Source organism: Fulmarus glacialis, unplaced genomic scaffold, assembly GCF_000690835.1.
Source record: "Fulmarus glacialis isolate BGI_N327 unplaced genomic scaffold, ASM69083v1 scaffold8738, whole genome shotgun sequence".
In the NCBI taxonomy this organism is placed as follows: Eukaryota; Metazoa; Chordata; class Aves; order Procellariiformes; family Procellariidae; genus Fulmarus; species Fulmarus glacialis.
The window spans coordinates 361-72449 of NW_009227656.1; the positions used below are offsets into that span (position 1 = coordinate 361).

The window sequence follows — 72089 nt, forward strand, 5'->3', positions numbered from 1 at the left end:
ATTTCATTACTTAGGTATACAAACAGCTATCAGATACAGTACAGTGTAATTCTAAACATTACCTGATTGTTCAGGGGAAAAAGTTTCTCTATGGGATACAACTTACTCTGCAAAATTTTATGCGTGTCAACTGGTAAAAAGGTGGTACTAAATGCTTGGAGAATGCCTGCCTGGAGAAATCATTTGAAAGCAGTGAATAATTTCAAATATTATCAACATTGTGCAACTGTGCCATACTGGTCAATATGTTTCTCAAAGGATAAAAAAAGGGATTTTGCTGTTTGAGATTTTATTCAGACTGTAGAATTTCACCTCATGTTGGGCCACAGGTCTGTTACGTAGCTATACAGTTAGTTATATGATCTGCATGATGATGGCATATAATACAATCTGTGTGCTCTGTTCCTCTTTCACTGTTTTACTTCACTATAAGTAGTCTTTCTCGTTGTAGTAGTACCAAAACAGTGTCTTAACGGCTATTTGGAATGTATTTCTGCTTTGTATATGCGAGTTAAACACAAAAGGGGTCCTTCTAATTATTCTTAATGCATCTGTTTAAAGTTCTCAATAGCACAGGTTACAAGAGTGAAGTCAACTAAAGCAGCGGCAGTTCTTATTCCCAGTCATTTATTTAGGTGTTCATGTGACCTACCCAATTTCGGACTAACTGTTGCACTTACTAGATAGAAATCTCTCTCTCTCAAGTTAGTAGCTGTGTTTAGGCTAATTAGAGAGATTTCAAGGGGAAGTATTTTGGATCCTTGGAATACTCGGGGTCTGTTATTTTTGAACCTGCTGCATGATCATGTTTCTTGTAAGGTTTTTAAATGACGCCGGTTTTCAGGGGACTCTCTTATGTAGGGTTTAATCTTTAATGGGAAACTTTTCTACGGTAGAGGCAGATTGTTACTAGCTAGCTTCCTGAGTTAAAAACAGAAGTACTTTTTTTGCTGGTTAAATAATTGTTTGCACTGAGGCTTCTGCTGATCCTCCTGTTTCCTGTTATGTCAGCCCTCTAAGTGGTGAAGATGCACTGTGTAAAGTTTCTAGGGTAAAACTTTCACAGACTTGATGAAATATTTTGTGGTTCTGTGTCATATTAGGTACATGATCCAGTGGGTTGTAGGAGAGAAGTATTCTTACTCATATCAAAATTTAATAATTGACGAGGTCTAGATTTTTACAACTCAGAACATTATGCAGAAGCAAGTTTGGATATGACGCTCGTCTCTACTACCCGTCTAGCTCCGCCAGCTCAGAATAGTATTTTAGTGAAACTACAGCATATTCTTTTCCCTTGTAAGTTCTGAGGAAGAGAAAGGGTATTGGGATGCATGTGTCTTAAGTTGTTTGTCTCCTTCATCAGCTTTTGACAGCCTCCTGTTCGTTATTTCTAATATTTTGGGGCCACCAATGTTCGACAGAAACACTGCAATGGGGGTGGGGGGGGGTGCGGGCAGGGAAACTGTGTTTTGTCTTGAAAAGTAAGGTGCAGGATGTGATTTTATAGTGCTGTGGCTGCAGTAACTTTACATGTCAGTTCATTTACTTCTTTAACTCCGTGTGTGTCATTGACAAATACTTATTTCTGAATAAATTTCACTTGTATGCCATCATAAGTTTTCTTCTTCTGGGGAAATCTGAGTAACAACAGAACTGGCATTAGAGCCATCTGCATTGGGGCTTGGAAAGAAAATACTGCGTTACATTTTAGTTGGAAAACTTGCAGTTAGAAGGGATTCTCATAATACCGAGTTGTTCTGCTTTGTCCAGGAGAAACGTCATGCTTACCTGAGGTAGACAACTTTTTCCCAGAAGCACATATCTATGTAATTTATTTCTAGGGGATACGAGGGAGACATCTGAAATAGCCTATTATCAATTTTGTTTTCCTCTAAGGAGGAGTATTTTGTCACTTTAAGAACAAGGATTGGGCCTGATATTGGCACTGGCAATCTCTCTTACTGGAGTGTATGTTATATAGTAATATAATGGAGGTGTGAATATATATGTATGTATGACCTGCTCTTTGGCATGTTGGTGTAACAGTCCTCTCCTAACATTGCTTTCTGAGATGATCTGATTACCCTATGATTGAAGAAGCTGTAAGTGAATAGAACATTTCTAATGCTACCTATTTGCAACATAATAATTTGGCTTTGCAAAGCCGAACTCATGCATTTATAAAATCATTAAATTGTCATCATTAAACAACTTCATTATACACTTAGTACTGTTCACCTTTGCAGAGAATTATGCCTTTGGGCCAAAACTTGAAAAGGTGATCTCTGACTTCAGAAAATATTCCTCCCATTTGCATGATTGTGCTTAAAGTTAAAGAGTAAGTTGGCATATATATTTATCAGTAACCGTTGCGAAATTTAAGTCTAATGTTGCTTGACAGACTTTTACATATTTAGTCGCATTTTGGCCTGGTTTTGCTATTTGACCCTGAATAGTTTAGATTAATTATTATTTCATTTTAATGTATTTATAGTAGGCTGATACTTAAAGCGCTTGTCAGATTAAGACTCTGCTGTTACATTTTATACAGACATGCACTTTGGCAGTTCCTTTCAGATTGTTCAGTGCTTTTCAAAAACATTTTTATCATTTAATGCATCTCAAAAACTATTTAGGTTTTTTTTTATTTGCAGGAGGTGCATAAAAAGGCATACTTCAAGGACTGAATTAGGACAAAAAATCCACCAAACATTTCTCCCACGATTCTCTTTTTAAAGAAGATATTTTGACGGTATCATGGGTTTTGCCAGATTTTTTTTTTTTATATAGCAATGTAGCAGTGCTTTGAGCTTCCCAATTGAAGACAGAAATGAGTCTTATAAACTACAAAAGTCAGCCATTTTTGTTACAGTTTCTTAAATTTCTTTCATTCATAGTAAATAAGGTAGTTCTCTGTTAACTGTCTAAAAGCATACCATGCAGTGGTTGCTGCATGGATTGATTTGGTTATTTAATTTGTGTCCCTTCCTAGGCATATGGCTAAGTGTACTTAAACCTGTATTTCCAAATGAACTCTGACTATTCATCTAGAACAAACAAAACCCAACCAAGATGCAAGTGCCAGAAATTTATTGTTAGGAATTTTACACTCAGAAATCACATTTAATTTTTTAAAATGTCTTTTCAAGGTATTAAATTTAATTATGCATTTAAAGCAAGATCTCTGTGAAAGATTAAACTTCATCCTCTTTCAGTACTTTCTTTCAATGCTTTCAACTTGGATCCTATTTGTAGAGATAAACATGAGGATGAGACAAATCTTCAACTTACATTTTATCTGGTCATATCTCCTCTTTAGTTTCATCATGGATATCAGGTTCTGCTTTGGGTGAAACAATATGATTAATGCAGTCACTTCGTTTTGAAATAATAATTTTTTAAAAGTAGCATGCTTATCTTGTAGTGTGTAGGTTTGTTCAGTTTGATATCTTTTTGCTTTAGTAAATACAGATGCTGATATTTATAAAGTGTTTAAAATTTGAATTCCAGAAAAATGATCCACCGTTTCAACTCAAACTTCCTCCAAAGGCAGCTAGACCTGAGAAGGAAGTTGACCCAGAATATGAAGAGAAGATGGTAAGTGTTTTCATGACAAAACATATTGTAGCTTCATATGACATTTGTTTGTTTTCTTCAACTAGATCAACACAGTTACAAGGAGTTATTGCAGACTGGATGTGTCAAAAAAGAAAAACAAATCAAGATTCATTTAAATCTCTAGTCCGGTATGGTGTTTCTCACGGTGGCTAACAGTATGTATTTAGTGAAGAATATGAGAACAGAGGAAGCAGATAGCGATAGTTCTGTTAAATACTGTCCCACTCTTCCAAGTCTTTTTGTCTGCATGATTTCTGGAGTTGGAAGCTCTGGTTTTTCTCCTCAGTAGTTGTCAGAGGATTTTTGTTTTTTTCTTTTTTTTTTTCCCCCCCTGGATTTGTCTGCTTGCTTTTTTTCCCCTCATGTAGGTTTAGTTATTCACACCTTCCTGTGATAAGGAGTTTCTATTCAATTGCGTATTATATTTATAACTCTCCCTTTCTGGTTTTCAGTCTGTCTCTGCTAGTTGTATTTGATGACCCCTTGAGTCATGTCAGAGGCATCCTTAAGCTACTTCTTAAATGAGAGAAATACTGCCAGAAGCTGCCAGTTTCTCATCATATAAAAACATAAGGTTTTAAATGTTGTTATGCCCCATAATATATGTGCCATAACAGTGCAAAAGAGGATCTGTCCATGACACAAATGAAGGGAGGTTGTAGTAAAGAGGCAGAAACCAGGAGGACATTACAAGACTTGTTCTTGAATGACACATGTAGTAAGTTCTTGGTTGAAGCTGGTATCTGCATCTTGCTGCGTTTTTCTTAAAAGCTTTGACATTAAATGGATGCTTAATAATTACAGTAGAGTCTGAAAGGATTGGATACCACAGAAGCCAGGGAAGAGTATCACTGTTAGACATAGAAAAATTGATACCTAGTTGTATGAATACTTAATTTTTAGCCAAAGAGAAGACACACGAGTAAATCTGTTTGAGAATGAGTTGAATAAATAACTAAACTTGATTTCACAGTAATACATGGTGAATTTACATCTTTCCTAAATTAGAATGTTAGCTCAGTTGTTCTAAGAGGCAAAGGGAATAGGTCTCAAAAAATCTGGCTTTCATTGTGCAGTCATGAGCTAGACCTTTACTATTTATCAAGGCATGCTGCTCACACCCAGCCGATAATTTTGCAGGCAGAAAGGTATATTGTGGCATTCAGTAGAGAACCTTACCAGTTATGGTTAGCTTGCCAAAACCATCATGTATTATTTGTTTAATATAAATCCTCTGAGTAGATTTGTTTTCATCCTGTACGAGCATAAGCATCCACGTCGTTAGTCCCCCTTTTAGAATTTGTTTTTTTCCCTAAAAGTTTTACTTGATATTTACAGTTTATTCGGTTTTCAAGTTATTTTCACAAATGGTCCAATAATGAATGCAAGGGAAAAATAATAGTAATTTTTTTCCGGAGATCTTTGTAAAGATGTTTATTTGCTAGTAAGTGGTGTGCTATTAAAAGAAATGCATTGCCCTCATGTGGCAAGATCATGCATTGCATGTCAGGTTCGTTTTTATTGCCCTTTTCTTTGGTTTGTGTTATTGCTGTTAGAGCACTTTTACTTGCATATAAGTTACCTGCAGAAAAGCTTTCTGTTGTTTGTATATTTCTTAGGTTATGGTACAGAACTATAATTTCACTTTTGTAGTTTATATCAAGATATGTAAATGACATCACATGAAAATTGCTTTAAGTGGTACAGTGTTACATGATGTTTAGAAATGGCATAGAGAAACTGATAACAATTGCATTCTGTCAGATAGCATTTGCATTTTATCATATTTTTCTTAAAAATTATGTAACCTGTCTTTTAAATGTAGAGAAGGACATATGTTTTGCTGTATTTATGTAGTGAAGTGCATATGCCTCATTGATATAGCAAAACTGAAATGATTGAAATTTGAAATCTGACAGTAAAATTCACAAACTTCAGTGAAAGCAGTATTGACCTGGTGCATTCATTACTTTAGTCATACTTCTGAAAGCAGGCAACAAACATTGTTGTTCTGGATCAAATCCTGATAGCCTTGAAGCTGATGGAAGTTTTGCCACTCACTTGAGCAAGGTTAGGATTTCATCCCTTACTGTAAGTCAGAACCTTAGTTTTTTCTTTCTTTTGTAGACAGTCCTTTAAAGCATCCTTTCACAGTTGCTGGTGTGCCATGCAGACTTAAGCAATCTATACAAGTAAACTGTTTTTGGGTTGTTTACTAATCTTTGAGTTTTGAATGGGGATGAGTTGCTGCGATGAGGTTATCAAGTCCTGCCGTGTCTTCCAGATTGCTGTGGTATTCATGAAAGATCATTTGAACTACCACGTTACAATTGGGTGCTCTAAAGCAATTCATGCTTAGCTGTAAGCTGAAGCAGCTCAAGAGCTATTTCATGATGCTTGTAGCCCTCTGAGTTGGCTAACAGTAGGCAGATGGTCTTGTTAGTCTTTCCTCATATAAGTTGTTCTCATGAGTGTCTGAATTCTGTTTCTTAATAAAAATACATTTTTTATGACTAGAAGTTACTGATTTTTCTTTTTTTAATTTTCTCCCCACTTTGGAAACTAGAAAGCAGATCGAGCAAAAAGGTTTGAATTCCTCCTGAAGCAGACAGAACTTTTTGCACATTTTATTCAGCCTGCAGCACAAAAATCACCAACATCTCCATTGAAAGTCAAGCTGGGACGGCCACGGATGAAAAAAGATGAAAAACAGAGTTTGATTTCAGCGGGGGAGTATGTTTTATTTTTATTTCCAACTTTTTACGCTTTCAAACAAATTATGCATTTTAACATACCTGTTTAGTTAGTAGCATAGAGATTGTGCTTTAAGTAAGTCCAGAACTTTTGCTATTAATGGTGTATCATCATTTCTTTAAAAGCTGGTTGGTGTATGCATACTAATCCATCGTTAGTATGACCTTGGATCAGGAATGAACTTTTAAAGTAAATTCCCTGATTTTTTGGCACTTACCATGCTTTGGTCCATATTGTGGAGTGATTTTGGAGCACATGAGTTGAATTTCTTTTGCATAATGCTGAACTAGAAGATACACTCCAGAAATGCATCTGATGTGCTCCAGCTGCTAGTGGGCATGTCAGTGGGACCAGAGTGGAGCTAGACCAAGTTAAAACAGGACAACATGCATGTAGTGTGGATGTCGGATCCTCAGCACCAATTGTCTCGCTCTACCAGTCTGTCTATATTAGTCAGCAATGCAGGCATAGCCTATATGTAGTGTTTCTGAGGGGTTTTGTAATAGCAAGCAACTAGTTTTTGGAACATTTACAAAATGGCATTTTCTATTTTATAAATGAAAAAAATATGTGATTCTTTTGAATGGTATAGTTATCAATTAATTGATTCTAACGCCACCACTGATGTGTGTCTTGTATTTCTGTGTTGCTCATTAAAAAGTACCTTAGAGAACTCATGATACTTGTTGTCAGAGTATAGTTACGGCTCTGGAAGAGAGGGCTTCATATCAGCCTTTCTAATTAAAGCTGGAATGAACCATAAGGAATAACTTATTAACAGGATATTATTTTGGTCAAGGTACTATAACACACACATTGTAGATCAATGATTGTTGCTGTTATAATTTGTCTCTTTTGATTTTATAGTCAGTGTTTTGAAATTATTTCGTATAAACATGAATCTTGGATTCTTTCTTTAGTTATCGTCACAGGCGCACAGAACAAGAAGAAGATGAAGAGCTGTTGTCAGAGAGTCGAAAAACGTCTAATGTGTGTATTAGATTTGAGGAGTCTCCTTCATGTAAGTATTGTATTGACAGTTTTCTGATTGCTTTTATGTAATTAAAATCTGAGCAGATCACAATTAAAATTTTCCACTTAGAATTAGTATTTTTCTACTTAGAGGAATCTTACATTTACAGATGTGAAAGGAGGAACACTAAGAGATTATCAGGTTAGAGGTTTGAACTGGATGATCTCATTGTATGAAAATGGTGTTAATGGCATTCTGGCAGATGAAATGGTAAGCAGTAATCTTTTGGAATTTTTGTGGTAATTATTGAGCAAAATTCAACATTAAAGTGCCTATAATTTTTAATGTATGTGCAGTAGTATGCATCATTCTACAACAGTTAGATTTTTCACAACTGGAATTGTAATGCAGTGAAAGAAATTGTATTGCAAACATTTGCTGTGTAGTTTGCTTTAAACAACCTAAGTGGCAGAATTATATAGTAGGAAAATTGTTTGAAACTGTTTCTGTATAGTATTTCATTTCAGCAGGTTTCTTTCCCCCCTCTCTTTGTCAATGCAGGGTCTTGGTAAGACTCTGCAAACAATAGCATTATTAGGCTATCTGAAGCATTACCGAAATATTCCTGGGCCACACATGGTCCTGGTTCCAAAATCAACTTTGCACAATTGGATGAATGAATTCAAACGCTGGGTTCCATCATTACGTGCTGTTTGCCTTATTGGAGATAAAGACGCCAGAGTAAGTGCTCTACATTTCAAAGATGTATGCATAATTTGCCAAAACCTAGCATTTTGGTATGTGGAATTCTCCCTAAGCTACTTCCTTAATTACAGTATTTTTTAGTAATCTTTACCTATATTAGCATTAAAATGCAAAATGTTATGCTTGTAACTATGAGGAAAAAATGCAAATCAATAGTGAAATAACAGACTGGGATCAAAGTACAGCTGTCTGACTTACCCCTTTTTCTGTTGTCTTCCTCTTTGATTTTTGCACCTATTTTTTTTTCTCTTCTGTGTTTGCATTGTGACAGTGTTTATTCATTTTCCTTTGTTGCCCTCACTTTGTAACCTCTTTCTTCGCCTTTTCTAGGTGACTTCTCTCACTCTATTTGTGTCTTATGTCTGTGCCTTGCCTTGGAACTAGGATTCTGTTGTAGAGCTTTTCGTCTTCCATAGTGAAGGCCTTAAAATAGGTATAGGGTGGTTTTCTAACTTGAAGGGGATCAATGAGCTGGATGTTCCTATGAATTCTGTGGCTCCTCATATGGGTTGCATGGCTGCCTGTTACTGCTTGAGGGTAGGAAGGCTCTACAGAGGGATCTGGACAGGCTGGATCGATGCGCTGAGACCAGCTGTATGAGATGCGACAAGACTCAGTGCGGGGTCCCGCACTTGGGTCACAGCAACCCCATGCAATGCTACAGGCTTGGGGAAGAGTGGCTGGAAAGCTGCCCGGTGGAAAAGGAACTGGGGGTGTTGGTCGACAGCCAGCTGAACATGAGCCAGCAGTGTGCCCAGGTGGCCAAGAAGGCCAACGGCATCCTGGCCTGTATCAGAAATAGTGTGGCCAGCAGGAGTAGGGAGGTGATCGTCCCCCTGTACTCGGCCCTGGTGAGGCCGCACCTCGAATACTGTGTTCAGTTTTGGGCCCCTCACTACAAGAAGGACATTTGAGGTGCTGGAGCATGTCCAGAGAAGGGCAATGAAGCTGGTGAAGGCTCTGGGAACAAGACTTACGAGGAGTGGCTGAGGGAACTGGGGTTGTTTTTACAAGTAACAAGTGATAGAACAAGAGGAAAAGGCCTCACGTTGCGCCAGGGGAGTTTTAGATTGGATATTAGGAGAAATTTCTTTACCGAAAGGGTTTTCAAGCACTGGAACAGGCTGCCCGGGGAAGTGGTTGAGTCACCATCCCTGGAGGTGTTTAAAAGACCTGTAGATGTGGTGCTTAGGGACATGGTTTAGTGGTGGACTTGGTAGTATTATGGTTGGACTCAATGATTTTAAGGGTCTTTTCCAACCTAAAGGATTCTATGATTCTGCGAGAGGAGCTGCTGGTTCTGCCAGTGATTTGGACAGTTCCTTCTAGTGCTGTGGTCTTGGATTTGACTGTACTGCTCTTTGCAGATTGTTTTAATTTGAGGTCTGATAATATTTGTACCACAGTGTGTTTATTGCTAGATCCATGGAATGAAATGAAGATTGTGTTGAAGGGAAGTATGCACCTTCACTTTGTGCTTTCTTTGCTTTCAAAGTCTTATGTTTGTATTGTCATAACTTTTTCATTTCCTTGTTTTCTACTTAATCTCTCTGTTCTGTGGTGGCTAAAGCACCTCTGAGCTTACATTTGCATTTGTAAGTCAATGCATAGTATTGAACAGAACACTCCTTTATTAGGTAGCTCTTCAAGGCCATGGACTTGAACAATTCTGTCAGTCCTATTAGCTGGGGTGATCAGTGTACCCTACTAAGTAAGTTCTTGGAGACCTGCATGTGTGGCTTTTCCATAGGGTGATATTCTTTCATGTGAAAGGATTTATGTGCCTAGATGTGTATCCCTTACAAAATAGAGATGGGACAGAGGAGGGAGATCTTTAGGAAAGAGAGAAGATGGGAGTGGGCTACGTGAGTTGTTTTGAAAGACTTTTTTTGTGGATTGTAACTTTGGACTAGTTAGTTTAGAGGGTTTTTTCCCCTATTGGTAGTATGTACTGTATGTAAATTACAGAGAAATTATGCTGAAGAGTAAATATTTAATTTTGAATAGGAGAAAATTTGTATTTTGCTTAACCTCAGCTGATGATCTGTCTGTGCTTAAAGTACAAAGGATTGAAGGCTTTTGTTACAGTAACTTTCAGTTACTGAAAGGATGTTTCAGAGTCGTCTTTTGTGTGCTAGTTTAGCGCATCAGTAATGTTGGCGGAGATAGGTTTCACTGAATTCCATATAAATTTCCATATTTATAAATGTTTGTTAATTTAATTGTTCTGCTTTAGGCTGCTTTTATCCGTGATGTTATGATGCCTGGTGAATGGGATGTTTGTGTTACGTCATATGAAATGGTAATTAAAGAGAAATCGGTCTTCAAAAAATTTAACTGGAGGTACCTGGTAATTGATGAAGCCCACAGAATAAAGAATGAGAAGTCTAAGGTAAACTCAAAATTATATGATACTTTGAAGATAATTTGACCAAAAGATTCCATCAGATTTTAGCAGATTTAAGCGTTATGTGTGGTTTTTTTTTTAAATATAAGCCGTAAGCTATTGGGTGGTAAATATGAATTTCATAGGTAGCTCATTGTCTTCAAATTTAGTTGACGTTGTTTCAGGTTTCAGAAACTGATGAAAATTCATTATGCTTAAATGTACATGGTGATGATAACTATTTGTTGTATTTCTAGCTGTCAGAGATTGTACGTGAGTTCAAGACAACAAATCGATTGCTGCTTACAGGAACTCCTTTACAGAATAACCTCCATGAGCTTTGGGCATTACTCAATTTTCTTTTACCTGATGTCTTCAATTCTGCAGATGTAAGTTGAGGTTTGGAAATAGTCTTGTTCTTATTTTGATTCCCAGGCTGCTTTCTGCAGAAGAGAAGAATGACCAGCCTAGTAAGAGACATAAGATGTGGGAGACCTGGATTCAGTAGAAGCTCTGTGGCTTACCTAACTGTAGACTGCTTTTTTTTGCTCTACCTACTTAAAACAGTGCATTCTGTTAGTGCAGATAAGGCCTCAGGCCAGTAATAGCAAATGTAATACTTTAAATAGTTCAAGAATTATGCAAAGTGGAAAAAAATTTGGGAAAGCAATGCACAATGAAGAATATGAAGCATCCAAATAAGCGTAAGCCTTTTTTTCATTTAGAATTTGAGTCATCTTTCTACTCTTAATGTTTGCTTGTACTTGTATTGCTTGCTTCCATTGCATTTGCTCTATTGTCCATCTCATTTACTTAAGGATTCTGGTTTCTTTTTCTTTTTTTACCTTCTTGTCCCATCATTACACAAGCACTAAGGGGAAGAACTTTCACACTGCAGTGATGAGCGTGGAAAACCATTGTAAATTAAGCAGAGTAATAGTATTTTGTCTGCGGAGTTACTGAGTTGATTTAAATGTTACAACGTGCTGGGGAGCTGGTACAGAATTGCAGACTGATTTTTCTTTCACTCATAGAAGTCATTTGTCTCAAGATTTATGCCACACTCAGCTGGAGTGAAAGAGAGTCAATACGCATCTGTTAAAAATACAGATGATAAACTGTTCATACCAATTGTGCTGTTTCTCACCACAGGATTTTGACTCATGGTTCGACACTAAAAATTGTCTCGGTGATCAGAAACTTGTAGAAAGACTTCATGCTGTAAGTAATTAAAGCTGTAATCACGTGTCATCGTTAGCATACACAGTGTAAAAAAAGGAAGACAGATTATTTCCCCCTTCATCTCAAAGTTGAGAACATGAATATGAAGGTATTTAGTTACAGAAATGCCCAGCAGAATTTTCATTAATTAAATATTGGCACTTATTATTATAGGTACTGCTTTTTGTAACGTGACTGTTTGAAGCAGACAAAAACTATATATAAAATGTGAAAATGAAGAGTTTTGAAATCTTTTTGAAACCATTTATTATTGTGAATAGTATACTGATACATGTCATGCTAGTCTGAATAAAGGCATGCCTTTACCTGTATTTTACTGTGCATGAGATAAAAGAAATTTTTCATCATACAGTAGCAAAACAAATCATAAGGAAGTACAACATATATTGCTTATTTTTGAAACATTGGTGTATTTTGTATACACTGCTAGTGGAAATGAAACAGAGCTTATGTTAAAAGGTAATAAATAGATTTTATAAGCTTATGGGTTTGGGCCTTGCTTAAAATAACAACTGGGATGAATATGGCAATCTTTATGTAGTGTTACATATTTATGTGTGAACTTAGCCTATTAGTGGACAACTTCATTTTGCAGACTTTAGCAGAATTTTTCTGAAGAAGTCACCATGACTGCAATAGGTACTGATTAGTTCTGAATAAATATCAGATAATTGAATCTGTTAATTTTGTATTTGAGGCAATCAGTTTTATAAATTTACCTGTGGATTTGTGTAGGTTTTGAAGCCATTTTTATTACGTCGCATAAAAGCTGAAGTAGAAAAGAGTTTGCCTCCAAAGAAGGAAGTAAAAATTTATCTTGGGCTCAGCAAAATGCAGAGGGAATGGTGAGTTATTTACATCAAAGTAAGATTCTTTTCTGATAAAGAACACTACAGCTCTTCACACTGATTTTATTTTTTTTTTTTCCTCGTAGTTGCATGTTAAGACAGTCAGATGGAGAAGTCTATAGCTGTCTTTGGGGCTTTTTTTAAAGATGCCCAAGTTACAAAGAGTTCGGGAAGGGTAATGAAAAGGGTTGGGAGGAAGAAAGCAGAAACTTCTTTTCCTTCCTTGAGTTTATTTGAAAGAACATATGCCTACTAAGTTTCCTCCTTTGATGCAAGTCTGCATGCACCAGTAAAAGTTTGAGCTGAAATGAAAATAAAACCTTGAGGAGCCACATACCCAGAAGAGGTGTGAGAAAAGGAGCCAGGTCAGTGTAGCAGCTTCAGTCAGATAAATGATATCTTTAATCCACTTCGTAGTCCTAAAATGGAAGTGTAAGATAATCCAGTAAATGACACATCATTGTCACTCACAGATAAATTGCCTCTCATGTTTAGGTATGGATTTATAAATCCTTATTATCCGTCAGACATTTTTGCCAAGCTTCATAATAATATAGCTCATTATTATAGAAACAAAGCAAACTCCAACATCAAGAAATAAGTAATTGGGATTTTGCAGGGTTTCATTCGTGTTTAAAATATCAAATAAAAACTGAGAGTTGTTCAAAATTGCCTGTAAAACTTCAGGTATACAAGGATCCTGATGAAAGATATTGATATCCTGAATTCAGCTGGGAAAATGGATAAGATGCGTCTGCTGAATATTCTGATGCAGCTGCGGAAATGCTGTAACCATCCTTACCTGTTTGATGGTGCTGAGCCGGGCCCTCCTTACACCACTGACACGCATCTCATCACTAACAGTGGTAAAATGTTGGTTCTGGATAAACTGCTAGCAAAACTAAGAGAGCAAGGTGAGTACTGTTTATGAACAGTAGTGATCTGAATGCCTGTTGTAAGTAAAGCTACCTTTCAAAAGTTGCATAGATTCTTTCTTTTCTTTCCTCCAGTGAATGCATTCATTTCAACTTTTTGTTGAAAATCATTTTTCTGTAGATCTTAACACATGGAGGGAAGGAAGTCTTACAGCAATGATGAACACAACTAATAATATGGAGAAGTAGAAGGAAAGGAAAAGCAGAGCCTTCCTTCTGCTGTCTTTAAGAAAAGTTCTGATGAGAGGATTAGTCTGTCTGTGCACATCAGTTGTCAACTACTTATCTTACCATGGTTTTAAGTGTTCTGTTTCTTCAGCTGTGTATTTCTTCTGTATAAATTATCAAATAACCTGTCTTGAGGAGAAGTTAAATCAATACCAGAGAAGTAATTTCAGAAGAAAGATTTACTTGAGTAAGTTAGGTGTAGTACAGAATATTTCACATGAATTCTTATGCTGTATAGTAGGCTCTGTGATAAGGTTAATGTGAAAACATAAAACCAGTGACAAAACCTTCTGTGTTCTGTCAGGTTCCAGAGTTCTACTTTTTAGTCAGATGACTCGCTTACTGGATATTTTGGAAGACTATTGTATGTGGCGTGGATATGAGTACTGCCGACTTGATGGACAGACACCACATGAAGAAAGAGAGGTGAGAAAGTTGTATATAAATAAGAATTTTTTTTGTTTTACTTATTAGATTATTAAGAAGTTGTTATTTACATATATACATATAAGTATCTACGTCATTGTTTAAAGTAAAGCAAAAATACTACAGTTTAAAAAAGCTGCTAAGGGTATATGTTTTTCCTAACCAAAGTCCCCAGGAAAGTAGGTTTCATTTGTTCCTCAAATAAGTGAAAAATGTAATATTTTGTGGACTCAAAATGGATTTTTCCACCTGTGCAAACGTACAGTTTCTTACTTCTATAAAAAATTGGTTTTGGTATGAAAGTTCTGTAAATTTCAAAGAAATTTCATTGAAAAGCCATCAACATACTGGAAGCTTGTTTGAAAACTCTGATGCTTTAATGACACTTTTTTCTTTTAGGAAGCAATAGACACATTTAATGCTCCGAACAGCAGTAAATTCATTTTCATGCTGAGTACCAGAGCTGGAGGTCTTGGAATTAATTTGGCAACTGCTGATGTGGTTATTCTCTATGATTCAGATTGGAACCCTCAAGTAGATCTGCAAGCCATGGTGAGTTAACTGCCTAATACACATTTGTTTGTTAAAGTTGTCATTGTTCTATTTTGTGTAAGTGTTTCCAGAATTTGCGTTTTTGTTGTTTTTCTTTATGCTTTGTATTTAATACCAAGAAGCTAAAGACTTGATTAAAAAGGGCATGAACAGAATTGTGGAAGAAACTGTAGATTTTTCTCTGTAAATATCTGTCTTAATTTTCATAATTGAATAAGATTACTTCTATCAAAATATTGTATCAATATTGTTTATCCATAGATTCTTCTTCTTAATTCTGTCTTTCCAGAAGACAACAGTAAACAAATAACAGAGGGCTGTTTCCAAAATAATAGCAAAGAATTAAAAGCATGCAGCTTTATATTCCTCCCTTTTGGGAAGCTTATGCTTTTGCAACCCACCTTGTTTCTGCATAAGTCTAAAATCATTCATTGGTAACGCGAGGGAAAAAAAACCTTAGCTTTGGGTTAAACATAAAACCTTCTCTTTCTGAGGGCTGAATATAAAAAAAATCAAGTCTGTAATTTGTTTCATGTGGAATAAAAATCATATGATCCTTCTTGCATGATTGGGGGGTGGGGTATTTTTTCTGTGGTTTGTGTTTTTTTTGTTTTGGTTTTGGCTTTTGCTTTTTTTTTAATGACCTTAAGCTCATCAAATATTTACTGTGAATAACTTATACTTTCGATATGCATGCTGACTACCAATAGTAGACCAACTTCCTGGAAACTGATGAGTGTGATTTATGAGCTTTAGTAGGATTTTCAGGAAGAAATGAATATTATGCAGTAGAGTAAAAGATTTAACGACTCATGTTTAAAGGACAGTCAGAAAATCCTGGCACCAACAGCTTGAAAGCCAGTTGTTTAACTTACTTTATTTAAGAGGACAAAATAATCTTTTTATTCATGTTTTTCAGAGAGAATAAACACAAGTTTTGTTACAAATAAGTACATTATGTTAGTCATATAACCTCATTTGCTGTGTATTGTACCTGTACTATGTGAGCTGCATATTGATGCTTTAATGTAGCTAGCCTGGGACAACTACAGTATTGAAGCTGTGGCTGCATGGACTTTGCCCATGGAATTAATATGCTCAAGCCAGGGATACCAAAGTTTCAATACCTATGTCAAGTGAGAGAATTAGTTTGAAAGGAGTGTGGATGTGTGTATGGATATACTGTTGCATCTCTACTTCCCAATTGCAGTCTAGACAGACATTCAGTTATCTTCATTTACAATGAGGTAGATGCATTTATTACTATAGAACGACCCAAACTTAAAAAGTGTAATAGCCAGATATTAGTAAGTATTACTATACTGGTTTTACATTTTTGTATACTCTTGAATAAGCAAGGAGCCAAGAAATATATGCTAGTTTCAGTGTGCTGTTTCTGCTGTATAGCAAGCTAATTGTCTATTGCTTGTGAGTTTTTGTTGCTGAACACTCATTGATTTATGTTTGTTAGGATCGTGCGCATCGTATTGGTCAAAAGAAACCAGTACGGGTGTTTCGACTAATCACTGATAATACTGTTGAAGAGAGGATTGTAGAAAGAGCTGAAATAAAACTGAGACTGGATTCTATAGTTATACAACAAGGTATCAACTGCTATATATGTTTGTCTGCAACAGAATTGTTCAGTCCCTTAAAGTATGGGGTAAATAACTGTACAAATGTACAGTATGAGAGAAAGCAGGCCTTGTGTATAATAGCAGTACACTAAATCAACCTAAGAAACTATAATGTATAAGTTATTCACTTGTTCAGCTGAGATTTTTGAAAAAAAATTTGTTTTCCTAAATAATGTGGGCATAAACTTATACTAAGACTCTAAATGAGGAAAGCAAACTGCAGCTGAATAGATGTTACTTGGTTTTTGTGATATGATAAAAAGGAAAAAAAAGAAAAAAAAGATATGTTCCATGACAAGTAATTATGTAGATGTGCTTCTTATCACGTATGAATTTACTGAACATTAAAACTGCTTTGTGTGTCTTTGTTTAGAAGCTCTTGGAAGAATAGTTTGTCAAAAACTAAGGTTCTCAAGCTGAGTTTTGAAGATTTCGAAAAGGGTGGGCTACTGAAAGGATCACGGTCAAAATTTTGATGGTCTGTGAAGAGATGAGATAGCATAAGTGAAATTTTGGGACAGAAATTAGAATTTTTGGAAAAATATTCAGAGATGTGGGTTGAAATCAGTAAAGTGAGTGTTAAAAATCTTAAGTACTCCTTAATGGTTATTACAGAATACTTTGTCATTTTTCATCTTGAAATAGGATTTTGATCTTAAAAGTTCAGCTACCTTTGTAAGAATAAGATCTTAAGCATAAAATTTGGATTGTCTGAATGTGAAACATTCTTTGTTATGGCTTGATCCAAAGTTGTTATTTTTTAATTTTCCCTGAAGTTCCCGATTTCTGTTTATTTTCAGCTCAAGTGAAACGTAATTTTTTCTGTATGGTTCTTTTGTTTTTCCTTTCTTATTCTGCCAGTGAACTAAAAAATTCCACTGTTTACATGGTTCTACAAGAATTTTTGTGTTATAACTTTCAACGTGTTTTCTTCTGATTTTAGGAAGGCTCATAGACCAACAGTCTAACAAACTGGCAAAAGATGAAATGCTGCAGATGATCCGGCATGGAGCCACGCATGTTTTTGCTTCCAAAGATAGTGAGCTGACAGAAGAAGACATAACCACTATTTTAGAAAGAGGTGAAAAGAAGGTTAGAGAACAGTTTTGTACAGAGTTTGAAATGTATATGCACAAAATATGAATTAAATCTGGTTATGTAAATCTATTTTTATGCCCAACTGTTACTTTACTATTTGTAAATATTTTAAAGCTTATGAAAGTTTTGAAGGAGTACAATCAGTGAGTTACAATTATTTTCAAACTTCAGACTGTGTGCACTGTATCTTAAGCACTGTTTGTTTTGTGGGCTTTTAGAAAGATATAAATTTTATGCCAACGATTCTAATAGACACAAAACCTTTATGGAACTTTATTAGGGAATAGGTAGCTCTGTGGAAAAATGAACTACCATTTCAGCTCCAAAGAGTTGGGCATAAATTTCATTTAAATTTAAAAGTTAAATCATACAGTTGTAGGGCTACATCCCAGCATAATAAACTTAGTTTAATGGAAAGTCTTGGAGTTGGATTGTTCAAAATTGAAAAGCACTATGGGGGTGTCTCCTTACACGAAAAATGTAAGTAAAAGTTTAAAGCAGAAGAAGACATTGAGAATGTTTTAATAATCGTGAAAGCTGTTTTTTTCAGAAAAGATAAAACAGCTTGAATGAGCCTGAAAGTATCTTCTTGTATGTTTAGACAGCTGAAATGAATGAACGATTGCAAAAAATGGGGGAGAGCTCCTTACGAAATTTCACTATGGACACAGAGATGAGCTTATACAACTTTGAAGGTGAAGATTATAGAGAAAAACAAAAGGTAATTTTTCTAAAAGTCTTTGACTTTAGTTTAGAGGTGCAAGCATAAAGGCCATACTAGAAATGTTATGCCTATAAAGGTTATTCTAGAGAAGTAAGAAGCTACTGAAAAATTCACTTAGCTCTGCAGAAGCATCAGTATTCTGAATTTTTGTTAAATTAGCTTTCAGCCCCACTGTTTTCTTCATGATTGCTCAAATTTATCCTTTCTGCAACAGAAGTATTAAGTTGCATCCTACTATACTGTTGCAGTCAGTATTATTTTACTGCCACATAACCAAGAGGAAAAAACAGGCCTGATAATGATTTCATATGTGGAACTTGGACTTAACTCTTTTTTGCAGTGAAGGTTTTAGTCACAAACATTAATGTGAACTGTTTGTACAACAATTTACCTAATTATAGAAGGATCATCCAAACATAGAGGTATTACTTACGGTCCCACAATGTCACTTCTGCGTCTCTGTGTTTCGTATGGGACGTATAGTCAAGAAATCCTTAAGGTCTTATCTAGAATCAGATATGTGAACTCTTATTAACTACAGAATGCCCTTCTAACCCAGGTTTCTTGTAAATTTTGAAGAAACATTTAGAAAAATAAAATATTTAATAAGAATATAGTGGGGTGTGTGCATATATACGTAAGATTATTTTTTCGTGTTGATAATTTTAAGAAGCCAGCTAAATACAGCATGGTCTTGAAATATGCTTTAGTAAGTTTAATTAAAGTAATTTAGTTATGATTAATTCGCTGCTAATGGATTTTTTTTTGCCCATGTTGTAGCCTCTGTAGAGGTTATTCATTCTGATATTTAGAGGGGAAGCAATTAATTCATGTCACAAGATATTACAGAATTCAGAGCCCAAGTCCCCAGTCCTCCCATTGTGTTTTGGTAGATGGAATCATAACCTTACTCAGGTGTCTGGAGTAAGTAGAATTATTGTAAAGGGATCTATCCATGCCACTGCACTACCTTATTTGTGGATAATCTTTTATGTATTTAAATATGTGTTATAATCAGCTATAATTTCTAGCTTATTTTTGAGTTCTGTTGTAATATTGGTATTGTTGAGCATAACCATTAGATTTGCTGTGCAAAAATACGTTCCTGTTTTGCGGTGCCACGTTAGTCATTATTTTTGTGACTCTAGGAAAGCATACAGTTACTTTAATATCTTTTTATTCTATTCTGCTTGTAGCTGAGCATGATGGAATGGATAGAGCCTCCAAAACGAGAACGCAAAGCGAATTATGCAGTTGATGCTTATTTCAGAGAAGCCCTACGTGTTAGCGAACCAAAAGTCCCAAAGGTAAGAAGTTGGCAAGTATGGAGGGTTTTTTATGTTGTTCTTTTGCTCTTCTCCTCTCCCATGTTGCACCCCCTGCTCTCACCCTATACTGGTAATAAAATGAATGTATTTGCAAAGTGATAGGTTGCCCCTGCTGCTGAATTATGGCAGGTTTATTGCACAGAAATCAAGCTTATATGATGTTAATGTACCTGTGTATCTTTGAAGGCTCCACGACCTCCAAAACAGCCAAATATTCAGGATTTCCAGTTTTTCCCACCACGGTTATTTGAACTTCTGGAAAAAGAAATTCTGTATTACCGTAAGACTATAGGATATAAGGTAATGCTTTTTTCCCTCTTCAAATTAGCGAAATGTATTTGTATTCCTCTTTGCAGATTTACTGCAACCAAGACAATAGCTAAATGAAGTGAATGAGACTGCAACTAAAAAATACATCATTCTGGTCTTATTTTTTGCAAAGTGCTTCTCATTGTGAAGGAAATGGCTTAAAACCTCTATTCACCTTTTTCTGTTCCACTGCGGAACAGAAAAAGTAATTTGTAATTTCTTCCTGTATTTCTTATCTGTGTAGCGTTGTGTTTTGTGGGTGGGTTCCTAACAATAAAATAGAGTAGAAAAAAGAAAGACAATTCTGATGCTTCATATACTTCTCCTCAAAAACAGAAGTGTGATATGTGGTCTAAGGTGAGAAAACAATTTTTGGCTGATATAAGATCACCTTCCAGGGTATGATGTTTTTTGTTACAGCTTTTGTATATCTTGTGCAGAAAGTAACTTAAGGTAATACTGAAGTTGACTTTGTGTTGATATGAAGGTAAGTAAAGTGACATCAATTTTCCTTGCATTTTGCTGGGATATAAAATGTTTAAAGGTGTGGAGAAGTCTGAATGTATTACTGCTACAAAAAGAAAACCAGACAACAGACTTACCTTTTTTCCCCTCCGCCCCCTACTATGCCTTAGCTGAATTTCTCCCTGTTCCCTGCTGACATTAGTAGACAAGCAGTGAACATGGATTCTGTTTTGATGTTGATTTTCATTACTTGCACCAGTATTGGCTGAGTAAATCAAATGGATCCCCTACTTCCAGACATGTACTTTAAAAAGCCCCATGTTTCATGGCAGGTTGCAGCAAGAAGAAATCACATATAGAATGTGTTGGAGAACGTAAACTTGTCATACAAAGCGACGGATAGGAAATTGGTGTTGCAAAAGAGTAGAATTAATATTAGCAAAATATATTTTTAAGAAAAAGCAGAAGGTGTCTTAGAATCCAGTTTGAAGCAAAAAGAATTGTATGTGGATGGCAGGATAGAATTAAGGTAAGAATTAAAGGAAGTATACTTAGCTTAGGAGAAGAAATTATTCAATTCATGCTCCAACAAATGAGCATGAGAGAATTGCTAATGTTGACAATGTGCATGTAAAAAGAGAGGTGTTTCTGTCCTGTTAACGAAATCTGTCAGACTGGATAGGTCGAACATGAATACGTGTTATTTTAAAAACTTAGTATGACTGTTTACTGGTGGTGAAAGTGATAAATATGATTAAGTTTGTTCTGCTTTGAAATGGAAGTATAACTTTCCATCTGAAGAGAGTTTTATTAAAATTGAAGACTGCCATAAACAACATCAGAAATAGGTAGAAACGAAGCTTTATGTGTCCGTCTTGTCTTAAACCACCAAAGCCAAGAAAATTTCTTAGCCAGATGTTAAAAACAGCTCTTAACTTCCTTTGCTTTTTGCTGCAGAAATATGTAAGGTCTACAAAATCTTCACTGGGTACTGGTTTCTGACTTGTTTGCTATTGTGTGGTATGGAATTGCAATACACAGTTTAAAGGTCACAAATACTAAATCGGTGTCAATGTGGAGAGGGACAGATAAAATGTTGCTGGGCCTTGTTTACATAATGTTGTCTGTCTGGTCCTTACTTTGGCAGTGTGCATAGCTCTATAGTAAACCTGGCAGAACTTAGTATTTCACCGTAGTTATAAAACATTACAAACTGTTGGATGTAAGAGAGCAGATCCTTAGCTAATGAAAAGTGCCGCTGAAATCAGTGAACTGTGACAGCTTACATTAGGCGAGGCTCTGCCTCTCACAATATCCCGAAGTTGTTGTGTGTAGAAGTGGTGGGTACAGGGCATAACAAAGTTATAACATACATTTGACAAAATCTAGCCCTATTTTTGGGAGGAAGGGTTTAAGCAATAAGATTCGAATCTAGGCAAAACACATTTGGTAACTGTTGTACAGATCAGTGCTTTAATATTTAATAGTTAGAAAAAATGTATTTTACCATTTACATGTATTCTACAGTGTTTTTCACTGAAGTTTCTTAAAGAAAAAGTGAATAGGACCCTTTTGTAATTATAGGTGAAGATAAACCTTACCTTAAGAGCTTGTGAGACAAGAAGGAACAAGCAGAGATAAATGAGTGTTTGATACATCACCTTGTCTTGGAGGATAATATTTTCAGTTTTGCAACAGTTTTGTAGATACTGATGAAAATATTCTGGTAGTTATTTTAAAAAATATTTTTGCTGTGGTTTGGTTTCTTCAGGGTAGCCAAGGTGTGGGGTGGTGGGTTTTTTGTTGTTTGGGTTCGTTTGGGGTTTTTTTTGTTCTGTGACAACAAATGCTTAGTGGATGTGGACTATATCACTCCTGTGAGATCTAACATGTGCTTATAAATTGTAAACCAAGGTTGATAGAAAAGTGTACAGTCTCTTTAATAATATTGCTGCACTACTACTTAATGATATCCCTGATTTTAGGTCCCCAGGAATCCTGACCTCCCAAATGCAGCTCAGGTACAAAAAGAAGAACAAAAGAAAATAGATGAGTCTATGCCTCTGAATACTGAGGAAACTGAAGAGAAAGAAAAACTTCTAACACAGGTAAAATAAAAACAGCTGAAGTATTTCATCATGTATTTTTGACTATTATGGACTATAAATACTACTAATAATAAATATGCAAAGGAAAGCTACACTGATGTTATAGAAAGAAGAAAGCACACAACATGTAATGATTTTGCTTGGTTTTGCTTTGAGGGACCTTTCCTGTCCTTGAACAAGTTTACGTCTTAGTCACCTACTATTTCCTTGAACATCTGCAGCGTTTCTGAGGCAAGGATTTGTATAGTAGATGCACTACCCAGCAATACATGCAGAAATCCAATCAGTGGGTCTCTCGTATATGCATCTACCTTGCATGTTTTTTTAATAAAAAGGGTTTGAATCAGAGAGGACAAGCCGCTATCAACATATAGGGTATTTACACAGATGTATAACATGTCACATCCATTAATTTTGCGCCAGTTGGGTTGTTAGGGGTGTTCCTTTTATACTGGGACTGAATCCCTGTCACTGGCTAGTTTCTTGACTTTTTGGACTGTTTTACTGCTGAGTAGGCTTATTAAAAGCTAATTGTTAAGGAGAAAGGTGTGTCTCGAAAAGTAACAGGATTTTTTGATTCAGAAAATTTTCTGTAAGAGAATTGGGCATAGTGTACTTTAAGAAGAAATTTGCAAGGTTACAATTTGACTATTAATTTCACCTCTTTATAGCAGAGGAAGTATTTAAGCTGGTGCTGATACACATGTCAGTACTGCTGTTAATGATTAAAAAGAAATATTTGTGTTGTGTATATTAGACTTCTTGTAAAGATGCTGCCTAATTGTGGAGTGGGCTTATTCAGCTGGAGAACTGACGGAGTTCCTTGTAAATGTATTTCTGGGATGAAAGAATCTCAGTGCACTACAAATTGCTGTTCAGGCAATTTTGCAATTTTCGTGTTTGTTTGTTCTTGATATTTTCTCCTTTCCCTGTCTTTAAATTGTAATGTCTCATTCTTGGATGATATTTTTGTGCATTGCATCTCAATTAACTGTTGTTCAGTTTTGGATTCATTTCTTTGGTACATAACAAATTTTCTGTTTGACAGTGCTATAGAGTTTCCATTTGATTGCATCTTTTTGGACTAGAGATCATTTCTTGACGTACTTATGCTTTCATCCGTTTGTCTGGTTCAAGGTTTGTAAATGTCCAAAGTAGGAGCTCTTGTTTTAGGTACTTGCACTACTCTAAGAACTTTTAGTGACACTTGCATTGGTGCACCCTGTACTCCCAAGACATTTTTTGCAAGTATCTGCTGAAGGGTGACTTAAATAAAAGTACACTAACCTGTCATTGAGCTTGTTTCTTTGGAGAAATACCATGTTAAAAGTTTAAAAAGAAAGAAGAGTAAAAAGCCCTTACTAATGCATGTGGAGTCATGCACAAAAACAACTCTTCAGACTTTTAATGATTCAGTAATAAACCCTGGATAATACAGGTTTATGGAAATCCTGAAAGACCATTAACCACTGTAATTATGTGACATTGCAGAGGCAATGCCAATTGCCAAATGATACATACATATGACAAAATTTTGCAAAATGTTTCCCTTCTACCTAGTAATGCTTTCTTGATCTCTTGCTGCTTACAGGGTTTTACAAACTGGAATAAAAGAGATTTTAACCAGTTTATTAAAGCTAATGAGAAATATGGTCGTGACGATATAGACAATATTGCCCGTGAGGTGGAGGGGAAGTCACCTGAGGAGGTCATTGAGTATTCAGGTTTGTGATATTTTGAAATGTATTTCTTAATCGTGTGGTATCACCATCATTTTTACTACATGTTCTGTTAAAATTACAAGATGTAGAATTTGAATGTGTATAAAAATAATTTTTTTTTAAAAGTACATGATGGTTCTTTTCAGAAGACTTAATTCTGTTAAAAAGGTTGAATTTGCAGCATATAAATATGCCTTCAGCTGTCTTTATCCCTCCTTAGTCGAAATTTAGAACTTGGCATAGGTAGTTTACATTGACAACATGGTCTTGTGGAATCATTAAGTTGCCTTATAGTGGCAACATGATTCTTTATGCTGTGAGTATATATGCTATTTTAGCTAGTACACTGTATCTTTGTCTTTTGTATTTACCTAACGCTTTTTAATTTGTACAGATTTCTTCCTCTTTCATCCTTGGATATAATTTTACTAAATGCCTTCATAAAATTTAGCTTTTCAGTGTTCTTCCTAACATTAAAAAGGAATTGCTCCACAAGAGTTCCTTTCAAAGTGTTGAATTTATTTCGGGTTGGCTAAGAGATGTCACTGGAGGAGCCACAAATTTACTAGCTTTTATAAGAGATAGACTAAGTAGTCTCTGACCTTAGAGATAGCTAGTGAAAACTGAAATATGAATGTTTCACTGCTAGCCTAGCAGCTCTAACCTGTTTCACCATTGTTATGAAAAGCTATCCTTAAAAGTAATTTTTTTCCGAGTGTTACATGACTACAATTAATTATGTTCAATGTAAACTTCGTTACAGTTGTTACTAAAACTTTGCTTATAGTTTTTTTTTTTATAGTAACTTTTGAAAACACTGAATAAAGGGTCTGTGCAAGTTTATTTCTTGGCTAGCATAGTAAAAAGGAGAGTATTAGCACATCTTTTAAGATTCAGTGGAACCACAAACTGCATTCCTTTTTTTGCTGGAGTGTCTCAACTGAGTAAAGTAGTAAGAGTAGTGGAAAAGATTTTATTTTACAAATTATGTTTTGCATTTTTAGCTGTTTTCTGGGAACGTTGTAATGAACTACAGGACATTGAGAGGATTATGGCTCAAATTGAACGAGGAGAGGCAAGAATTCAGCGGAGGATCAGTATCAAGAAAGCCCTCGATGCCAAAGTAATCATTGCAGGTTTTTTGTTTTCTGCAGCTGACTTGTTCCAAATTCCTTCAGAAAAGGAATAGTTGGGGCTGGGAGTTCTATCTTTTTATATAGCATATCTAGTATACCATGTATCAGTAATCTACACTAGTATGTAATAAATCTTTGATGTAATATTGTATGTTTAATAGTCCTTATTTTTGTTTTGCATTCAGATTGCAAGGTATAAAGCACCTTTTCATCAGTTGCGTATTCAGTATGGAACAAACAAAGGGAAAAATTACACAGAAGAGGAAGACAGATTTTTGATATGCATGTTACACAAGATGGGCTTTGACAAAGAAAATGTGTACGAGGAACTAAGGCAGTGTGTGCGTAATGCTCCTCAGTTCAGATTTGACTGGTTTATCAAATCTAGAACTGCGATGGTAGGTATCAGTTACATGGACTAAGTCATATGAAGTATCTTGTTCCTTTTTTTAAGCACCATCACATAAAATTTGGATTTGTGCCAGAATATTGGAGTCTAGGAAACAAGTGCTGAAATAATAACTTTGGTTTTTATTCTCATTTCTAGTTTTTAATAAAATAACCTTTTCCCTTAGTACAGCAAGCAACACAATACAGCTGAAACAGACAGATTAGAAAGCCTGCCAAGCTGGAGTCCCATGTTACCCAAAGGGATTAATGCAGAGGTAGACTATCCTTACAAATATCCTTGTTACTTTTATTGCAAACTAAAAGTTTTACCAAACAATGTCTCTCAAAATATGACTGCTTTTCAGAATTATTGGACAATATTAAAGACTGAAAACATCTGAATTATATACTGAGAAAAAACAACAGCTTTGCTAATATTGGTACTTAATTTCTAAAAGCATGAGTGATTCTATGATAATTCTGTAAGAATTAATTATTGAAGCAGTTGGTTTAAAGTGCACTTTGTAGTTGTGAATAAGGATTATCACATGCAAGTGCTTAAATTTTTTTAGTTATACTTTTCTGGAGATTTTGTTCATACTTAGAGAATATAATACAAGATAGCAAGTAGACTTTGATAGCAAGTAGACTAGTACTCTGAATTTTAGCTGTATTTTTTTTTCCTTTCTCTGTCTGAAGAGCAGAGCCATTCTTTTTTAATTTAGTCATTAAGTGGGAAGTGGTAACAATAACAGAAGCTTTGGTGGTTGCAAGTAATAAGCTATGTAGGTACCAACCTCAGAATATGGGACTCCTTTAATGATAAAAAGCTGTTAGCTCTGCCCTGGAATTTTTGCTCAGATCTCCCCTGATTCAGTTCCTTTTTCTTACCAATGTAAGTCTGTGCACCTTATGTAAGAAACACACACATGCATTTTCACGTGAATGTATTTATATAGGAAAAATAACTTCCAAATTTTTTTATAATACTGGAAATAACTTCATCTTACTCACTTGCAATGAGTGAGAGCTGGAACATTTTTTTTTGTCTGCTTGAATACAAAACCATATTGGTCGTGACCGATACAAAAGAGTGGAGCAGACTGTCCCTTATACAGCTGTCATAGATTCTCCCCATTGTCTTGTAAGAAAATTTCTAATTAAATACTATGCTGCAGTGTAACTTAAATGTCATTTCATATAGAAATCTGGATTTTTCTAGTAGTTTAGTCTAGCAATTGCAGAGCCACTGTGCATTATTGTTCACTATCTTTATTTCCTGGCTTCAGGATTTGTTTATAAAATGTCATTTCAGAGTTCTGGATACTGTACTAAGAATAAATAAAACATAAGATAAAATATTTAAAATGTGTATTTGAACAGGTGGGAATATTTGCTTTTCCCAGTGCTACTTACAATTATGCAATACAATTTCTACTTGGTGTTTCAGCAATTAAAGTGTTTCTCGATAGTGCAGCAGTTAACCCTTAATTAAAAAGAATTACAACCTTTACTTGCTAAAATGTCTGTTTGAAGAAATACTGGATTTTAAAATTATGTTCATAAAGAGAGAAGCCTACAATATTTAGTCCATTATGAAGTTTCTTTTAAGCTGACTATGGAGGAATCCATTTAAGTAAATCATAGAAATGGGAACTAGAAATTAAAAATGTAGCTCAACTTTTAATGTTAGTTGATGTATAGTTAAGTCAGGGGTAGAGTTAAATATTCAGTTTAAATCTTCTTGCAGATCCTTATGCTCAGTACAATTTTCTTTTTAAAGGGGATAGGAATAATTTGCTGAAGTGTAGAAATATGTTCTGTGGTGTCTAATGCTGAAATTGAGGAACTGGGAATATAATGGATCTTTTGGCTTCTGTTTTCTCTTTAAAATTCTATCCATTAATATTAGTATTTTTAGTTTTTCTGCTATTACACAATTGAAAAAGAATAGTATGAAAATACAAACCTGAAGTAATCTTTCACCATGCATTTAATTTTCTTAAATGTTTTAAATTGTCATGATATGTAGGGTTTAGTAGTTTATAACTGCCAATCGCTGATATATTTTATGCATTCAAATATCCTGACATTTGTGGAAGTATTAATTTCTATGGGTCCATTTTGCACTAGCTTGGTAATTTTTCCGAAGAAATGTGCTGGAAAGTCACTTGATACCAAGAATAATGAACCAAGTATAAATACAAATCTTTATAAAGGGGTAAATAGTAAGTTCAGTGAAAGTGCATAAAACTTCTTAGAATACTGAAATTCACATATGATCTCAAAATTACCCTTTATTACGTTCAAACTGATATGAAACAAGATAGAAAGGGCATAATTCTGAAAAGGACTTACCAGGCTCTTCGAGAAAACTTTGTGTTCTACTAACCACTAGATGTCTCTTGAATTCCATGTAAATAGCTAATTTATCTTCCATCTTCTTCTGTTTCTTCTCCTTCTGAAGATTTCTCTTTGGAAGACAAAAATTCTGCTTCATTTATTTATTCCAAAACCAGATGGTTTACCCAAAATGTAAGTTTTCAAAGAGATTGAGAGTGCCTAAAATTTTTTTTTTTAACTGGGCACAGAGGTTTAAATTTTTAGGTTTATTTGTTATTGTTCTTTTATTTCTGTCCATGCAGGAAGAATGCAAAATATCATGGCCGTAGTGAATCATGTATCTGTTTTCTGAAGTCATAAATTATGCATATTCTCTTTTACCTTTCTGCAAACCCTACCGAGTATAAGACAAATGACTCCTTTGTAAATACAGGAATATACAGGCCTGTTGACAGAGCTTAGGACTACTTTCACTCCCAAGTCAGCATCTCTGCCTTCAGTCATGCAGAAGGTGACGGTTCAGTGCTCCCATCTTATTTATTGCAATACTAGTCTTTATAGCTATGAAGGGGTGAGCAAAGTACATCTTATCTCTTTCCATCCTGAAGAGAAAAGTATTGGGGCACGCTGAATAAAATCTCATCTTTAAAGGCATTTTAAACTCTAAGTGTATTTTTATAGTAATAAAATGCAATGGATCAGTCCATATTGAAATTTCAGTAGCTCAATGCAGGATTTATCATGCAGATTCTTTCTGAGGGTAGGTGTAGAAGAAACCTGTGTGCATGTCACATCTTACTGTCAACCGCTTCTGTGATTCTCCAGAGAAAATTGTTTTTGAGTCCATCCTCTGTCCACCGCGTGTTGTTCTGGAGTAGTAGTCCATCTGGAATGTCTAACCATAAACCTGTACAATTTAATAAATGTATTTATGCAAGCATTTTTCCCCAGGAAAGAGGAGGATTTTTCTTAGTACCTTAGACAAACGGATCGAGGTTATTTCTTAGTCCTTCCTGATTAATTGCTTGTCTTGAATTTAACACAAACCAGTTTCTCCTATACTAGAAAAGATATAGCTGATTGTTATTACGGGGCAGCTTGTCATCAGTCTTTACCTACAGCTCTTAAGTCTTTGAGTAATGTACACAAATTTAAATGGTGTAAAATGCTTCTGATATATTGACAGTCATCTTTCTACTTCTGTCTTTTTATCATCTCTATTCATCTATAGAGTGCAGGTTTTTGGGCAGAGGCTCTCTTTTGTTCTATGTTTGGGGATGCAGTGTATGTTAGGATGGCTTGCTCTCAAGTTTTCTCAGACTTGTTGCCTTTTTATCTAAAAACTGTTGTGTGGGTGGAATTTGAGTGCTTTTATTGGTTGAAGTGAGAGTATTTTAGCTCTAGCAGGACTGTCACATTCCAGGGCACAAGCATGGTGCCCTAATTTATGGTTGAACCTGTACTGGGAGGTGTGGGGTTACTTTTACATGGATGTGGTAGAAATGACTGATTATAATACTCTGCAAAACTACATGCATGAGACTGGAACACTTCCAGTTGTAAAGAAAAATGTCCTGAAGAATTTTTTTTTTGTGGTAAAAAAAATTCATGTGGTGGAAGGATTCTCTGTGTCCATTCTGCATTACAGAGCTTTCACCCAAGGCCATGGAGCACCCTTTGTAGAGGAATCTGTGGAAACTATAGAACTTAAGGAATGTGGCTAAGCTTGAGAGTATTAACGTCTCAGAGATGAGTCATATGCTTGACTGTTTCAGAACGTTCAGGATCAAGAAAGCGTGCAGGCTGCATTGTTTTCCATCATGTAACATGATGGCTGAGGCAATATACAGGTTACAGATGCTCAGAAAATAGAGACTAATTCCTGGGCAAAAAGGTCACCTGTTCACTTCATTGCAAATAGACCAGTTGTAGGTTAAGATTTATGCTACTAGGTAATTCTAGGATAGCTTGTTGTTCAAAAATTGCTTCATTGAATTTAATAGAGATCAGACATATTTTTTTTGGCTCTTTTTCCTCAAAAGAAAGCTTCCTGCTTTGAGTTGGAAAGAAAAGCCCATGGAATCACTGTTCTCAGTGTACATAGAACATACTGAATAATTATAATAAAAAAGTACTATTTTGTATTTGGTAAGAGGTATTTTTTTTTGAGATGGGATACAAGAAACTGTCCAAGTCAAATGAGTTCTGTTAACCAAGCCAACTGTTATTAGCTGCAATGCAGATACTTTTAGAGTTATATTGGAAATATTTTTTAATGTATAAATGATCTTATGGCATTTAATCTTGATCACTTTCAGATGGCTTGGAAGTCTTGATGCTAAAAGCATTTAGGGCCTGCTACCTTTTGGGTGCTGTTTGACTGAAAATACAACAGTGGGTTCATGATTTAAGACAGAATAGATTTTTGCCAGTTTGGAGCTTGGCAGTGTCTTATCACAAAAAACTAGTCTGTGTGCCACAGAAAAGTATTGCTTAAGATGGCTTTGATTCCTTTTCTCTCTGCTTTAAAGATATACTTGAAGACCTCTTTTCCTAAAATCTGGCATAGTATGCTGGCAGGCTATAATTTGCTTCATCTAAACAAGATGAAAGATCAGATCAGTCTTTTGGGGTGTCAGTTTGGAAGATACAGACAATCCTGAAAACTCCTTGTCAGGAAATAGAGTATTTCAGTAAATCTCTGTGTTTATGAAGAAGGTTACACTAAGGTAAAGCCAGATGAACAATAACTAAGGTAATCACATTAGTACGTGAATATTGAACATTTTTTGAAAACGTAAGTATTTTGGAATTCAAGAATTTTGAACATATTTATGTAAATGAGAGAATTTGTATAATTTATTTAGAGAATTTGATGTTTTCTGTTTCCTTAGGAGTTTCAGAGACGCTGCAATACTCTCATATCATTAATAGAAAAAGAAAATATGGAAATTGAGGAAAAAGAAAGAGCTGAAAAGAAGAAAAGAGGAGCAAAAGTTACAGCAGTATGTTTAGCAGCACTTACTTTACTTCTAGTGGGGCAGAATTCAATTGTATTTTGTTAGAAAATGAAGAAGATAATTGTAGCCACTGATTGTTTTAGTATAAACCATTAGTTGAGGGATTAAACTGAAATATTTGTCTATTCACAGCTCTCCCAGATTTTACGTGGGTGTTCCCAATTCATAGTATTTTGGGGCTTTTTTTTTGTTTGAGAAGAGTCCTTTGTTTAAGTAGCAGAGGAAGACTCTTTTTAGGAAAACATAGCACTGCCCTCCTTCTGCCTACATATTTACATCATATGTTTGCTTTAATTTAATCTCAGATTGTTATTCCTCACCTACATAGTAGTTCCTGGAAGAAGAAATGATAAGAAGTGCTTCTTTTAATTTGAAGAGTTGTCATCTTTAGGACAGAATTATGTATAAGTCAAGGTCCTGATCTTTTCATCCAATTCATGGTATGTGTGGTACCTGTACCATTGAGACCATGTAATGATTTGAAGAAGATAAAAAGGGTAGCAGAATTAAGTGTCTAAATCTGGGATTTTTGTTTGCCCTTCCATTATATCCTACAAAGCCAAATTGGAATGTGTAATACATTAGGGTCACTTTATCTTCTTTTTGAATAGTTAGTCATGTACTTCAATTTTTTTTTTTTAATAATGCCACCATTTTCTTGAATTTATAAAGCAATTTTTTTCTCCTTTTAGTCACAGAAGAGAAAAGCAGATTTGGCTGCTGAGAACTCTGGAAAAAAAGATGCTAAGAAAGTGAAGTCGTGAACCTGAAAACTGAATGCTAAACGTAAAACTGCCACTTTCTTCTCTCCATCTACAAGTATTAATTGCCAACTTCTTTGTATTCATGGTAGTCTCCCCCAAATCCCATGGTTTAATTTTGCAGATTTTGTATACTTTACAATGTCTTTCTTTACCTAAAATGTGTAGCTTTCTATCTTATGCATTCCAGTATTTTTGTGTACTGTATTTTGTGAGTTTCATGTCTTCGGCAAAATTCACTCAGTCCTTGTTTTTTTGAAGCTTGTGCTGAGGTTTTAGCTTTTATATGTTTTATATGCTGCTGCTTTGAAAGAAAACCTAGATTCTATAGCTGTATTATTGTTGTTTCATATTTTAAATTTATATGGCTGTTGAAAAATAAACTGACTTAATTATTTGAAGAGAAATATACTTCACCTTTGTTTTCCCTACCCTCTCTCCCTTTTTTGCATAGCTACATTTAGAGTGAATGTTAAGGTTTGTATAATTGTGCCTTCATCATTGATCAGATTTTTTTTTCAGAGGAGTACTGAGATAGGATCAGGAGCATGACAGAACAAAAAAATCTAATTAGACTGACATCCTTGTTTGCTGTCAGCATTAAATTGACATTTTTCTCTGAAATGTTCGGAAGGAAAGCCAGCAAATACTTAAACTTTGGTTTTTTTTTTTTTCTACTTCTTTATCACTGGTTTCTGCTGGGCTTCATACGTGCTTAAACACAGGGTGAGGTGTTTTTCAGAATGACCTCTAGATGAAAACTCTTCTATGCCTAATAAACTGAAGTAGTCAACTAACAGCTTCTTTTTTAAGTAACAAACAATCATTCATCTTCTGGTTGGTAGGCTGCTCAGCTATGCTGCCTTCTGCTAAAAGATCTTTGTTGCTCTAATTCTCTCTGCTGACTTTCTGCTTTCACCTTTGATTCAACATGTCAGTCAGAAGCAATGGGGATATGTTATGGAGTGCTCCTTTTTTAGTATTTCTATTTTAATGAAGAGATGAAAGTGTTGGATTATGATTTTTTTGACTTTGCAAGAATGGCCTTTATTAAGCAGGTTCATAGTTTCTGCTCATCTTGGAGCCTTTCCCGGATCAGTGGAACAGTGACTGTGACATCTAATGTTTTACTTTAATCTTCTGTCTCTGATCTGGTGTTTAGTATGGACCTTGCTACAGTGAGACATGCCCTCATAATGTCAAGTCTAGATTAATGCAGTGTGCTTTACATGGTACTTCCCTTGAAGACTACTTGTAAATTTCTTCTAGTGCAGTTTGCTTCCATCTGTGGTTTGAGGTGTTTTGAGATGAAAAAAACTCTTTAAACTCTTTGTATTTCATGCTTTGCATTGGCTACCTTCTTCTGTATTTGTAAAATTCAGGACTTTATAAAAAGTTCTTGAGTCGTAGGACAGAATTCTGCCCATGTTCTTTTATGTCATTTAAAATATATTGGAAAGTCTTTGAAGTTTTCTGGAATTAATCTCTGTAAGCTTGATGAGTAATTTCCAGCCTTTCTTGATATTCTGTGTTTAAAGTTTGGGGCAAAAGGGGTGTGATGACTTGGTTGAGCATTTTGAAGGATTAATAATTTGATTTTGTATTTTGGAATGGAGCTTTTGTTTGGGGACCAAGTCATTAATTATTTCACTGGGCTTTTATTTGTAAGACTTACAGTGTAAAAAAGAGTATTCATCTGTTGAGATTCATCTGATGAGTTGAGAGCTACATCTAATAATGACAGGGCACAGCTTTCAGACAGAAGATTAGTCATAGGAGTCAATGCATGCTTTTAAATGAGTATGCGGCCCAGGTGGGATAGGTCTGCTCAGAAAAGAAGGATGTCTTTTCAAGTAATATTTTTTGTATTGGAATAGTTAACATCCTGCTTTATCCTTGGGAGAAGGGCATCCATGTAATTATGGGCCTGGAAAAAGGCTGTGCAGCTACATACATGTATAATCACAAATCCCTGGAGCATCGCTATTAATAGAGAGAGGAAGATACCTTATTTACATTTGCTTTTCGGCTCCCGTGTCACTCACTAAGTTTATGGCCTGAAATTATAAAAACAAGTAAAAAGAGGAGGGAAATAAAGGCTGGAAGAGCCAATTGAATTTTTATTGAATTACATGGCTAGGTCTAGACCTCATTCCATGGCTCCTATTTAGCATCGGGTCAATATTGTAATGTTTTAAGTCTTAAAATAAGTGTATTCTGGTTTTGTTTATTGTAGATTAGCTTTGTTTCACTTGCATGTTTTTGTGTATCCAGTTTCTCTGTGTTGCAAAGTATATGGAAAATCTTAAAATGGTAATATCTCAACTTGTTCTTTTATGCGGATTTCTTAGTTTGAGTTACCACTTGAGTTAATGTTCACTTTTCTCCTCCCTCAATGACATGATATACTAGCTGTATAGCAAAAGATCATGCAATTGTTCTTCCAGATATTATCCTCTTCATCAGACAGCTTCTCTGAAGAATGATAGATGCTGCCAGGAACTATCTGTTATCTCTTACAGTCTGTAGTTCCTAGTTAAACTGAATGTGCTGTTGAACAACAGTCCTTGAGAGCACTTGTACACTATATACTAGTTCCTCGGCATGTTGAGTCTTCCCATCCATCAAGTCCCACAGCGATAACTAAAGAAAATTGCTAACAGCTGCTGGTCAGGATTAAAGTAAAATGTATCCTTCTTTTCCTTTCTTGTTCTTCTAGTTGCAGATAGATGCACAGTATGTGCCTAGCGGTATCTGAATGATAAGCTGCTGTGACTCAAAATTAGATGGACTGAAATAAGGAATCTTCTTACTTTTAACTAGTATTTTCTTAGGTGAGGAATACTATTTGAAAGAAATTTGTACGCACTGAATGTAATGTGATACAAAACAACTGAAAAGTCTGGACCTTTAGGCAATTTGATAGTTGCCAAAAAAATTACATGATATAAAATTTTGAAAATAATTTTTTGTTTCCTTTTGAGTAGACAACCAAAATTTGATTGTGTTAGCATTAGGCTTGAAGAAAGAAAAAGTAGTCGTCCGGCACCTTTCACACATCAGGCAGTGCATGTAACATCCTGGGAGGGGTCACAGCAGTTGTTGTGTTCTTTTTCTTTTCACATATTCATCGCTTTCAAATTGTCAGTCCTTTTATTTTTGTGTTATGTTAGTGATGACAATAAAAGTCACACAGCTGACCATCTTCATTATATTTAATTTCGATTTATTATCATGACATAGAGAAGGAATGAAGCTCTTTCCCATCTTTAGATGCTGTTTGCACGAGTAGCATTACTATACTAAAATACTAAGTAAGAATTTTTTCTTGTAGATTAGCATCGCTTGTTTGATTTAGTGCTAATGCTGGTTATGGTTTAAAAAAAATCCAGCTTTCACTCTTTGAGATCATAAGCAAGGGATACAGTATATGGAAATTAATCATTCTTTCTAAATGCCTGATGGAAGTAACTTCTGTTATGCAGCTCCTGCAGCACCTACAGTTCCTGCTGTGCACTGCCATGATACAGGCGCTCTCTGTGCATGCCTCTTCCCCAGGTTCAGTGGAGGGATTAAGTACTTTCAGTGATCGCAAATTAATGCCAAAGCTAAAAAGTGTGGGCCTTACACGTTGAGAAAAGCATATGGAATTTTGCAGTCAGCAGCGGTTTTTGTGAATGTAAAATGACGTGGTTGGTGCCAGCATTGGCACTTGTGCTGTTGGAAGGGATTGATCACTGACTGTAGTTCTGATCTGGTTTAGATAGCTTGACAGTTGTTACATTTTACTTAAGTTTATTAGCTTCAAGCATGTATGTAAATGCTTTGGTGGGTCACAGTTACAATGTTTGATATGTTCTTTTTCTGAAAGAGTTAAAGTTGAACTTGGTTTGCATATTTTGAAATGTAATGTACTCTTGAATTGCATTTGCATGATATCCATCCTTTCATAAGAGCCTTAATAGGAGTAATATTTGCTGCCTCAAAGGTATGTCTACATTGTGTTGTTGAAAGATAACTTCTGAACTTTTTCAAATTGAGATTTGTTTCTTAAGTTGTACATATATGAAAATAAAAATTAATACAAACCTGATGTCTTCTGGTAATTATCCTTCTGGTACAGATGGGCACGTGCACTTGGATACTATTCAAAACAGTTTGATTTGTTTTCGTTGCTCTTGTACCTCATAACCTTCAGGCTATGGTAACAATGTAAGGGGTGTGTGTGTGGTTGTTCCACATCTGCTTTCAAACTTTCTTATTTCCTGTAATCTAAAATAAAATACTAGTAGCGCCTGTTTTTTTGTGACAGCCTTGCCTATGTTGTCTCTTAGTATGGTGTGATACAATGTATGTTGAGCCTGTATTAAAGTATATTACTGTTTTTCTGTTATTCCATACCTCTGGTGTGTTACTGAAATAGAATACTTTGGAGCTTAAGTCTAGGAGACATAGAATGGTAGGGACCAGGAATTTTTGTCATTGCAGCTGTTGATCACTAGAAGACATGCTAGATGTTCTGCTTGGAGAGGTTCATGCCCTAAATGAATGCTCAGTTTTCCACTTTTTTCTCAGGATGACACCCTAGAAAAAAAGGAGAGACAGTAAGGAGCTCCGGAAGACCAGTTTATCCTGGCGTTGCTGGTAGCAATTCTATCTGCTTTACAGTGACTTTTGATGGACCTTACTCTTTTTCAGGTGAGGCACCTAGACCAGGAAGAAGGAGCTGGCAATAGATACGTGGATCGTCTTACCTTGTCCTCAGTACAGGCCAAAACAATTGTTGGGTTCACTACAAGAACTACAGTTCTTCCAGATAGCTTTGCTTAGTGCCAGGCTGAGCATGATCTCATAGCTAGTTTCTACTTCTTATATATTCTCTGTGGAGGTCTACTAGCACTGAAGTCTACTGTTTTCAAGATTTTCTTGGAAGCAGTACCTGCCAACTCTTCTGGAGAAGGTGCTCTGTTCAAACATCATAACTTTTAATAGGAACAGCGATCCTGTTGGCAGAGCTACTCAGTCGCTGTGGAGCTTGCAATGGAGTTTGGTATTGTCATGTGACGATCGTTCTTGCTGTATGCATTCAGTGTTTTTGGGAATGTCAGGCTATAGACACCTTTTTCAGGGAACAGACCTTATTGCTACATGACAGTTTCTTGCTATAAGAGAACAGGCTGAAAAGCCATCTTCATTTATCTTCTCGTTTTTTTAATTAGGTGGATGCTGCTGAAGGCCACAAAATCTTAAATTCCACTCAGCAGTTTGGTAAATGGCATTCATTATGTGTCTTCTTTCTCTTAAACAGGTGGGATAACTTCACAGGTGGATATTCTTCAGGAGACCACTTCACAGTGAGAGTTTAGAGTCCAGCAAGGCTTCTGTTATTTCTCTTTCCTTAGAACTGTTGCTTTCACATTTTCTTAAGATGGCATTCTGAATTTCTAGATACCTTGATTCTCATGTCTTTATTCCTTCAGGGTTTTTTTGCAGTTTTTGGTTGGTTTTTTTGTTTGGGTTTTTGCCTTTTATTTTGTCATTTCTGCTTAGGAAAGGAAAAAAAAGTGTGTTGACTACTGAGTATTTCAAATTATTAAAATAATTCTAAGGATGATAATCCTTAGACTCATAAAATTGTAGTTGAGATTTTGTGAAGATAGTGCAAACTGTGTTGCACACTGGTGGTTTATGAATTTCATGGAACTTTTACAAAATTCGAAGGATATATCCATGCTGTTAGCAGTCAGTCCTCCCTTCTAAATAAATCTAATATAGCATTTTGTTCAAGTAATAACTCATTACAGTTTAGGGTTCTTGAAGAAATTGGCTGTTACAAATTTTTAATCATCATTCACCTTTAGGAACAAAGCCAGCAATGTAGTAAATAGCCATATTGGTAAACAATAAACTTTTTTTTCATATTTATCCATGTCAGTAATTGTTTCCTTTATGTATGGATAAATGTTCACAACTTTGCTAATTACTTTTTTTCTGCCTGAAATATATTTTCATTGACTAATGCTTTGTTAAATGAACTCATATTCCATGGTAGTAGGCATAACAGCATAGAAAAACAGAAGTTAATTTTCAGCTCTTCACTGACATTGAGTCTTAGCTTTTTTTTAGTCAAAATATCTGAATAGATACTGTGAGTGAAGTGCACTTGTCCTCTTCTGAAAAGAATAGCTTCTCATTAGAGATTTTGAGACACCTTTTCTAGACAAGCACTTTCCTAGTTGAGTGCTTGAGTATCAACTACTTGGGGGCCTAACTCAATGCGTTGGTAAATGTATTAATATCTTTGGTTCAGAAAAAAATTAGAGCACTGATTACGTGATTTAAGTGATGCCACTGAACAGTTAGATATTTCCAACTACATTTTCTGGGTGTTTGTGTTTGACTTTGACTCAGACGGCTGTTTCAGCTGGATGTGGTGTAACCTGGGCGAAGATACAGGACGATGTCTGCTTCAAGAGCCCTGATGCTGCAGGGACCTTTTAGTCTGGCTGTCGATATGAGCAGGCATGTCTTCCCCTGCCTATTCTGCACCATCTACCCTCTCTTTCAGTCAGCTCCTCTCAAAAAAACTCAACCTGATGTGGCTTGTGCCTGCCTAGTTTCTGCTCTGGGTGGCAGGAGAAGCCCTCTGGGCCAGTGGCTGCCCCCTCTGTCTTAGGGTGACACCTGTGCCTGGTCCGGGAGCTGAACAAGGCCATTCATGGGCTTGGAAGCCTGAGTGCCCCATAGGATTTCAAATAAGTGGATTAGTATTTTCATTTAGTACCTTGTACCCAGGCCCAAAGGAGGCTGTTACTTGTCTGGTCTTCCCTTCTGCCCTGCAGCCCGTGTGAGGCCGCCATCGGTTCCGCACGTCTCTGGCTGGGGGTTACAAACCCTCCTCGGAGGCACCTGTCGCTCTCCTGTGTGGAGTCTGCGTGACCTCTCTGGACACTGAGTGGGGCCAGTCCTGGAGCCTGATACCAACCTGTGCTGCTGCATGCTGAACTGTGCTTACGGGGCTGGAAAATGGAGAAGAGACAAGAAGTTGCAAGTTATTACTGTAACCTGCTTTAAATACTGGTTGGTATTTGCATAGAAGGGTGGTCAAGACCCTGTAAGGAGCTGGAAGATGCACAGGTATGTGTGATGCGCTTAATAAAAATGGTGGCTCTTGGTTGAGAGGAAGCCTTTGCTTCTAGGCCTTACTTCAAATCCTGCTGGGTCAGTTGACATCATGGATATTTTCATGAGGAGGCTCCTTGGAAACCTGTCCAAATAAACAGATTGGGTGTCTTGGCGCAATTCCCAGTTATTGTGCAAACGCTGCTCTCGCAGCAGGCTCCTCTTCTGACATTTGAAATGCAGAGGGAAAAGGTTGAATCTTGGAAACAATTGCCTGTGCCAGGCTGGGGTGAGAGCTGGGCTGGGAACCATTGTGTGTAATTAACTGGAGATTGATGGCTAAATCTATCTATTTTTATTGGTAGTAAACCAAGATTTAAAGTAAAGCCACTGCAATTTGCTGCCGAGTGAGTGGAGTTACCACTGAAGGCACTGGAGCTGTGCATGTGCCTCTGGACGGAGCGCAGCTTCTGAAAACAGTATTGGGCTTTTCTCCTCTCTTGCTTTCCCTGTGCAGCACCTGTGCTGGTGCTCTTACCCATTCAGACCCCAGGTGGTGGTGGTGGATCTGAAAGGAGGAAATCCGAGGACAGAGCTGCTCCCTTCACACGTGGATGAGGCAGGTGGTATGGCAGTGCTGAGGTGCTCTCTGCAATTGCTTAGATTTTTGTCTCGATGGGGCTATAGTCCAGCTCTCTCCTCAGAGTTTGCCAGTCTTTACCAAATGTACCTGCACAGTTTGTGGCTGGCTGGCTAGTTACCACAGGAGAGGTGATTTGGGTAGGTCTTCCTGTCCAAAAATTGCATATATACAACTTAAAAGGCCTCTATCAAAGTTTAAACTAAGTTATCAGCCAATGTGGCACTGAGCAGCTCTGAGCCAGCGTGCAAGAACTGTGCAACTGTGCTGACTCTAGATTCACGTGCGTTCAATTGCTGCTTGAAGGCAGGCCCCTCTGCACCACGAAAAGCAGCATCGCTTTGTGCTACAGGATTTTGCTTCAGTGACTTACTATTAGAATTATGTTGCTGGAGTTTTAAATAAATAAATAAATACCGCCCTTTCAAAACCAAATGTTTCAGCATTACTTTATAGCTTCTGTAGGTACATATCTCTGAAATAGTTTTGCTTATTTACGTTATAAAGTGATTTTAGTACATGCTGAAATTCACCTTTCCATGATTCACATTGCTTGAATGCACATGTGGAAGAGGTACAAGAAATTTCTTTTGCTTAAACCTGGAGCCCTGGAGACTCAACATTTTCTTTCCATATTCAAAAAGAAATTTAATTTTAGCTTTTTGTGATACTCATTGATAATTAACTGCTCCGTGCACTTGCATCTTATTATTCTACGGGCCTGAAGATTTTCTGTTGGAAAGAAAAGGAAAATCGATTTCAACAAATTCAGTTGTTGCAGTCTTATTACATTATGGTACTCAATGTGAATTAATGTTTTGAATTTATGTCATCGATCAATAGGTGCAGTGATTGATTGGGGATGTATGAGGTAAAAAGTGAATAAATAAGTTTTTGCTTTGTTTTTATAACATGAAAACATGTCAAAGTTTATTGAGCTGCAAGTTACTTTGTAGTGAACCTGAGGTGGAATCAGGAACACAAGAATAATGTTAGTCTGTTTATTTCTCGGATTTTCTTAAAACGCTGACTGACAGATGTCCCAGTTTAGAATTTTATTTAGAAACCTGGGGTGTAAGGGTTTGCTGTCTGATCATAGGTCCTGATGCCCATCCGATCTTCTGTGGGGCTGGTTGAAAAGTGGGAAGTTATCTTGCGTACAATCCTTTTAATGTGGTTTTGTGCCTTTTGTGTAAATTTGCTAAATTATAGGTGCTGGTAGAGCCATGAGCACTCTGTGCTGATTCGGTAGTACAGGGCTGATTTCAGGCTCTTGCTCACTTTATGGACAATGATATCTTGACTTGATGGATGGAGATGACTATTTCCACAATCCCTTCAAATGCCGTAGCTGTGAGACTGGGAAAGTCAAGTGTGGTATTCCTTGCTCAAAACTAGATGTTCATGGTCTCGACTAGATGCAGCACCGTGAGTCACCTGTCATTCAGAGCCTGCCTGTGTGCGCCAAGTCTGCTCTGTCATTAGTGCAGCAGGATGAGTTTATGTTAAAGTACAGCTTTGCTAAGACTGTGTTAGTGGATTACGTACCTGTTTTTTCTGTGTTGTTTTTGGATGAAGGCAGGTGCCTACAACCTGAGATCAGCAGCATTGCCAGCTTGTCTACATACATAATTTATTTTTGATTTAAAGAGCTTTGAGACCATCATTTGAGGGTTGCTATAGAAATTATTGTTTTCATTGGGAATTAGCTATTGTAATAAAAGTTGAGAAAATACAATATTTTTACTGCTTTCAGGGATTTGGGCTTCTGCTTCTGACAATAGAGGAAAAAAAAAACCAAACAAGGAGAAGAGTTGATTGAGGACATAGTACCCTTGATCAAATGGAGGCAGAGCCCAGCTGGCAGGAAACCTATTAAAATAAAAGACAAAATAAGATAGTCGATTTTGTCAGATGGGGACCACATTCCTGTTGGAGATAGAGGATTCACATCAATCACAGCTGCAGTAACTGCAGGCCGTACGTAGTAGGGCCTGTGCAAAGACTGTAGTTTGTATCTCTATCTTCTATAGATGGAAATAGATACAGATATCTTGTCAAAGAGTCAGTTGTATCAGAAGAAAAAGTGTATGTGAAGAGCTTGGTAGATGTTTTACCTGTTGAAGAGAAGTTGAGGAGGTACCTCTAAGTTTCCAAATGGAAAAAGGAAGACAACATCCTCTTCCAGTTTACTAGTCACTTAATAGTCCACAAAAGAAAAAGACCAGACTTAACTTTTCTTGTACAATTTTTTTTTTCCTGCAGTTTGACTGCAGCAAAACTATGACATTTATCTGTTCACTCAGAGCCATTTGATGTTCTTTCCGAAGGGACTGCTGGCCTGCTCTAGAAGGCTTTCGGTACTACTTGGCCTGCTTCATCTCCTCCACTGTACTGTTTTGTGGCTGGGGCTGTCTTTTGCTCCTTCCGTGCAGTGTCTACTGGCCTTGGCCAGGATCTGGACTTGTTCCTTGACCGTATTTCAGAAAGCCCCAAAAGCTAAACAATTTTTCTGTATTGCAAGCACTGCTTTTGTAATGGACATGTTCTGTCTGTCATTTGTATTTGTTGAACACAAATTTTGTACTCTGGGTACCACTCTACCTCAACATTTTTTTTTGCTGTCAAAAGCAGAAATACTGATAAAATTAAGCAGAGTTTGTCAAGGGGCTTCACAGGTGTTCCCAGGATGCCTTTGTTTTGCAGATTCATATAACTCCAACTATGCAAAGAAGCTAATGTTTATGCCTGCGTTGCTCTTTGATGTGTGTGTTTTGCAGAATTTCCTCTGCCAACTCACAGAAACTGAATTATTGTTGCCCACAGCACAAAGCTGTGGCTTTCTCATTTCAAACAATAGCTGCTTATGGTCCTAGTTATGGGGCAGTCAGATTTCTGGTTGAATTCTCTGTGCTGTGCAAAAAGCAGGTATCACCTCTGCTCCTCAATAGTAATGGCTGGCAACCATTTCGTGTTGATTTCATCAGAATGAAATAAAAATAAATATTTTGCAATTCAAGTGATTCTTAAAACCCAAGACCCCCTGGGGAAGTCCTCAGCTGCTGTGGCAGGTCTTTATTATCCTACAGCTCTGGTGGTGGTTGCATGCAGTCTCCTGCCACTGGAGCTACTCTTAACTGACTCAAGAGTATTGAGCAGAACTCCACAGTGAACCCAAGACTTAATTTTACCTTTAAATATGACAACACAGTCCAGCCTACTTTGCCTGTGCTCACTGCTGATGGACTTGTACCTAGGTTCCCTGAAAGTGTAGATACAGACAGATACCAACAGTGGATTGGATTTTCTGTTCTTCCCAATAGTTCCTCTGATCAAATTCAGCAGAATTTCTCTGGTGGTGGCTGTAGAGAATTGAGCTTGTTGTGTCTGGATATTATCTCAAGATTGATGTAGAACTGATAGTTCCTTTTCCAAGTGTGAGGTCTCCCGTACATCTGAGTTGGGTAAAACCACATAGAAAAAACAGAGAACATCTGTGTTCACATGTGATAGACTTGTGCAGCCCTGGCAATGGCAAGAAACTCTGTACGACTGGCATCAGTGTAATTGCAACTTGTTGGAGTGCTTGTAAGGTCCCTGGTTGTGTCTGCAGGATTTGTGCCCAGGCAAGGCTGGAGAGCAGTGGGGAGCTTCGAATAGCAGCGCAGGACTGCGAAGGGGCACACTGCCATGCATTTCTAGCTCTCCTCTGTGACTGCAACAAGCTCCTCCCTCTGCAGACTCTCTGCTTTTTCTCTCCACTGCTAAGGTCTGTTTATGCTGTGTATTTCCTTTAGGGTTAGGATGGGTATTTATCTCTGTGTTACAGTAGTGCTGAGCAAAGTGGGCTATGATCTTGGCTAGGGTCTCTAGGTGCTGCTGTAATATTAGTAAGAGCCTTGTAATAATAGTCAGTGTTTACAGTTCTTTCCAATTCATGTCTGTTCCAAGTAGTTCACAGTATCAGGGCCTTAGCTACATATAAAAATATGTAATTGATTTGCTTCCTATTGAATAAATGACATGCTGGTGGAATGATTAATGAATAAGAACTCATGAGCGTCACTGGCACACAAATGGGAATCATCATTCCCTTAAATTTTTTTATAGTTGGGTTTAACTTTCTGTTGGGGGATTACAGTTTCAGTTTCGCTAATTTAACAAAACCATCCCATAAATAACTCATCCTTTTTTGTAAATATCGCTTAAAGAAATCTGTGTTGAAGTACTGAGAAATGACACTAGTAGAAGAAACGCTGCTGCAAATAATGGGAAAATTGCAGATGTATTTTATACCTCTTCTGAAAATCAGAAGGTCTCATAAATACAGTCTGTAAAAATGTCTGTGGAAGAGTTAACATAACTGTACAAGCAATAAGCCTGACCTTTCAGTGTAATTTATTTTAGATTTGCTCAATCCTTTTTTATTAAAACTAGCACATCTGAAGTAGAATTAAATCCTATTATACCGGCTCTGTGATTGTATCAATTTTTCTCTGCCATGGCACACTTTATTAAAAATTACTTTGTTTCATATTGGCTAATGCAATCAGGGGAGTAAATGAGGTTTTGTGGTCTTTGGTAAAGAAAGAAGCATGTGGTTTCTATCCTTGATAGCAGTGTAAATTACCACGAGGCACAGCTGAGTTTCAGCCCCACAACAATCAGTTCAGGTGTTTCCTCTGTTGTAATAAGACATGGGTCCCCATCCTGTCCCAGTGTCTGCACTCGTCCATGGACTGGGCTACGCAGGGGCAGCTGCATTACATGTTTGTGCCTTCTTATTAGCAAAAATCTTGCTATGAACTAGATACCAAATCCTTAGAGAAGCTATTTATATCAGAGCCTTGAAATGAAAAATTTATTTAATTCTCACTTCCATATGGCAGATTCACCATACATCTCAGTCTCACAAAAACAAAGGGGTGCTTAAGTCAGGCTAAAATAACACAGAGAATATTATATCTCGGTTACTCAGCTTGAGGTCATTCTCATAGGCTGGAACTTAAGCCTATTACTCAACTTAAAATCCAAGTAAACTAACTTTTCACTAGTTATGCAGGAGTTAAAAGCAGTGCATATATCTATAAAATCGTAGAGTCTCTAGTGTCCCTATTAATATGAATCTGGGACTGATGAGAAGAGTTGCTTTTGGTCTGGCAACGCTGGTACTTGCACCAGCCTCAGTGCCCCAGGACCTGGCAGTGCCAGCTGAGCACCGATGGAGAACACTGCCTAGTGGTGAAGCTTAGCCCACTCTGAACATCCCCAGCACAGGCGTTTTCCTGATCTGCTAGGCTTGATTTGATGTGCTATCAAGACTTCTGGACTCTTTTCACTATTACTTCTGTGATAGTAAAAGAATTATTCTAAAGAAAGAAATTGTAAGGCAATGTAGCTTTTCTGTGACTGGAAAATACATGCAGTTAATGAAGACGGAAAGAGCCCGAGTGTGTCTGCCCTTAAAGGGAGTCTGAAGCACTTGGCATAAAAGGGCACAGACATGACCTAATTGAAGATTCCTATCTCTGTTGTTTATGGGGCTTTGTGTGGCTGCTATGACTGCTTGGAGGTCCATCAGCTCCCAGAAATACAGAGCTGGCAGTCTAGTGTCCTTGTTAGCGCTGTGGATATGTATGGGAGGGATCAGCTGCGCTGTTTACATTCATAGCAGGTTTGCAGTTCTGTTTTGCACCTATCCTGAGCACAATACCTCTGAGACACGAGCAATGTTCTTACTCCTTTTGATAGCCAAAGAAATCGAGGTTTTATGGGTTTATATCCATTCAGATGGGAAATGGGTGGTGGGACAAGGAATGCAGAGTTTTGCAGTGCTGCATTGAGCCTCCTGGCAGCCCAGAAGCTCTCCAAAAGCTCTTGCTCTCTTTCTGGCTCTTTACTTGGGATCATCTAATGATATTTCTGTATATGTTGGGCTTTCTTGCTCTTTTCCCACTATCTTGCTAGCTTGTCCTCATTTCTGCCTCCTACACAGTCCTGTGTTCCAATGCAAAATCACCAGTTACCACCAGCGAAGCCTTCTGTTTAGTGTTTCTGCTCCCTGAACTGACTTGGATGCACCTTTGTTCTGAACAAGGATGTACGCTCGTGGGTATCCCCTGCCTGTGTTTCATCCCTCTCTTGTTTTTTAGTGGAGCCTGTTTTCCATGCTGGCTGTTGGTGTTTGCTCTAGAAGCCAGTAGTTACTGAAGTGCTAGTGGATTTGCTGCCCTTGTGTGGATTTTACCTGGCTGTTTTTCCCCTCAATTTCTTGTAGTGCAAAGTTAGGTTGGATTGCAAGAAGGGGACTTAAATGGAGCCAAGTATTTTTCCAGTTTTAAAGCCTGTCCAGTACTTTTTAACTGACCAAGATCTACAGCACTTTGGAGTATTTACTGCTTCTATTTAACGGGCTGTTTACTCTTTCAGTTCCAGCCTCAGTAGCCTTGCTGGGCATATTTCCACGCTTATGACATTTTTACAGTGAATAATAAGAACTGACACATTTTGCTTGTACAGGTTAATGCCCCCAAATCAGGTGTTATAAATTGTTATGGGTGGGTAGCTAGGGCAAGAACCTTTTCCCCGTATGCTGTTTGTTTTATATAACGTTACAGCAAGATCTGGCAAACGTGTGAGTTCATTTTTTGCTTCCTCTACTCATGGCAGGCAAAGTGCAATGTTGCCTTTTTCTTCCCCTCTCCCATGTCATATGCATAGATTGGGGGAAGAGGCATGGCTGGAGCTATCCTGAAAGGATGTGCTTTGTAGGAGAAAATGATGAGAATAGCCTCAGAGCAGCTCTTGGTTCTTTGAAGATCACGTCGGTATCTGCCGCTTGGGTTTAGGGGGCCCCAAAGCCGGGAGCATGCCGCAGCCTCTCTGCCTTCCCTCCCCACTGTCTTCCCTTCCCCGCGGAGCACCGCATTCAGCTGTTCTTGGTGTCTGGCTGCAATGCTTTTAGTAGTGCTGTGATTTTGCTAAGGTCCTCAGAGCAGCCTTCGTGAGAGCAGTAGCCTTTTCCCTAAGACAAAGTGTCTCAAGTTCTGGCCTTAAAAACAGTTTTCCAATTTGGAATATCTCAAGTAGCCTTTTGCCTTTAAAATACAGTAAGTGTGTTATCTCACAGGAGTAAAAGTAACTTAATATGCTTATCAGGTACAGAATGAGGCCTCTGGGCAGTGTTATTGGTGGTGTGGGACTACATAAAGGAAAAATGGCTTATTGCTTATTTCCATCTGCCTGCAGCTGACCTTTCCAGGTGCAATGTGTTTCGTCTGGTGTGTCTGGAAATGCTCCAAAACTGCAGTCTCCTCGGCTTTGGGACTGTACATATTTCTTTAGAGAAACCCAAGTATCTGCAAATAGGAAAAAAGGAGAGAAACTTTTAGAGGCGAATAGCCTATTCACCACTGAATCAGGTCTTAGTTTCTAACAGGTGCTGTCGGGTTATAAATGCTGCCTTGAATATTTGCTTACAACAAATTTAATTCTGGTGGCAAGTAGTGAGCTGATAAGCCCCAATGCCATGAAATCCTCTGTTTTGTTACTGAACAACTGTATTAGAGCCAGCTCAAGAGCAGACTTTCCTTTATGGAAAGGAAACTCTCAGGAAGCGTGAGGGTTCGCTGCTCACTACACTTGCCCGGTCCTTGGCCTCACCGCTAAGACACTCAGTAGTGTTACTTGGAGTGAAGGCACAGCCACAAAACTCATTTCACATGGACCATTGAACAACCATTAGACACTAAAAATTTTCAGTCCCTACCCCCAGATGGAATTTGAACCAGTGACCTGGAGGTGAAATGCGCTGCTGCAATCCTCTGGAGCCTGCAGAGGGTTTGTGTTCACTCTGCAGAGCACTTTCTGTATCAAAAAGCAAATTAATCTGTCACTGAGGCTAATCCTGTTTGTCTCAGAAGTAAACACAATTTTCAAATGTAGATGGACTATTTGAGGCTATTTTTACATTCTGAGTTTCAAATGTCAGAAAAAAAAATTTGTGCCTATTTGGTTATGCTTTTCTCTATGAAAAGTCAAGCGGGTACTTTTGACCTAGATAACTTTTGTATGAGTAAAAAGGTGGACAACAGTAATTCCCTCTGGTAAGGTCGGAGCCTTTTACTTCCAACAGGGAACTTTTTTTTTTCTAATTTAGAGGTGGAACAGACAGAAAACAGGCCCGTAAATGCCACACACCCCTTTACATTTTTGAAGTTTCTGGTAGTTATGCCAGTGGTGGATCTAACTGTCATGCTGATCACTGTGGGCTTTTCTTCTCTTTCAGAATCTAGTATCCCCTTTCAGGCCAGGGAAGACTTGGAGAGGCGGGCAATTACAGAGGCAGCTGCAGAACTGCAAAAGTCTTTTTATTATGCCAAAAAGCATGACAGCTTCCAGCTTTGTTGAACTGTTGGCACTCCAGTAAGGTAAATGTAGACACATCGTTTTATTACATCAGTAGATTTGGTCTCATCCACAAATTATCTGCTTGGACACCTTGTCTGGTACAGGGTCTGTGGCTGAGGAACCTGATCTTGTGAACACAGCCCAGTTTCAATGCACTTTTCTGAGTGGAATATTAGACAGTGGCTCACTGCTAAGGGAGCCCATCTTCTGATGTCTCTGGGCAATATAGGATAGAGAAGCTGTTTGTATTCCTGTAGTTTATATCAAATGCCAGTGATGACATGTGCATAAAAATAATTAGTTAAAGAAATACTCAGGTGTCGATGCTCTGGCAGGAGATAGCCAAGGGAATTATCTGTATGCAAAAGGACAATTGAAGTTGAGAGCATCTACAGGGATTATCAGTGCCAAATCTACAATTACCATTGATTTAGGCATAATTAGTTTGGATGAAGACAAAAGACTGTAGTAAAAAATAATAAATTGAAGCATAGCAGTTAATTCAATGGGCAGAAGCCTCCATCAAAGATGTTTGAGGAAGGTGTTTTGATCCTCCTGCACTAATAATGTGACTTGATGCCTTGGCTCTGGCTGGTTTGCACCGTGGTTGGGCCCAGACACTGCACTACAGGAAAACTATCCTGACTCTTCCAGCACAGCATTAACCAGCTTGTTTGTTGTGTTACATTTGGAGAGCTCTCCACCAAAACAACCTTTCTGACCTGTTACTATGTTAGGGATTTCATGTGTTTCCTTTACAACTCACTTTAAGATTGGCTTTGGTTTTTGGATCTGCTACTAGTCTTTAAAGTCTCATATAGCCACTCCCTGTTCTGAGCTTTTGTAACTGGACCAGAACCTCAGTTTCTTGGTATTGCCCTTTTGTTGGTACATAGTTTGAAACTCTTTAGGCTTTCTTTGAACTCTGTTCCCCACTTGCCCTGCAGCTTGTTTGTCATCTGTAAAGTGAAGCCCAATGTAGTCATGTGGTCCCCTAATTCCCTGGAGAACATGTGTGGCAGGTCCAGGTTCACAGATGATGTGTGTTATAGACTGAGCTACAGTGAAATCCCAGACTTTATTCTTTCTCATGCTATAGCAGCTTATGTATTTAGTAACAGAGATCTCCAGTTCACAACTTCTGCATTAGCCACAGCGCTGGTTATCCCACTAACATTTTGCTTGTCTGTGAAGCATCCAGTTTGGATGGATTTACAATCTGACAGCTGGTGAATTGGCACCTGCTCTCTTATTTTTGGGGTGGGTGTAAAATCACCATAGATCAAGTCTGGGAGAGTTGACTGTGGACTGATGCCCTTTGTTTTTCAGGAGCTCTGATGCGGTGAGCAGGGCGCAGCCTTCCCACGTACCAGCTCTCTGACAAGATGGCTGTGGTGAATTGATGCCACTTGCGCAGTGGCATGTCATTCTCTTCTGCCTCCTGCTGCAAACTGTGAGCAGTCCGGGGAAGAAACATAAAGGAGGTACACCTGTGTAAAATTTGTGTGCATGATGTGTGTTTGCTGGGGAGGAACGAACTAACAATATGCTGGAAAACTGAGTGGGACAAAAAGGAATTTGAGAATCAGAGGGAAGAAGCCGTTAAAACAAATCTGTTCCAAGGTGAGTTTGATCTTCTACTCTAACCATCTTCACTCTGCTTGGGGCTGTGGTTTTACCTGAATTTACCAGCATTTTCCATATTTTTCCACAGTGAGTTGCTGACACTGCGCTTGATAGCAAACATACTGAGCAAATGGCCCACCGCCTTCTGCTGAGCTGTATCAGCTTTTCCTGGCTGAAGACCTGCCCCTGTGCGCTGGTTTGGGTCGGTTCAGGGGACTTCTGCCGGTTGGCTGACTTGGGAGGTTCAGGAGCCCCCGTCTAGGTCCAGATCCAACGTTCGAGCCACAACAGGGGAAGGGGATGCACTGTGTGGGTGATCCACACTTTCACCATCAGCTTATAAATGTGTCAGATGATGTCTAAGGGCCAAAACCAACACAGGCACTGTGAAAAATGGTAAGTGGGGATGGAAAGTGGCCGGAGGTGTGGGAGCACTGTCCAGCTGGACAGCCTTAGCTCTCCAGACAATCCAGCTCTGTGCATGAATGGAAGCAAGTAGTTTCCACCCTTTCTACTGAGGTTATTTCTTCACATAATAGAAGGTCACCAGTTGATTTCTGGCTGATCAGCAGAACTGCTTCCAGGCTGCATAAATTTAATGTGGCCTTTTATTCTTTTGTGTGGCTACTTCTTCCAACGGACACCTCTTTATTGCTGGAGAATACCATGGAGACAGCACTGCTCCAAGCAGAGGCGAGGAGAAGTACATGCACAGATAATCTGGCTGGGATTTAGATAGCAAGAAACCGGAGAAGGTTGTTTAGAGTCTGGCCTAGTAAATGAATTTAATCTCTATAAACTCTTGGTCAGGAGCTGGTTCCTCAGATACCAAGTGTCAATGTAATTCACTGGTACCAGGATGGGTTTATGCTGAGAGAGGAGCTGGCTCATACATATTTCCTTTTTAATTTCCATTTTGCTGTTTTCTATTTCTGGGAAACGAATTAAGCAGAACTAAGGCCACTTAGGGAAAGTGTCTGTATGAGGCTGGAGGAAAATCTAGCTGGACAAATCTGCTAGTTCAAATTCATACCTGTACTGAATTTGAATTGGGTCTTTCAAATGTCTTTGTTTAAACAAGCTGTGGGGGTAGGCTGGAAGAGCGAGGCAGAGGGAAACTGGCTTTGTCCCCATTGCTGGCATCCCCTTTTGTACTGTGCACACGGCCACAACCAGGCACTGGATGGTAGTGCTGCATTTACTGAGAAATCATCTGTCCCCTAAGTGAAAAGGAAATAAGGGGTTAATGCTGTCCTCACACATGGGTCGAGGTTTTCTAAATCAATATTAAAAGAAGACCAGTCGTGGCTGTGAGGGGAAGAGACAACACATGAGTGTGAATTTGCTTCCCAAGGCCTGGAAGGCATTTTGATTCCTGTTGAGACTGAAGTGGTCCGAAGAAGGCTGTGCACGGTGCTGCTGCGTGGCCTTTTCCTTAGGTGTTGTAGCTGGGATCATATTCCCATAAAGCCATTACTTCCGAGGGGAACAAAGAGTTAAAGATTTAAAAAGCAAAGATTCTAGGAAATGCAAACAATGTGGTTTATAATAAGAAAGTATAAATTAACTAAGGAGGAGAAAATAGCATGTTGAAAACAGATTAGTAAGGAGCGTGCCCGTGGATGCCTGGATAGCTTTACCAACTAGTCAATTAGAGCCAATTATCATCCTTAAACTCCTAGCACCGTGTTCAGTATGCTTGCAGTGTGTCCAATTTAGCTTGTGCTGTTTCATAGGTTTACAATTTTCTCTCTGTGTCTGAAATGATCTAGCTGGAGACACCAGGAAAGTGCCAAGCATTAAGTATATAACAATTGTAATTCTTTTGACCGAAACCTGATTTGATTCAGTTGAAAATGACTTTAGTGTATTGGATTTACGGTTCATTTAACAAGTGCTGTAGATGTCAATACATTAGTGTAAACCTGATGCAGGTAGTAATTTGGTTTCTAATAAGGTTCCCCAGCAGTATCCAACTATGAATAATGGGACATTCTTCAGTGGAGCACAAAGTGCACCTGCCTGATCGCACCTGGGAACGGTGTGATGTTATGTCTTGGAATGGGCTTTAAAAATGCCTCGAACTGATAAAAAAGTTAGAAGCACAGATTGGGAAGAATAAAAGATTGCTCTTCAGAAGTTTTGTTTTAATTATAGTTTTAAATTACAACTTTATCTCCTATAGTCTTAGTTGTGCAGTTGTTGTAGATACAAAATTCCAGCCAGAGTTAATGGAACTGCAGCAGCTGAAATCGAAAGAAACCCTGTATTTTTATGGGGCTGTGTGATCAGACCTTCTCCTTACCTCCCCACTGTCTTCAAAATGTTTCACTGAATGATCCTTCTGGTGAAGGATCAATTTTGTTGTATACTCACGGGACATGATGGAAACAGGGGCAGTGCGGAGAGGCCAGGACAGAGAAGGCAGTGATGTCCCCCGGTCCCTTGACCTGCCTCTTCCCTGTCCGGACATGAGACAAGTTCCAGAAAAGCAGCTGTGGAAGGTGTAAGCGAGGGGGAGATGTGACACTGGGTGGAGGACAATATGGTACAGAGGACAAAGTACTTGTATGGGCATTTGCTTCACCTGAGAAGCAAGATGTGGTTTTGCAGAGGCGCTTGCCCATGAGGTGTTTGTTTTCTTAAGCTCTGGCCCTGGGGTGGCTGCGGCTGTGGGATCCCTCCTCAGGCACCAATGCTCGGCTTTGCTGCCGTGTCCAGCAAGCTTCCAGAGACGTGGGGCTCCACGCAGGTGCCCTTCCAAGTCATTGTCCCCTTCCAGGGCCATGTGTGCGGCCAAAAGTGTGTCGGGTCCCACAGCAGCTGGCGGTGGCCTTTTCCCTGTGGGAAAGGCCCTTCCAGGCCGCCGGGCAGCTCACAGGGCCACCGCCCTTCAGCGCCGCTTTTGTGCTCACAAAATATCTTTTAATTTTTCTGTGCTGCAGCCCAGCAGGTAGCTTTTGTTTCAGCGTTAAGCTGATTTCTGCAGGTTGAGAGGTTACTGATCAATATGAGGGTATATAAGAGCCTGACCCCAGCAGACTGCGTTGGTGTGATTACAGGTACAGAAGATGTGTTCAATCCTACATAAAGCAGCCTTGCGCTGTCTCTTAATTCACTTCACGTCTCAGCTGGAAATACAACTCCTTTCTCTCCTCTATACTTCTTAATTTCCTTCCTTTGCTGTTATTTAGCTGCTAAGTGCTACGTGCTGCAGTAGATAATGGAAGAAGCTGTTCAGAATGAAATGGCGTGGCATTTTATGCCCTTTTGTAAATTATATAAAATAAAGATGAACTTCTCTGCTTGTTCCAGACCAGGCACACCTTGCTAGGAGGTGTTGGCTCTTGTCTTATCCACTGGATCGTGGCTGACTCCAGATGGCAGTGAGTTAGGAGCACCGTCCACAGCCTGTACGTAGAGATCAGCGTCTGTGGGGCTGCTTGCCCACAGTCGCCCTTAAAAGTGTCTCTTTGGGATTTATCGTCTTCAGAGGAAGGAAAAAGATAGTAAACTGAATTCACTCACTGCACAGAGGTGACTCTCGGGTGATGTGAGTGCTCAGTACTGCAGCCTCTGTAAGGACACCACAGTCTGCAAATGCTGCTCTGGATGGGAGCCTTTAAGAAAATTATTCCAAAGTAGCTTTTAAACCAAATGATGAAATTCTGGGTAGACTTGTTTCTTCAGGATTTAAGTGACTAAAATTTTGGTAAGCTTAGTTTTCCCTTGGAAATTAATAAACCTCAATTGAATTAAGGGTACTTTAATTCTGAGTGAGAGCGTCCGTACAAGGACTTAATGCAGTTTAACCGAGCCTTTCAATTGGTGTTCGTAGGTCTGATTAGCTTCCTTAAGAGTGTCCTAGTCTAGGCAGGTCCCCAGTTCCTCTGTTTCAGGGAGAATTTATCTTCTCCACCGTAGCACCTGCTTGGACGGCGGCAGAGAACAGCTGCGCTGTACTTCTCTGCAATAGACTGTCACTTGAGCTCAACCTTTAGGTTTGCTGCGGAGAGTAAGAGGCTGGACAACATGTTTTAAGCAATTGTTCAGTCTTAAATATAGAATACACAAAAACACAGAACTGCTTTGACAGTGTATTAAATACTAAGTTTAACATATCAGAACTACTTAACACACTTAGCTATTATGAAATAGTGTATGTACTTACAGACCTCCCAAGTCAGCTGAAGCAAACAGTTTGTTTTCATTTGGTGTCTCAGTTGAACAATTGCACTATCTAGATCTACTTCCAAACAAATCAATTAAGAGCTCCTGCAAAAGTCACTGGGAGACCATCATGATTATGGGAAGGGGGATGCACCATATAAAAATTCCTATGCAAATTTCTGTTCCTATGCCTAATGCCATTAACAGCTACTAGTGACATTTAATGCCAGAATGTGATTAATTTCAGCTAAGAATGAAGCTCTGTCTATGCCCACATTCATTTGGGATTTATTGTTCTAGATGATGGAAATGACTGTAAATTGCTAGAAGGGTCTTTTCACTCTGTTGTCTTTGTCTTGAGCTGGGAGAAGGTGCTGGTGTGAACGCAGGTCATCTGTTGGTCGTGTAACTGCAGAAGCCTAAAATTCAGCTGTTGGTGGGCAGAACTTTGCTTGTGAATTTTACAAATTCTTCAGTTTTCACTTTGGAAGAACTTCTGTTCCTAGCAAATGTTTTATTGCCTTTCCTTCAAAAGGTGGCTTAGACTTTTGTTTTTTTAAATCCTCTTTTTTTTTTTTTTTGCAATCTTTGGAAATGACAGACAAATTTTAATGACTGTACTTGAGTGCTTTTCCTATGACACCTGGCTGCAATTGCAGAGAGGACTTGTGCAGTTCTCTGCATTCTCTTTTCGCCAGGAACAAATTCTTCCCAGAATTTACAGGCAGGTTGTGTGTGTTAGTTTTATTATCTCATTTTGTATATTCATGTTTAATGAATCCAGATGTATGGGCGTACCCAACTGCTAAACTAAAATAAGAAAAACTTACCTGTTGGAGTTTCAAAAAGTAGAGTTTACATCTCAGCACCTTTCTCGGCTCACCACTCCTGCCTGGGATGGAAAGAGCCACAACCCTGCAGCAGAAGAGTACTCTGCCTGCCTGAGTAATGGTTTCCTTCAGGATTTGCAGTAAACAGCACCTTTCCACCATCACTGTGTGGTATTGGTATGGCCAGGAGATAACAGTAACCTGCACAATGTTTTGTAGCTGCCGGGACCTCTGCCTTTGGTGATTTTGTGTCCTCATCCCTTCTTTGGTAGGTCTGAGCTTGCAATACTGTGAAGATATGACAGAGCAGAAGTAGCAGTGTGGTCATCTCCTAATGGTCCAAAATCAAGAGGGAGGTCAAATCAGTCACAGAATTAGAATACATAACTTCAGGTGAAGTTATTCTTCTTGTCTTCATCTTTCTGCTTTCGTAACTCCTGTTTTCTAGGCTTTTAGGAAGCCACAATGAGTTGAATTTTTTGGTCTGCCTACTTTACTGACAGTGTGGGTCTGACACAACCTCAGGTTTCCAAGCACCGGAAATTTGGAACAAGGAGCCTTGTTGTTCATATCTGAGAGCTGGCAATGCTTCTTCCCTCCTGGTCCCTTTTATCGTGCAGCTTGACAGAAATATTTTGTTTGTTATTTAAAAAAATGTATTTGTTAAAAGTTAATTTTTTTTTCTTGTAAAGGCTCATCCATCCTGGTATTACATTAGCAATTCTACTTTGTTCTTCTTCTGTGAAGCAAGTTTCAGTTTACAGGTACATCTGCTTTCCGTTCTACGGCTTAAAGAAAGTCACCAGGAAAATCTTAAAACCTACTTAATGAAGCCTTTTAAATGTTCATCCTGCACTTTTGAGTGAAGTGCAATTTATATTTCATAAAAGTAGAAGCTGAGCTGCAAGCTGTAAGTAATTATCATATAATTAAATGTCTACTATGAAAGAAATGAAAACTCAGGCTTCTTGGGAGGCTTCCGTGACTGGTTTATGCAATCACAAATTAAATTACATTTCTTAACCTTATGAATGTTCTGGAGGTACATTAACCCAGTTTGGAGATGCACCTCTGAGACTGCTAAGCTGCTTTGAAAGGGGAAGGAAGTTGATCAAACCAGTAAATTCCATGGGCCAAGAAGAAGAACACGTAAATATCTGTGATGGGTTCTGCAAATGTGACTATGCTTTTCTTGTCTGAAAACATTTGCAGCTAATAATGAAAAAATCAACCCCTATGCGAGCAGCAGCTTAAGTGAACTGCCATGGTATTAGATTACTGACTGATGCATGGTCAGTGGACACGGTCTTTCTCTGCAGTAGAGAAAAATATTGTTAGTTTGTTGGGAGTTGGATGGGGGGTGTTCGGTATTGGGAAACCTGGACAGAGGAGTAACTCTTCGTGTATTTAGACTTCCTGCGTGTTTAGCTAGGAATCCCCTTCCACTACCCAAGGAGGGCAGTGAATTCATGGGCGGTGCATCTGCTGGAGCTTTCAGGGAGTAACCTCAGCTCTGGATGTGAACACTTCCTTTCATTTCACAGGGGACTGACTCTTACTTCTGTAATTATTCAAATATGGCATTCAATGAGAAAATTTCATGGCAAGAAAGGAGATGTAGTAGTAGCATATCCACGTGCGCACTTTGTATTCCTGCTACTCATGATGTTGGTGTTTTAGGGCTGCAGGGATATACCTGGTTCAGTTTTACCTGAATGTGGGAAAAGCTGAATTATTTAAAGACAGGAAGCCCTGACTTGGAGCTGTTCTAATTTAAGGAGCTGCTGCAATAACAGACTGTTATGGCTTTATGCAAATGATGAATGAAATATTTTCATGCGCTGATGGAATTAAAGAGCAGTTTCTGTATGACTTAGCTTAAAGAACAGGAAGAGTAAATGTTTCATCATATTTTTGCAGTGTATTGAAACTTTACTACAAAAAAGGATAGTTTTAGTCACGGCTCTGAGAAGCTCTGGTCTGCGCTGCTAAAGGGGCTTCTCTTAGGTCAAGTGTTTCTAGACCACAAGAGCATCATTTTTATCTCTTCAAATGAAGATAAAACTGCTGGTGCCTCCAGTGTACAGTACAGTGATAGTTAACAATCTCAATTCACAACTGTATACAGTGGGGTGATGACAATGTAATGGTATCCTTTATGGCACGTCAAGGGGACATATAATTGGTGTTGGCTTTTCTTTTCCCTCTCACTTTTTTCCTAAGGTTAACTACTTAACCTTGACTTCAGGCTGTATTTTTTTCTCATTACGTTTCTCCATTATACATTATTTGGTTTGGTTACAGTCACTAGACTTTAACTGCTCTGACATATTAATTTTTAAGGGCATAAATGACTTCATTAAAATAATGTCCTTCAGATAAGTGCACTTGGCACTGTGATTGGAAGTGGACAAAAAGAAATACGAAGCATCAGCTTCTCTACATTAATAATATATTACAGGAACCCAAAACAGTACAATATGTATTTAAAAAGCTGCTTAGTTAACTTTTAGAAGTTCAGTCTGTAGCCTAGATCTTTGAATCGATTATGTTCAATCATTTGTACAACTGTCAGGATTTTATTTTGTAATGCACTTTTAGTCGAAAGTTTGGAATCTTCCTTCATTTGTGTGCAATGCTGGTTTCTTAGTATCCCTGCTTATTCTGCGTTATTTCTTTGCAGTAAATACCTGCTTGTTATGAATCTGAAGCAAAGAGGAGCACTGTCTGTTGGATCCTGATATGAAATATTTATTGGAAGTATATTACGGTTAGAGTAGGTGACTGGGAACCGCAGCTGCTCTCCTGTTTCCACTTCTGGACTCCTTTCTTCTGTCTCCAGCACAGACATGCCATGTTAAATATATTCTGCTAAAAGGTGGACGTAGTCTCTGCTGGTGTGTTGTGCTAAGAGGAGTGGGGATGGGGATGGCAGGTAGCTACTCCAAATCAATCATTATTCTTTCTGTAATGGTCCTGCTATACCCCTTGCCAAGAAGTGTATTGTAAATACTAACGCATCTTACAGCAAACCTTTGAAGTAAGATAATGGGCTGAGATGTGCAGTAGTTACAGTGACTTGAAACTTCAGTCCAGATCTCTTAAGTTTTCCTTTCTGGTTTCCCTTCTGCCAGACCCTTCTCTTCCCGCTGTGCTGCCTGTGAGCGCTCCCAGAGCCCCAGTGTCACCTCGCCTGCGGCTGGTTGTTCAGCCTGGAGGAGAGAAGGCTTCAAGGAGACCTTATTGCAGCCTTTCCGTACTTAAAGGGGGCTTATAAGAAAGAGGGAGACAAACTTTTTAGCAGGGCCTGTTGTGACAGGACAGGGGGTAATGGTTTCAAACTAAAAGAAGGTAGATTCAGACTAGATCTAAGGAAGAAATTTTTTACAATGAGGGTGGTGAAACACTGGCACAGGTTGCCCAGAGAGGTGGTAGATGCCCCATCCCTGGAAACATTCAAGGTCAGGTTGGACGGGGCTCTGAGCAACCTGATCTAGTTGAAGATGTCCCTGCCCATGGCAGCGGGTTGGACTAGATGACCTTTAAAGATTCCTTCCAACCCAAACTATTCTATGATTCGATGATTCTATATCAGACATGAACACTAAACCATAAAAAGCAAATTTCTATTTGAATTTCTAAAGTTGTTATCTGAGAACAGCATCAAGCAAAACAAGAATTTCCAAGTCACTCTCTATAAGATGCACTTTAAACCTGAATTTCATAATTGGTTTTTTTAACCTTTTATGTCCCCAGTGCAATTAGTATTTCAAACTCCCAACCCAAACTATTCTATGACCATGTAAAGCTGCCTCGTGGACTCCCTGCTTGCCTGAGACTCCTGTGGCATCTTGTCAGCTTGTTTTGAGGTGACCTGAATTGAACAAGCTATTTCAGGTGTGTACTAGTGCAACTGAAAGCTTTTAGCTGAGTGATGATTTCTGCTTACCCTTCTCTAGGGCTGTCTTTAGCTCTTGGAAGGGCTTTTAGCTTTCTTCATTAATCAGCAAGTTTGTATAAGTAAAATGCTTTGAGATAGTGACTGGTCCAAGGGGCCTATGGACATGCGTGTGCTGGAGAGCATGTCCTAAACCCCAGCATTACCAAGCAGTTTTTTTGCCTCATGCTGGAGGCTGAGGAGGGACTGAGCTGAAATTACAACCTATTTCCCTGTCTCCCCCAGAGCCTCGCAGCGCGTTCGATGAACATAGGTAGCTGCTTTGGGGTGATGAGGCCTCGGCCACTTCCTTCATTTCTTCAAGAGTAGCACTGTAAAATGAGGTATATAAATGCTGGGCTGCTGCAGATTAAAAATGTTTCCTAAAAAATAAAGTTAAAATTGAAGCTGACCCAAGTTAAAAAGCAATTTTCTGAGAATGTAAAGGCATAAAGGAAAGTGCCTGAACATGATTTTAAATGGGCCTGTGAATGTGGAAGATAGGCGGCAGGAATAAAAGGACGCACGCGTCAGTGGGGTGCTGCAGATGGAGAGAGCCCTACAGTCACATGCTAGGAGCAAATTTCAATTAAATGAGCATACTTCATGTAACTAGTGAATTCTGTCTGGGTAAATGGATTTCAGAAGAATATATGTATGTTTTGAAATCATGAAGTCACTTGATAAGGTAGTAATAAATCTGTCAGAATTTCTACTTTGACCAAAGCTGAGCTGTAATATGGGATTCATTTCAATACCTAAAGCCATTTTGGGGTGGGAAGGGACTTTCCCAGCTTTGGAATTAGATTTCTCTGCAATGGGTATTATGTTCTTGACCCCATATCACTGCCTTTGAGGAGCAGCAGTATTTAAAATCCACTGTAATGCAATAAGCCTGAGCTCCAGCTAAGTGTGTGCTGTGCTGTTATAATGCGACGCTGATGGTGGCCGTTGTTAAGGCATTGAACGTATGTGAGGTAAACATAGGGCTTTCTTCAGGACTAATTAATAATTTAATCTCTGTGAAGTAGAGGTTGCACTTCATTTATCCCAACTATTCTTTGATATTTCTCTTCAGCCCATGTTAGCTGGCATCTCTCCCTTTCTCCCCTCCTCACCCACACAGGTTGCCTTTATAATAGGCTCTGTCAGCAAAGACCAGCTTTATTTCTTTCAGATTGCACTAAGCTTTTATTTCTTGTAAAAAATAATTGCGACTTACTGTAAAAGACATTATCTGATTGAACAGACCACCTTGAAGAAAATGGCGTGATGAAGAGCTGCAGTCCATGCTGTGGCTGGTACAAAGCGGTACCCGCTTTGCTGTAACCATTGTTCCCGGGCCAGGCTGTGGAGACTTGGGCTAATGTGTCAGTACGTCTGTGTATGCGTGCGAAGCTGCGGGGAATCACAGTGCATTAATTTGCTGTTTGCTGCTGCTCCCTGCTTTCAGGTCTGCCACAAAGCCTTGGACCTGGCTGACACTAGAATATACTTGCCTGTACCCCCGTGAGTGCTAACCTGTTGCAATACACCAATCTAATGTCTTTATGCTGGGCAAAGTTTCTCTAGTGGCATAGCTTGTCTAGATCTGCCCCAAACCAAGATAAACCAAATCAGCAAAGCATTTAGGGATTTCTTAACTGAGTTTAAAATGGGGCTTTCACTACTATAACCAGTATTTTCCATAAACAGCAGTATTCACGAAGCCTTGTTTTCTGTGAATCTGTATTTTGTGCTTGAATTTCCCCTGTGTATATGTAATTTTGAAGACTTTTTCCTGCAGTTTGGATAACTTTAATGTCTCCCTTCTATGAATTTTCTGGTGTCTGAGAGGCAAAGTCTGTGGAACCCCCTTTCCCTTGATGAAGCTATCAGAGTCTGTCTCTTCACAGCCACTTGGATTCAAATCCTTTGTGTTAATTGAATGAAACTGGACAATGGGGGTCAAAATTGTTAGTGGAGGATAAACAGGAAGACATACAGAATGATGAAATGGGACTAATTGTTCGGAATATTCATATGATTATAAAATAAAGAAATCTCAATCCAAAGTACTGGAAAAGTGTATCTAGAAAGAAAATCACTTCCTCCCTTCTGTACATGTTCTTTAACAGGAGCAATCATAGACAATGGATCACTGGTTTTAGGTAGTCCTTTCTCCAGATTTCCACTGCTTCTTGTTTTGTCAGTGGAGGATGGGGTTTATGAAAATCTTATTACAAGTACAACCCTGCTTTCTTGCCTTTTCAACCTCTTCCTGCAGGAGAGACAAGCTGCCTGATGGGTGATGACTCCAAAATTGCACCCAAAGCCTTTGGATCTCTGCTGTTCCATGTGTGAAACTGGGGTGAAGTTTGAAGATTTTACAGCTGACAAAGGTTTGTAAAAGTCAGGGGCCAAAAGCAGAGAATAACACGGAATGTACTGCCTGGCAGTCTACTGGTACCCTTTCTGATGTGAGCAGTTGGTCAGATATGGAGTTGTATGGGTTGTTTCCATGCGTAGAATTTGATGAAAGGACTCATTTATTTTTGATGCACTTTTTTATTTAAAATGAACGCATAAGGTTCCATTTTATTAAGCATGGCAGGAGCTGAGCAGTGGGAGACAGACATTTTCTCTCTCACCTTTGTATTTTTTGAGTCCTTTTTAGCAAATCTGAAAAAGCCTCTAAGTAGCTGTCGGTGTTCATGAGCTGTTGGACACATTCATGTTTCCTTGTGCTTTCTCCCCACTACCCTGGTCTCTGCCACCTCTCTTTCTTGGGCACACAAGTCACTATAAAGCAGTAGCTAACAAAAATCTCTCCAACTACATGGGCTTTGTGTGTGACTTTTGATTTCTCTCTGGAGTGTTACTGTTGTTTTGGAAGCTAGATGTACTAAATCTGTACATAATAATTTCCAAAGAATGACCCAGCACCCCAGAGTTAATAAACATTCCTTGTCACAGAATAAACTCTCTAATATATGCCCCTAAACAGGTTTTAATATATTTATTTCCAAACTAACATAATGCTAAAGATTATTTAATTTTTTTTTAGCAATTTCTTTAACATTTACTCATTAGTAACCAAGAAATCTATTTTCAATGCTAAGTGTTGCTGAGACATTTAAAAGGGTTTGAGTGGTGGATTGGGGTTTAGGGATGACAGAGCGAGCGGAGGTCTGTGCCGGATGCCCCTCATCCTGCCTGGGGCACAGCTGGAGACCATGCTGGAGGCTTCGACCTGGATTTTGTGCACCCAGGCATTTGAGGTACACCCAGCCCTGTGAGTGCAGCCTGCACCAAATGGATATCACTGGGGTTGAATTTTGAGGCAAATTGTGACAGTAATTCAGTGTAACACTGGGGAGTCAAGGTAGGGAGATCTGTCCCTAGTTTATTTTTATCCTGTAACATGCAAACAATTTAACAGTTCTAGCAGATTCCGATTTCAGAGTGGCTGGCAAGCATTTTCCATATATATTTTCAAGGTATTTTCTTCCCCAAATTTAATTTGAGCTAGCAATTCTTTAAGCCCTCCAAACTAAATTGGCTGTGGCACTGTCAGATTGGCTTTAAGCATTGCCTTTCCCACTCCTGGTAGCTGGCACAGTTGAGATTTTGTTTTACCGTTAATATTTTGATGAAAACTTGTAAGGTACTGTAGGCATAAATATTTAATATCTTCCCTCCATGTTTCTTTATTGCTGAGCTTGGTGATAAGTTAGTAATTCAGACTGAAATGCAGATAAAACAGTAATGTGAACAGTTTAAATCTGCATTTTTCCAAAGCTCCTGTGGTCAAGATGACTGCATTCTAGAAAAAGTATTGCTGTTTAAAATTGTTTACCTCTACACTTCAGCTGAATGCTGCTGTACATGATAAATGAGGTAAATAAAGGTGCCTTTTGGGTCCCAATAACTGCACAAGAAACCTAATCATTCTCACTAACATAAAATAATTTAACAAATGGAACAGTGCCATAGCAGCCTAATAAGAAATTTCGGAATACTGCACCACATATGGCCAAAGCCTCTTCAGGAATAATTCAAGCTGCTTCTTCTTCCCCATTTATAGTAGGTTTGTTCCATGTTTAATGTGGAATAAAACTTTGCACACAGCATCCCACATTTTGCTTTTTCAGAGTTTATTTAATTTTTGATCTGGACATGAAACATTATTATTTACCTTTTTCCTATGATATCTGGTACCACTTCACCTTATAGGTAAAAGCTGTTGGAATTCATGGCACCGTTCCTCAGGAAAAGGCAGACTTAAGCCATTAGGCTCAGATTTTCATCTTTTTAGAGACACAACTATGTCACTTAAGCCGAATAGAACAATGCCTTTAAAGGCAGATGTTAAAGCCTCTGTCCCACTCTCTCTTCCCCCTCCTCCTCCTCCTCCTGTCCTTCCTTCTCTGGCTCTCCCAGAAGAAAGTAATTTCTGTCTGAGCAGATGGAGATATTACTATTTAATAAGAGTACTCTTTGCACAACACTGATGGGCTAGCCAAGACAGTGTCTTTTGACTTTGTATTTTTAAATGCTGTTATTCTTAACAGCATTACCATTTGAAGAAAAAGAAGTTAACCCACTTCTTTGTTAGTGTAATCTGGGTTATCTCATGTGGAGATGCTCTTGAGAGACATTGGTCTGAGAGAATTTACCTGGAATTTAACTACCTCTACTGCTTGCTTAAGCTGGATAAAAATCTTGGGTTTCTGTCTAGAGTACACACTGGCAGAGAGCACCAAACAGAGATTTAATAAAATTTCAAATTCCTCTCCAAAGCACAGTTTAGTTGCAGGTTTTGTGTATTTATCTGAAGAGACAACTTGTGCCCTAATCCTACACTTTGATCCACTTTGTAAGCCTTTCTGTCTTGTCTTGCAGATGCCAAAGTACCTCATGTAGCAATGCAAATAAAAATAGAGCTGAGGGGAAACGCAACTTTATTAGAGCCTTGGGATCCCGAAGAAACGTTTATCCCAAAGTCTGCTGGTTAAAACAAACATAAGAACCATCTGTGAGAATGTGTCTCAATTCCAGCTGTTTGAATCCAACCATTAGTTGAAATCTATGGATACTAAAATCTCCTTGGCCTCATTACGTCTTAATTGTAAAAGAGGCTGGATGTTGCTGGTGCGTTTTGCACAACCTTCTCCAGAAAGCTCCTGCCAGCCGTGGAGATGAGCTGTCCCCGGCGGAAGGGTGACTGTCGGATACGCCGTCACCTCCCACTATTCCAGCTTCCCGCGAGCGTACGTACAGTCACAGCTGCAACTGCTGGGTTCAGCTTCCTGGCTACGGGTGCGCTTAAAATCACTTCTGTGCTTTAAAAAAACCAAGAGCTGTGTTTCATTAACACACCATGGTGGAAGCACAGATGGTGCATTTTAAAAACAAACCAGGAAACACTTTAAAATAAATGAGGAGCTGTTATTCTCTCCTTTGGTGCCTATTGTAACCAAATGTTAATGGGGTTGGGCAGAGGTTGTGTACAGGCTAGATATTTCTGTCTTCGGTGTGATGGGAGCAAATGGAGACAAAGTGGGAATTAATCTAACTGTGTCTATCCATCCCAAGCAAAAATACTTCCATCTTTGCAGAGAAGGAGTCTGAGCTTTCCTGATGAGCAGCTCTGCCAGGAGGATAGATCCTGACTGTGAGCAACACCCATGAACTGACCATGCTACTGAAGAAGGACGTCTGGGAGTCCCTGAGAAGTTAGGCACTGCAGAAATGTTTTGAGAAGGCCAAATTTGGACTATCCTGTCATTAGGGACCCCCACAGTTCAGGATGGAGCTGATGGGTATGTTTTATGCTGACATTTTTCTGTCAAAGCCAAGACTGTTTATGGGAAAATGGTTAGTTTCAGTGAATTTCCCATTTTGAAAAGGTTTTATAAAATGTATTTCAGTTCAAAGTGCATTTATAACTTGACATTTAAGTTATAAAACAAAACAAACCTCCAGATTTATCTGAAAATAAAAAGGCCAAAGCCACTGTAAGGTAGTTTTAAAACCATTGAAGCAAATTCTTTCAGTAAGATGATTTCTTTTTTCCTTAGATTTTTTTATTCAGTAGCATTTTTTAGATTTTGAACTTCTTGTGTAATTGATGAGTATTGATTTTTATTTACTTTTTAATTCTCAAAATCTCTTTTAGAATGGCAGAGCAGTTTCTTTGGGTGCAGCTGCTCTTGTCCTGGCAGGGTCCAAACGGCGGCATGCCCCAGCCCGCTGGCACTGCTGGGTCCCTTGCTTCAAGTGGTGGGTGCAGGACGCTGCTGCAATGAATTCTGGAGTCGTGACACTGTGGAGGAGGGGGACAGCACTGAAATCTTGCCTGGTCACTCTTCTCTGAAATAGCTTCAGGATAGGCGTACTTCTTCTGCAGGGTGATCACAGGTAGGTTTTCCTAAATTGAAAAAAACATCCGTTTCTTGAGATCCTATTGCAGCTACCTCACGGACAGCCTGTTGTTGTTTAGCCAGGCAGTTTACAGCAAAAATAACAAGTGTATCTGTCTCAAGTTTTGGATTTTTTTGTGATTCCCAGATAAAATGCTCTCTGGAAATAGCATGAGCCTGAGTCAGGCTCTGTGTGCAGCTATAATCATGTAGCTCAAATGAGATTGCTGCTGATTTCTGTCTGTGCAGATAAGCATGGGTCAGTGCCTACTGGCTCACTCTGCAAATGCAGCCTGGTGAGTGGACATCCAGGATGAACTTTGTGCCCTTCAAGAGACTTGGGGAACAAGTCTGAGCTCTGAGTTGAGGTGACAGTGGAAGGGAGGTGCGGAGCTTGGTTTGGGTGGTGGTCCAAGAGCTGTTAGCACTAGCTGTATAAAAACATGCCTTCCTCATTAGAGTCAGTGTCTGAGTATCCTAACAAATGTGGAAGCATGCCTGTTAACAAGAATCGTTTTCTGATGGTTACATTTGTTGCTGTACTGTTTTTCCTGCCCTTCTACACAGGATCTTGACTTAAAGGTATTTGCTTTTCCTATGGATCTCTTGCTGTTCATCAGTGCATTGTCATCCTGCCTTCTGTGTGCTCCTTTCCCCAAGAAGTCCCATATAACCCGGTAAAGTTAAACTGATGGGATTTCCCCCAGACTGTAAACAGTTTCTTTTACTCCTATTAGTTTGTTTGGAAAGTTGAAAAGCTGGAGTAATAAAAAATAATCATTGGTGTCAAAACTATTATGAATTATTAAAAGGAGCACAGCAACGGGAGCTATAGATAATTCCTCATTCTGAAAATGAGCACGTCTTATATTATTGCTGCAGTAATTACCTAAAAATACCTAATACTTAATTACTTCCAAGGTGTCAATCTTCATAACAGTTTATTAGAAAATTCTAATGGATGGAGCAGCTGCTTCCACAAGCAAATCTATTTGTGGCTGAACCTGACATTCTGCTCTAAATATTATTCCACCTTGATCAACATTATTTCTCCACGTATATCTTGTTACAGCTGTAACAGATTGGGAAGGGAGGGTTTATCCAGCTGCAGTGGGAATTGCTCTGCTCGCTTACGACTTCCAACTCCATTCTGCTAGAGCAAGTAGAAATGTTTGCAACCAATTTATAATGAGGAAGAAGTTGGAATGGTCAGTTCATGACTCTGCTTTTGGCTTCTTGGTATTTCAGCCATACAAATGCCTGGTTGAGAATTCAAAGGCTCCTCTTCTGGGAATTGTCAACTGTATGAGACTGTTGGTGTGAGGGGACAATATTCACCTGTCTCTGATGCAGAGCATGAGCCTTAGGGAAAGGGGTATGGACACCATGGACACTGTGTTGTGGTGTTACTGGTGGCAGGGCTGTTCCCTAGGGGTCCTGGGCAGGAGGATGCAAGTTAGAAGTACATAATGTCTTTCAGTTACAAACGCAGAGTCCTTGTTTGAGCGTTATTATTGGTCTTGATTGCCAAAAGCATACTTGTCATTTTGAACAGACAGCTTGAGTCTGGAGCATTCACAAGTTTAGCTTATGTGCAACTCAGTGGAAATAGCAAGTAAAGTAGGACAGAGTATAGTCCAAAAGTCTAAAATCAATCTTGTTTTGTACAGAAAATGTTTTAAAAGCCCCAAATTAATAAATACACCAACAGAAGCAACTTGAAAGCAATAGTCTCTAATAGCAAGCTCTACCTTAACTTGATTAATATTGAATTCTATAAAGCTGTGACATCAAACCCTGTTGTGTTTCTGCATTGCAGTGCTTTTCTGTCTTTTGAAAAATTTGCTGGATCAGGTATTACTAAGAACTCCAGGACTGTCCCTGCTTCATTTCAGCAGCAGGAGTTTCATGCCTTTGAAGCACAAGGGTTTGAGTTTTATCCTCCTACTTCTGCAATTTCTTTGGAGACCAAGACTGTGTTACAATTTACTTCTTTAGACCTTGCACAGTCCTACTTAATGTCACATCAGTGACTGAGCCACTTAATGTCCTTTATCCTCTTCTGAGCTGTCCAAAGATCCCTACACCTTGGGCAAGTTAAGATTGGATCTGGGTTTTGCTGTACTGCCTGGCTTTCTCCCCCGCCTGAATTTGGGACAGCAACAGTCTGAGCGCAGCCAGAGTGGTCTGCTTTGCCAATGCTGCGAAACAGAGTAATAAATTAAAAACAACCTAATGAGAATGCCTATTCTTATTTCTGGCAGTTTTCCATTAATTCTAAGAGTAAATGACAGGTGTCTTGAGACATAAGATTTGTATTTTGAAAACCTGTGTTTTTCATTTAACACTATGGGTGCTTGTCTTACTAAATCTTCAGAGCCGCTACACTGTGTTATGCATGTGTTGCATTGTAGTTAACAGATACTAATTTAGCCAGTGTTCTTCTAAAAGTGCATTGCAAATCTTGTTATAGCAGGTGCCTTGCAAGAACAAAATCTGAGTGGTGTCAGCAAACTGAGCTGACTTTGCGCAAGTTTTTCAGTGTTAGCTAGCCCTTGTATTTGCAGGATATAACCAAACCAGCACAGTAGTATCTCGTTGGAGGTAAGCTGATTTTTTTGTGTTACATATGTGTATGAGGTTCAAACTGGGTCACCCTGAGAAAGAAACTGATATCAAATGGTGGTAAACAGCTTTAATTCAGTGATAGCAGGTGAACATTAGTAGTCCCATGACTTTCATGAGATGAGTTGTATCAGTCATACATGCAAATACTCAGGGTATGGATATATGTGTAAGGAACGAGGTCTCAGGTGTTAATTTCCATCTTTTTAAGAGAAATCACATATTTCTGTGGATTACCTATGATACCTGTTGGGAAGATATCACAGGAGACAAAGCTTATGTATGACTGTAAAGTGAACACAATCCGCAGATTGGTATCAGACCATGCACTTGTGATGGCTACGTTAAAAATAACTTTGTTTTTGTGATGAATTCTGCCATGAGGGACCCAGACCTTTGGGCTTTTATCCTGACTGAACACTATGACTAGCAACTAGCAAGCATTCGTAGGAACAGCCGCTTACTAATAAGCGATCCTTCCGGCTCCTTGATGAGCAGAGGAGTGTAGGGAGCAGGGAAGTTGCTCTCCTAGCCCCTCGAGCCAGGTCCTGCAGCTTCACCTCGGGGGATGCCCGTGGGACTGAGCACCCCTTGGGACCCCACCACGACTGCCACCTCGGCAAGACCTGGCTATTCTCCACGTCGCCGAGGGGTCGCTTGCTTGTCCGCTTGCCAAAAATGAGGTCTCGATTGCCCATTTTGACAGCTCCTTGTCGACAGTTGCTGATACTTATCTTCTGGCAGTTTCCTCCTCAAGCTTCATTGGGGCTCTGACACCAGCAACCCCCTTGGCGACCGTCAGGCGACCACCGTGGCCGCGCTCCCAGTGCTGCCCCGTACCACCCCGCTTCCCTTCACCTGTTTTATTTGCTTGTGTCTCCGGTACTGCACTTAGATGCTAAATTCTTAGTGCTTTGTAATTTCTATGAATACCTATTGCTATGGTACAAACGAAAATAAGAATAGTCATCAACATTGATGTCCATGGAATTAGTAACCCAAAGATAGGGGTGCAGCTAAAAATTCTCTCTGGCTATTGACCACTAAGTTGGTTTTTTTTCTCCCTTGAATGGCTTTGGCTGAATTAGGCTTTAAGATTGGTGTCAGAATTATATTTGTGACCCTTCTTGTGGATTTTTCAGCAGTTCAGATGTTATATAGACTGTGACTGCTCTTCAGAGCAGTCCAGGCAGGAGGAAAAATATCTCACCAGAAAATGCTCCCTCTTAGCCTGTAAAAAATGATTAAAAATGGGGATATGCCTTTTAAAATTGGTTCCTGTTCTAAAGGAGAAGTCTGCAACGGAATTACCTCCTAGCATCCTGATCTGCACAAAAAAGGTTTGACTTTTTTTTTAATTTGGCAAATATTAAAATAAAACAGAAAATGAATTCAAAGCAAAGGGATATAAACAGAGAAGCTTACAGCTTAGTTACAGCTTCCTAAAAGTTAACTAAAGAAAATGTATTGTGATGGTTCATTGGCTTGTATCTTATCTTGCAAAGGGTAGCTACCATGAGCAGGGTAGTATATTCTGCAGAAGATCCAGTTTATTCTCTCTGTTACCCTGGATAATGAATATTTTTCAGAAGAGAATGCAAATGTTTTTTCTTATTTCCTGTCTCTAAAATTGGGACAGAGAGTTTGTTTAAAAGGTAACAAAAGGATTAAAATGGGATGGAAAGCCTGTTTATCTGTGATAAACAATGCATTATGTTTTGGTTTGCGGGCTGTGAGTCTGTCACTGAAATGTTCCTCATCCCATGTAATATTTTGTGCTACTGCACTGCTTTTCAATTATACAGCTCAAAGGAAAGTTTCCACTGACAAAAGCAGTGAAAGCACATTGCTTTTAGTATTGGTTTTTGTTTTTTTTTTTTTCTTTTATAGGTCTCAAGTGTCTCTTCAAATATAAGTCCAAATGACAGGAGTCCAGGAGTTTGAAAGTTATTAGAGAGATATGGATATATGCAGCTAATGAAATATGCTCGCTTACAATATATCAAGACATGCAGAACATTGAGGAAAACTCAGCAATTTCAATATTTAATGTAAGCTGGAGTTAAAGTATTATTTTTTTTTGCAAATGCAGCATATGTTAATCTATTGCTGAGCATTCGTCTAGCAGATTCAATTTCTACTCATAATTTTTCATTTATTAGTTTCTCTTTCACACAAACACAGCTGTGTATTCTGATCTACGCTGTTGAGATCTGACGTGGTGCAGTATATGGGGAACCCAAGTGATTTATTGTGGAGAGCCAGGGAGCAGATTGAGGGGACTGCAGAACAATCTCAGAATAAATATTGGTTCTGATTTAAATTCATCTTTGCAAAGTTTTTACGCCAAACTTTCCACCAGTTGCTCATATTGAGGGTGGACCAATAAATGTTGGATAGAGGGACAGTTTGAGCCATGTTGCAGCTCAGGAATAGCAGTTTCTGCTGTATTTGGCCCAAATATCTATGGTATGCAAATTCATTTGCAGTGCTGATGTATCGATGAGGATCATATGATGCTGATAACAATCTAGCTGCTGCTCTTCTCTGGCTGGCAGCAACAAAGCTCTTAATTTGAGGTTTTCTGAGACGGGGGGTTTGTAATCAAGAAGCTTATAATTTTGAAGGCACAATGAGAAACAAATAATTGTTTGATTTAAAATGTAATACCGAGTCTGCCACCTGGCGTGTGGCAAGCTTGTTTTGGAGTGGTGGTCCTTGTAAAATCGTTCAAAAAACAAACCAAACCAAACAACAAAACAAAGCTCTCCATCATCTCCAGTGGTTTCCCTGCTGTAACATATGTCTGGAAATCAATATGTATTTTATTTAAAATTTCACACTAGGCTACCTTCTTCAGGTACAGCAACTGATTTGCAAGTGGCTACTGCACAGCTGAGTAGGAAGGGCTTTTGGAGTTTAAGCCAAAACCTGTCTGAAGTTACTGAATAACTTTTCTTTGACTTGAGTGCACTGCGGTCGACCCCCTGCGAATGGCTGTGTCTGTGCCGTCAGGGATGTGCTGCGCAGAGTGAAAATATCTGTCGTAGGTGTGAGGGAAATGAGTTCAGCCTTATCCCCCTGGGTATTTTACCCATCTCCCTACAGAGTACCTGTGCTCCATTCGCATCTCACCAATGATTCCACCTACTGTCTTCACTCCTCTGTTTCCACTCTGTTGTCTGAAATGTGGTAAGACTCATTTAATGGATTGCACTACGACTTGACCCCTCCTCTTCCCGCCAAGGGAATATTTTTCCCATTGCTGTTAAATGCACTTTCATTCCTGGGTCTTGCTTGACACGTGAGCCCCATCCTTTCTCTGGCTGCTGCCAGGCGGGGAGCAGGGCGATGCCTTCCAGGAGGCACTGAGCCGACCTGCTCCCTGCTGTTCTCGCTCCGTGCACTGCCCAGTGAAGGAAGATCTCTGGGGAGAGATGATACAGTTTAATAGAAGAGCTGATAGAACTGGGAAGAGGACTTGTGTCCTGATAAGCTTGTCTTTTCTTTATTTTTAATCTCTGTTGGTTGCTTTAATGAAATCCAATGCTTGTCTACAAAGCTTCTCTTGATTGCATCCTTTGGCTATCATGGCCAAATGCTGCAGTGACAGTATTTTTTAAAGCTATGGAAAATCATTAGAGTGTGGTATATTTATTACCTGGCTATTGTGAAAACTGTCTCACCTGTGAGCCCTTTCTTCCAGCAAACCATCCACGCTCAGCACTTGACTAATGAGCTGTTCCAGCCCTGTGCTCTTTTGAGATCATACGGTGATGCTGAGGGAAGGATTGTACCTCAAATAAGTGAAGAAATAGTGCGACATGCAGTACTTGCCTGCATCCTCTGGGGTTTGGCCTTTGAGGCGCAGGCAGTGATGTTCTGCAGAGCAAAAGGAGAGTTTGTGGGTGCTGCTGGGTGACAGCTGCTGAGCTGTGCAGCCGTGGCAGGACCCCCGTGGCGCGGCGCTCCTCGCGCAGCACTGCGCTAAGCCCTGGGAAACCTTCCCGCAGGAGTCACAGCTCGTGCAGGTTTAAAGGCCTGTTCTGGTGAGAGATCCCCTTTGGCTTATTGAATGTCTGGAAGGTGTATCTGGCTCGGGAAATTCCTGAGCTGCGAGTCGTTGGAGGCTGGAAGAGTATTCAGGGAAAGCATTGCTTGACACCTGCCTTGCTCTTGTGTACATATTTCTAGGCATTTGCTGCTGACAATTATGGGAAATGGGACAGTGGGTTAGCTAAATCTTTGGGCTGATCCAGTACGTCACTTCTGTGTTCATAAATAATTGGCATGCTAAACACTGCTGTTAATTGCACTGGAACTTGCTATGATTAATTCTAATTACTATTCATTATTTCTGTAGCGTGTCAAATGTACTGGAAACAATATCTGGTAGGTACTAAGCATGAAGATATGGTTACAGTAAGAGATAACTGCTGATTTTTGTCCGTTCTGTGCAGTGGTGGGTATTTTAGCCTACCTGTGTTGGGATGTTTGCCTGTGCAACATGATGCAAAGTTTGCTGAGGTTGGGTCCTCAACTGCTTGTAAATCAGC

The 72089-nt window shown here is 38.7% G+C and overlaps 1 protein-coding gene across 1 annotated transcript; it reads left to right on the forward strand.

Annotated features, from left to right (window-relative positions):
* Positions 1–3513: 3513 nt before the first annotated feature.
* SMARCA1 (SWI/SNF related, matrix associated, actin dependent regulator of chromatin, subfamily a, member 1) lies at positions 3514–32171 on the forward strand (the record flags this gene model as incomplete). The annotated part of the gene is made up of 23 exons (XM_009583226.1): positions 3514–3600; positions 6188–6354; positions 7296–7396; positions 7518–7618; positions 7910–8089; positions 10350–10505; positions 10757–10888; positions 11652–11720; positions 12477–12586; positions 13277–13503; positions 14057–14178; positions 14578–14730; positions 16202–16334; positions 17311–17459; positions 18067–18186; positions 19386–19496; positions 19704–19817; positions 22277–22399; positions 23991–24123; positions 25125–25243; positions 25442–25654; positions 30884–30994; positions 31702–32171. Coding segments are annotated over 23 exons (3003 nt in total), but the record flags the coding sequence as incomplete, so codon positions are not given.
* Positions 32172–72089: the final 39918 nt, after the last annotated feature.